Here is a 72,089-nt window from a genome sequence, read left to right as displayed (position 1 = left end):
AGCAGGACCAGGAGATCATTATATACTTCAACAACAATACTATATGATGACCAGTTCTGATGGATCAGGCCATCCTCAGCAACGAGATCAACCAAATCATTTCTAATGGAGCAGTAATGAACTGAACTAGCTATGCCCAGAAAAATAACTCTGGGAGATGACTAAAAACCATTACATTAAATCCCCAATCCCTATATTTATGCACACATGCATTTTTGATTTCCTTCACAAGCTAATTGTACAATAATTCAGAGTCTGATTTTTTTTGTACAGCAAAATAATGTTTTGGTCATGTATACTTATTGTGTATCTAAGTTATATTTTAATATATTTAACATCTACTGGTCATCCTGCCATCTAGGGGAGGGGGTGGGGGGGGTAAGAGGTGAAAAATTGGAACAAGAGGTTTGGCAATTGTTAATGCTGTAAAGTTACCCATGTATAAATCCTGTAAATAAAAGGCTATTAAATAAAAAAAAAAAAAAAGAAAGAAGTACAAGCTATCAATAATCATATTTTAAAATGTCCCAAATCACTAATAATTAGAGAAATAGTGTGCATATTATTAAAGTATATGTTAATATTAATATGTATATTAAATATTGTACATATTATACATATTAATGAACTTCTGATATTCCACTTCACACCCATCAGTTTGGCAAAGTTGACAAAAAAAGAAAGTGTCAAATATTGGAAAGGCTGCAAGGAAGTAATTTCATGATTAGAATTATTATCTACTGTTGGTGAAGCTGTAAATTCATATGGCCATTCCAGTAATTTGGAACTATGCCAAAAAAGTTAATAACCTATGAAATGATTCAGCAATATCTTTACTATTAATTTAAACCTGTAATATTAATAGTAACATTAGGTATCATGATCAATAAGAATATTAAAGAGATGAAAGAAGGAAAAGATTCATATCTACTAAATATTTATTACAGTAATTTTTGATGTGTCCAAACCTCCACCTCCTCCCCCAAACAACCACGCCTAGAAACTAAGAGGGTGCCTATTATTTAGAGAATGTCTAAACAGCATATGGCCTATGAATATAATGGAATACTATTATGTTGTAATGAACAATGAAAGGCACACTTTCCAAGAAATGTGGGAGGATTTTTATAAAATGATGAAAAGTAAAGTGAGAAGAAGCAGGTTGTGTTATGCAATAACATTTTATGTAAAGAAAAATAACTAAAAAAGAATTAAGAATTCTGGTTTTTGTGATGACCAAGTATGATTCCAGGGCACTGATGCTACCCACCTCCTGACAGGAGGACAATGGACTCCATCTGCAGAATGAGACTTCTTTTTTATGACCAATGTGGGAATTTAATTTGCTTGACTGCATATTTGTTACACTTGTTTTATTTTACCCTTAAATTAGATGAGATGGGAATTAAAGGGAGATCAGTCAACATTAAAAGACTAGACAAAATCTGCCAAAGTTGGGAACATTTCCAAAGAAGGTCAAACAATCCCTTTTATAATCCAGTAAATTAGTTTGTTAAGCATTTGGAGAGAAAATCTGGAAAGTCCATCACTAAAAGGTAACTCAATCATATTTCTTATGGAAAGAAAATCCTCACCCAAGTCTAAATCACATCACTTGGTTGAAATAGATTTAAAACTCAAAAAAATGATTGTTTATTTGGACAAGGACCTTGGTTTTCAGCACACATATTTCATGTAAACATGATTGATGATCCATTTCCCCCCCCAGGAGGGGACTTAGATATCGATTTATTTTTTTTTTTTTAGTATTGAATCTGGTGATGCTCATTTAAAATGGCAAAATATATTCATGACAATATATTGGAAGGAGTATAGAGATATGTTTTAATTAATTAATCAGCAAGCTCTTTTAAAGTATTTGCTATATATACTCTTGGGCCAGGTAAGTACAGTAGATAGAGTTCCAGGCCTAGAGTCAAGAAAACTCATTTTCCTGAATTCAAATCTGGCCTCAGACATTAACTGTTTGACCCTGGGCAACTTACTTAAATCCTATTTGCCCCAGTTTCCTTATCTGTAAAATGAGCTGAAGGGGGAAATGACAAACTACTCCAGTATCTTTTCCAAGAAAACCTCACATGGGGTTACAAAGAATTGAACATGACCAAAGAATAATAACAATATTTCGCACATTGTGCTAAGTCTTGGGGATACAAACAAACAAAACAACAACAACAAAATACAGTCCTTGCCCTCAAGGAACTTACATTCTAGTGGAGGAAAAAACATAGAAACAGATTAGTACATACAAAATGTTGTTTGTCCTTCATTTTAAAAAAGGATCAGTGACATGGGATTGGATTTATTAATTGGATTTAAATGAGGCCAAGTTACACAAAGTTGTCAGCCTCATTGTATCTTCCAGAATCATTGAAGTCCAGTGGCAAGACAAAAATCAAGATGACTAGTGATGGCCCATGATACAATGGATGATCTTGAGTATTTTTGATGTTGGAACAAGCCCTAAGGACTCCAAACAGTCTACTTCAACCCTTTTCATGGTTGTTGAAACAAATGGATTTCATTCACTCATTCTTTCTGAGGAAATCTTCACATGTGTGGAGCAGACATCTCCCTAATTAACCAAAGAATTTGGGGCTTGACCCTGTGATGTAGTTGATGGATATTCTATAGTTTCTTGGAGTCCTGAGTGTAAATTGGGTGAATCAGGTGGATGAGCAACCCTGAAAAGGGTTTGCTAAGCACTCATACCAGTGGTACTAGTTCTTCTGAAAATCCCATATACCCCAGTGGGAAATAATTTTAGAGGGAAGATACTCCACTGGGGGTGACTGAGAAAGGCTTCTTGAAGAAGGTGAGATTTGAGTGGGGTCTTTGGAAAAACTAAAGAAATTAAATTTATTTTACTATTCATTCTTTCAGTTGACAGAATCACAAATAATAGTTAGTTTGCATTTATATAATGCTTTAAAGTTTACAAAGCACTTTACATCTGTTATCTCATTTGATTCTTCCAGCAGTCCTGGGAGTAGGTACTAGGTACTATTTATTCCCTTTTTTACAAATGGAGAAGCTAAGTATGAGACAGATTATATGACTTGCCTTAGATCATAGCTAGTGTTAAAGGTAGGATTCAAATTCATTTCTTCCTGATTTCAAGTCTGTCACCTAAAAAAACAACAACAAAACAGAAGGCATTAGACACCTTGAAGAAGAATCACAAAATCATTATAATACAGGTCAAAGCCTAGATGTTTGTGTGGTAATGAATGAAAAGTCAGAGTCATAATTTCTGGGTAATTAATCAATTCATTAATTATCACTAGCAAATAGCTAATAAAGTGATAGTCATTGGCGTTCTCTCATAAAACAAAGATGAACCTTGGGGGCTGCTTGGTGTTTAAATACCCTTGGAAGAGTGAGTATTCCCTACAGACAGAATTCAACTGACTTGTTAACAGTTAATAAGAGAGTGAATATTATAATAAGAGCTAGGCTTATTCTAAGAGGGGCTGGTTACCTGACTCTGATTATGTCACTCTTTGACAGACAGAATCCTCTTGCTGGACAAAAAAAATCTACCTCTACCAAAGCCACTTATGTAGTTGAACAATGGACCCAAATTTACCTAGATTAGATTCTCCTTGCCCTTTAATCAGAGCTAAGCTTCCTAGTTGCGTAGAGTATTGTTCAAGATTGAAGAGAATGTTAACCCAATCTTATTATTAGTCCTATCCTTCAGAGGCTACTTGACCTAATAGAGAATGAAGGAATAGAAAGGGGGAAAAATTCTTGGGTCCTCCAATATTAATTGGTTATTGATGATTATTTCTCAGTCTATATCTGTTGACATCATTCAAATGCATAATTCTTAAAACTCCATCCCTGGACTTCTGGTCAAGATGGTGGAGAGTACACATATATCTATTTAAGCTCCATCTTTTCTCTCAGAATAATTTATTTCATGACAAGCCTCAGAATTAGTAATTGACTGAAAAAAACACAAATAATTACCAAGAGAAGATAACCTCAAAATTTGCCAGAAAAGGTCTGTTTTTGCTCGTGGATGGCAACAGTTAGATGAGGCACAAAAGAAATTAAAGGAATTAGAGTAATGAGGAAACCAAATTATCACTCTTTGCAGATATGATGTAATACTTAGAGAACCCCAGAGATTCTACTAAAAAGCTATTAGAAATAATTCACAATTTTAGCAAAGTTGCAGGATATAAAATAAATCCACATAAATCCTCAGCATTTTTATATATCACCAACTAAATCCAACAGCAAGAGATACAAAGAGAAATTCCATTCAAAATAACTTGATAGCATAAAATATTTGGGAATCTATCTACCAAAGGAAAGTCAGGAATTATATGTGCAAAATTACAAAATACTTTCCACATAAATAAAGTCAGATTTAAATAATTGGAAAAATATTAAGTGTTCTTGGATAGGCTGAGCAAATATAATAAAGATGAGAATACTCCCTAAACTGATCTATTTATTTAGTGCTATACCAATCAGACTCCCAAGAAATTATTTTAATGACCTAGAAAAAATAACAACAAAATTCATATGGAAGAACAAAAGGTTGAGAATTTCAAGGGAATTAATGAAAAAAAAATCAAATGAAGGTGGCCTAACTGTACCTGATCTAAAACTATATTATAAAGCAGTGGTCACCAAAACTATTTGGTATTAGCTAAGAAATAGATTAGTTGATCAGTGGAATAGGTTAGGTTCACAGGACAAAATAGTCAATAAATACAGCAATCTGGTGTTTGACAAACCCAAAGATCCCAACTTTTGGGATAAGAATTCATTATTTGACAAAAACTTCTGGGAAAACTGAAAATCAGTATGGCAGAAATTAGGCGTGGATTCACACTTAACACTCTACACCAAGATAAGATCAAAATGGGTCCATGATTTAGGCATAAAGAATGAGATTATAAATAAATTAGCAGAACATAGAATAGTTTACCTCTCAGACTGTGGAGAAGGAAGGAATTTGTGATCAAAGATCACAATAATATGTCTAGTATGTGTCAGAGGGGCACCTGAAACCAATTCTGCTGACCCTGAAACCAGCTTTCTAACCAATCCTCAATACAGTGTCTCAGTTGTATTTACAAAGAAGGGTAAGTTTGAGTGACCTCTATCTAGTTCCAATAATCCAAGAATTTATAATCTTCTCAATACTGCCTTTACAAAATATGAAAACTCATGTTTCATCTTAAAATCTGAAGTATCACATAGTTATTTAAAGCTTGGCAACTCTGGTCACTGTGACCCCTTGCCATTTCTTCAAACTATTTCCTAGAGTTATTCCCTCCCTTCATCTTTAAAAAAAAAAAAAATCTGCCTCTCTTAAAAACATGTCTTGCATAAAGTGAGTGCTTAATATAAATTCTTCTTGAATGAATAAATGGATCACCATAGATGAAATCAGTTTTTTTTTTACATAAATGAAGATTCAGATTCACTGACATGCATAAAAATGATTTGCAAACTGTTCTTTAACACTGTATGACTTGAATGTAGGAAGAAAGTAAGAAGCAAATAGAAGATTACTTTGATAATTACAGGAGATAATAGAGCTGATAGCTCACAGGAATTTGGAGCTGAAAAAAAACTTATTGGGTATATAGTCTAACCCATTCATTTTACAGATATGGAAACTGAGATCAAGAGGGTATGAAATAACTTGCCTAAAGTCACAGAAAGAACAAGTAACAGAGCTGGGATTCAAATCTAGATCTTCTTCCTTCAAATCTAACACTCTCTTCATCATACCACTCTATGCCTGATGGGTTTTTAGAGCATTAAAAAATGCCTCTCATACAGATGAGCAGGTAGGTGTTATAATGTATAGACTGTTGACATAGTGTATAGACTCATCTTCCTGAATTCAAATACAGCTTCAGTCAATAGCTGTATAATGCTGGGCAAGTCACTTAACCCTATTTGCTTCAGTTTCCTCATCTGTTAAATGCTCTGTAGAAGGAAAATGGCAAACCACTCCATTACCTTTGCCAAGAAAACCCCAAATAGGGTCACTGAGAACTGGACACAAAAACAAAACAAAAGAAAAACTGAACTGAATAATGTACTGAGATAATTTGTGTCATTTAACTTTCTTCTAGAAAATGAGTTAGTCTTATTAAATGTTAACCCCTAGCAATTCCATAGGGGTAGATAATGCAGATTTACTATTTTCAGATTTACAGATGAGAAAACTAATATAAAAGATCCTTAATAAGTTTCCCACAGTTACACAGCTAAACAGTGGTACATCCAGAACTCACAAACAGGTTTTTCAAAGCCAAAGTCAGAGCATTTCCCACAAGTCAGAAGATTTTTTTTTTCCAGCTTTTAGTCTTAATATTCTATCATATGTCTATTGCAAGAGACTTCCTTAATCATGTCATGTCAAAAAACCTTACACCAGTTTAATGCTCTGTAAAGAATAGTTAATTTTGTTTTCTTCTAATGTCCACCTTTTATAGGCAGATAGAGAAGCTTTTTATTAGCATGAAACACTGATCTAAGCATGTGAGTGTGAGTGTGTGTGTCTGTGTGTGTTTGTAAAATATCTGAAGGCAACTCAAGATGGTGAGCATTCAAGGTCAGTGATGTGACTTAGTGAGAAAATAAAGGTGTTAGATAAACTTCATGTTGAAATGTCTGTGGCCACTGTCAGCCACAAGTTTGGTGTTAATGAATCCAAGATTCATTCCATGGACAAAAAAGGAGGAAAGTATTCATAAATGTTCATGAATCTGCTCTGGAAAGTGCTAAAGTAATCTCTCAAGTGTGTGATGGGGGAATTGAAAAAATGGAAAAGCTATGTTTCTATACTCTGAGATCCTTAAGGACCTCAAACAGCACATGAAACAGACATCACTAATGGATTATTTCAAGCTGGTGCATACTTCAGGGTCTCCAATGTCATCTACCAGCTGTGAAGGACAGAGCATCAAAAATGATGTTAAAATCTCACCAGTCTCAACATCTTTTGACAGTACCAACTAAAGTATCAGAAATCTCTCCCTTAATTTTTAGAGGGTAGAGAGGTTTATAGCAGTATAGTATACAGTTACAATGCCTTTGTATTGCTATCTGATACAGTAGAAGGTAAGATTTGGGTTAAAAATGTTTTAGTTTTAATTATTTGCTCAATAGTATTTATGGTACTATAGATTTCATGTGTTTTAAATATTGTCTGAAATCAATGTTATTGTTTTGTATTGATGTTAGCATAAATGAGTCACAGAATTCTAGGAAATTACTAGTGAGAAAAATGTTTTGCATTTTACAAATTTTATTTTGTATACTTAATTTTTTTGCGTTTCATACTACTGATCCAGAAGGCATCATATCCAGGTTTAACAAAATTGAAACTTCAGTAAGATTCTGTGGACACTTACATATTCACTTTTAGTTACCCAGCAGGGTATTCAGATGAAAATAAAGCACTATTGTACTATTAAGTCCTTAATGAGTAATCGTGCTTATCATAATATGTTATATTTTTCTCTAACTCCATAGATAACCTGTATTTAGGTTATAATAGGTAGTATTTTTCAGTAGACACATACACTTATCCATATGTACATCTGTGTGTATATATGTCTTTTCCATTTAAAAAAAATCCTTATTTTGTAGTGATATGGCCTATACTTGGACTATTGTATACATTAAAATTTTTGTTCTGTGGGTACAAAGAAAGTTGATTTATTTGTTTGTCATTTTCCTAGAACTTTTAAGACTTTCTGCTGATGACCTTTGCAGTTTTGATCTCAGGACAAAAAAGAAGTGGTCTCTATACAGACTGTGTTACCTGAGATATTTAGAAAGATGTGGAGATTTAGGTTTTATCACTAATTACTTTCGGGAACATTTACTTATCAAACCACTTTCTTAAAGCCCTTTTGTTTAAAAAAAAAGAAACCTCTTTCTAGCTCCTTCCATTTCTAACAAAACTTAAAGTTTTGGAATTTGGTTGTAATTTTTCTCAGACCAAAACTTTCTGCTTCCTACATGAATCATATTTTGGGGAAAGAACTTTTTTTTTCAAATTTATTCTGTTTAAAATCTATCAGAATTAAGTTTGTATTTTCAGAAAACTGTCAAAGCATAGGAATGCTGTGGTGGGTTGTTGCAATGAAAACTGGTGGTAGCAGGGTGGGGACAAGGTGTCCCCAAAGTTATAGCAAAGTTTTAAATTACTAAAGCTTCAAAAGAAAGGCAGTAGGAGAGGAACCAAGCATAAAAGTGCCCTATGACTTTTGAGACCCTCTGAATTACCAAAAATTAAAATTAGATAACAAAAGGACAGTTCTTATTATAGATGAGGAAACTAAAGCTCATAGAGAAAAAAGCATTTGTTCAAAAATGGACCACTAATTCTTGCAAAATGAGGACAAGAATACAGGTCTGCTGACTCCTAAACCAGTACTGTATTATACCACATTGTCTCCCTCACTGAAAGATAAAGCAATTCAACTGTGTAAACTTTAAAGTTCAGACCCTACAATATCTTTGCCTGGTTTGCAGACTAAGAGTAGTTTCTTACCTCCTTCTAAACTCACGGAAGTTCCATAATCACCATTTCTATTAGGTTTCTTTTTACATTCTATTTCTCAGTGGTAATTTACCAGTCAATTGATAAGAATTCTATTTTGCACCTACTATGTGCCAGGTAGCTTACCAAATTCCAGGGACACAAGGAAAGGCAAATGACTATCCTTGTTCTCAAGAACTCATAGAAGGTCCTGAAGATTATTCATATTTATGTCCTTCTAGTTTAGGTGTGGTAATATTCTATCTCAACAAAAATTCATGCTTTAATACAACCTCCCTGAATTTTTATTTGCTGAATCACTTCCAAGATATAAGTTGGAAATCATTTCTTTTTCTTTTGGCACCTGAACATAGTCCATTAACAAGGCATATGAATTAAGGATACTAGAGTCTAAGATGATGGTAGAAATAGAATGACAATATTAAGATAATTATCAAAATCCTGATATCAGTCAACAAGCCTTGATTGTTGCCAGGCACTGTACTATGCACTGTGCAAGGAACAGAGGATATAAATACAAAGATTTAGGCTTAATGAAGTAAATAATCATGGAAAGAGTGATACCAGGCACTGTGCTAGGCACTGAGGATATAAATACAAAGATTTAGGCTTAATGAAGTAAATTATTTTGTAAAGAGTTGCTAGTAGATATGAACTCGTGTATGGTTGGACATGTAGCCTAATTTATTTATTTATTTATTAAAGCTTTTTATTTTCAAAACATATGCATAGATCATTTTCAACATTTCCCCTTGCAAAACCTTGTGTTCCAATTTTTTTTCCTCCGTCCTTTCCTCCCATAATCCATTTGGCCCTGGAGATTTTTTCTTAGGGAGTGGATTAATAATTTGTGCAATTTATTTTTCTAAAATGGGAGTATTTAAGTAATTTAGTTCCTCTGTTAATCTGGGCAATCTATATTTTTATAGATATTCATCCATTTCATTTAGATTGTCAGATTTACTGGCATATAGTTGCACAAAATAACTCCTAATTATTGCTCTAATTTCCTCTTCATTACTGAAAAGTTCACCTTTTCATTTTTGAAGCTAAATTTGATTTTTTTTCTTTCCTATTTCTAATCAAATTAACTAAAGGTTTATTTTTTTCATAAAACCAACTCTTAGTTTTGTTTATTATTTTAATATCTTTCTTACTTTTAATTTTATCAATCTCCTCTTTTATTTCCAGACTTTTAAATTTGTTATTTAATTGGGGGAATTTAATTTATTCTTTTTCTAACTTTTTTAGTTGCATGCCTAATTCATTGATCTTCTCTTTCTCTATTTCATGCAAGTAAGCATCTATTTCCCCTAAAAACTATTTTAGCTACATCCTATGAATTTTGGTATGTTGTCTCAATATTGTCATTCTCTTGGATGAAATTATAAATTATGTCTATCATATGTTGTTTCACCCACTCATTCTTTAGGAGTTTATTATTTAATCCAATTAATATTTGGCCTATTTTTCCCTTGCCCTTTATTATAGATAATTTTTATTGCATCATGATCTGAAAAAAAAAAAACGCATTTACTACTTCTGCCTTTCTGCATTTGATTTTAAGGTTTTTATTCCCTAATAAAATGGTCAATTTTTGTGTAGGTACTGCCGAGAAAAAGTATATTCCTTTCTGTCTCTATTCAATTTTCTCCAAAAGTTTATCATATTTAACTTTTCTAAAATTCTATTTATTTCCTTAACTTCTTTCTTATTTATTTGGTGGTTTGATTTATCTAGTTCTGAAAGAGCAAGGCTGAGATCCCCCACTAGGATAATTTTCCTGTCTATTTCTTCTTGCAGTTCCTTAACTTCTCCTTTGGGATAAAATGCACCACTTGGTGCATATATGTTTAGTATTGATATTACTTCTTTATCAACTGTACCCTTTAGCAAAATATAGTTTTCTTCCTTGTCTCTTTTAATTAGATCTATTTTTGCTTTTGCTTGATCTGAGATCAGGATTGCTACCCCTGCTTTTTTTTTTTTTTTTTTCCTTCAGCTGAAGCATATTAGCTTCTTCTCCAGCCTTTTACCTTTACTCTGTATATATCTCACTATTTTAAATGTGTACCTTGTAGGATTCTGGCTTTTAATCCAATCTGCTATCTGCTTCTGTTTTATGGGAGAGTTCATCCCATTCACATTCACAGATAACATTTCTAACTGTATTTCCTGCTATCTTATTTTCCCCAACTTATATTTTTCTTTTTCCTCTTTTCCCCCCTCACCAGTATTTTGCTTCTGACCACCACCTCCCTCAATCTGCCCTCTCCTTTTATAACCCCTCCCCCTTTCTCATCCTTTTCCTCATCTACTTCTGTTCTCCTTTCTATTACCTCTCCCTTTCCTTTCCCCTTTCTTCTCCTACTTCCCTATAGGATGACAGAAGTTTCTATATTAAACTATAGATGTCTGATATTCTCTTTTTGAGCCAAATCTGATGAGATTAACATTCACACAACACTCATCCCTCTCCCTTCTTTCTCTCAAATATAATAGATCTTTTTTGCCTCTTCATGAGATGTAATTTACCCCATTTTACTTCCCAGTTCATTTTCTTCCAGTACAATCCCTTTTCCACTCATAAGTTATTTTTGTATCATCATGTAAAGTCAAATTATACCTATACCCTTTAAGTATACCCCTAACAAATATGAAATTCTCAAGAGTTAAACATGTTATCTTCCCATATAGTCATGTAATCACGTTAATCTTTAAAGACATAGTTTTTTCTTCCCCTTTTTTCCTTTTTTTTGTGCTTTTCTTGAGTTCTGTATTAGAAGACCAATTTTTCTGTTCAGTTTTGGTCTTTTCATCAAAAGTAAATAAAAATCCCTTATTTCATTGATTGTCCATCTTTTCCCCTGAAAGATAATGCATAATTTTGCTGGATAGTTGATTCTTGGTTTTAGTCCAAGTCCCTTTGCCCTACAGAATATCATGTTTCAGGCCCTTCCATCTTTTTAAGTGGAAGCTGCTAGGTCCTGCCTAATCCTTATTGTGGTTCCTTGATATTTGAATCATTTCTTTCTGATTGCTTGCAGTATTTTCTCCTTCATCTGATAATACTGAAATTTAGCTACAATATCCCTTGGAGTTTTCATTTTTGGGACCCTTTGGTGACCAATGGATTCTTTCACTGGTTATTTTACCCTCTGGTTCTAGAATATTGGAGCAGTTTTCCTTGATGATTTCTTGAAATATGTTTTCTAGGGTTTTTTTTTTCCATTGCAGTTTTGAGGAAGTCCAAGAATTCTTACATCGTCTCTCCTGGAACTATTTTCCAGGTCAGTTGTTTTTCTGATGAGGTATTTTACATTTTTTCCTTTTTCCCCATTTTTTTGGTTTTGTTTGATTGATTTCTTGATGTCTCGTTGAGTCATTTGCTTTCATATGTTCAATTTTAATTTTTAGTGAATTATTTTCTTCAATTAGTTTTTTTATTGCCTTTTGCATTTAAAATGAATTATTTTGTTCATTTTTTTCCATTTCAGAAATTGTTTTTCAAGGAGTTGATTTTGTTTTCCATTTCATCAAAACTATTCTTTAATGAGTGATTTTTTTCAGATAATGTTTCCTTTTTCAGAGCTCTCATTTCCTTTCCCCATCTTCCTTGTAACTCTCTTTTAAGATACTTTTTTGAATTTTTCCAAGAGGGCCTTGGGAGATGGGGACCAATTCATATCACCCTTGAGGTTTCATCTAGAGATGTTTTGCCTTTAATGTCCTCAGGGTTTGAGGTCTGTTCTTCTCTGTCTTCATAAAAGCTATCTATGGTCAGAGTTCTTTTTTTCTCATTCATAAAGATTGACGTCTGCTTTTAAGGTAAAGGGGAGATTGTCCCAAGCTTCCTCTATAGGCAACAATGGCTTCACACTCCCCTGAAGCTGGTGCTGCCAGTTTCCTTCCAGTGCTAGGTGGGTGTGGCCATGTCCCTCCTTATACTGGGGTTCAAAAGTTCATTATTTGCCTTTTGTAGTTGCATTGTATGTCTTACAGATAATTTGCTGATTCACTGGTTCTGTACCAGGACAGAGTAGCCAACGCTGCTGTATTTTGGCTAAGAGCCTCACAATAGATTTTCCCACTGTGTAGACTGTTCCATTCTGAGTCCCTGTACCGTACTTGGCTACCTCCCTGCCCTCCCTTCTCCTCCCTCCTTTCTCCTTCCACTCCCCTACCCTGCCCAATTGAAACAGACTTTTTTTGAAGTTCTTCCAAAATATCCTCTGCTGGAAATTTGTTGCATTCCAAATATTTGTGAGTTCTGCCACTCCAAACCCCATTCAGAGTATTGATCTGGTGTTGATCTGAGAGGAAAGCCAGGAAGAACACAGATAAAAGTCTATCTACTCTCTGCCATCTTAGTTCTGCCCCAAAGTAGTCTAATTTTTAAGAGATCAATGAAATTTAGAGTCTGTACAAAATGAAGTCTCCAGAATGTGCTTAAATAGGGTACTTTAGAACAACTCAATGAAATAATTATTCTAATAATAATTGTGTCTGTACATATGTAATTATACTGCATATACAATTTAATCTCAGAACCAAAAAAATAGATTGTAAGAGCATTTTGTTACTAAGCTATGATGGTAATTATGTTAGAAGTTAAGGAACAACTCAAGAGATGTTGATATATAATAATGTAATTTTTTTAAATCACAAAATTTGAAGAATGTACCTATTTCAAAAGCCTGTGTAGCCAAAGGCAAGACTTTTAGCCTTCATGGGCCTAATTTTCCTTATCTGTAAAGAGAAGTTTAACTACATGATCTCTGAGGTTCTTTCCAGTTTAAATCTAGAATTATTTGATTTTATTTTTTTAATTTGAAGCAGCTATGTGATGTAATGATTATAATATTATACATGGAGTCAAGAAGACCTGAGTTCAAATATAGGCTCAGATATTTACTAGGTGTGAGATCTTGATCTAATCACTTAGTTTTTGTCTTTCTCAGTTTATTCATCTATAAAATAAGGATAATAATAACACATCTAGAGTAGTTATGAAAATCAAATGAAATGATATTTGTAAAGCAGTTTGAAAACCTTACAGTATTATATAAATGTTTGCTATCATCATTATTATTTGATATAATTAAGGTTTAAATACTCTAGATATGCCTCATTTTAGGTAAAAGATATATAATTGAAATGTTGTATAATAGTTGAATTTTTATCAATTCAAACCTATTTAACACCCAGCAGGAACCCTCTTATTTAAAGTGATCCTGTAGTGAATCCTCCTTGAAAGGAAGAATCCTCTTGAAAAGAAGATAATTACCCCCTAATTTATCTGTTTGGTTAAGTTTAGGATTTTGCATAATGGACTCCCTTTCAGCAAATCCCCCTCATCATAGATGTTATAAATATTGCTAGATGAGGAAAATCTCTTACATTTTAAAGGTTCTTTTGGTGAATGTGTCAAAGGAAAGGAGAGGGACACATAGAGAAAATATGGTTGTCCATGATCTAGTATTTGAACACCTTACTTTGCATCTATTTTATCTATTTTTGTACATTTACATTTTTTCTCCCTATCTTATAAGATTATCTTGAAGGGGATTTTTGGTGGTGGTTGTGTTTTTGATCAGCTCATTGTGCTACATAAATGTGAATTTTCATCATCCTTGTTATTATCATTATCTGTTAAAAAAAAAGACAATGTTAACACCTCTCTCAGAGGATCATCCTTAAGAGAAATGAGATAATGCATGCAATGTGCTTTGCCAACTTAGAAAGTGCTATATGCATGCTTTATTAGAAAATGTACCTTTCTCTTGAATGATTTTTATAGCTGAATACTGTGTAGTGATTGTTTCTTATACCTCACTTTCCTGTATGACCATGTAGCAAATGCCATTCCCAGGGAAAGCTGGTTTCTTCCAGCAGGTAGTTTCCTAGTGTGCTGATAAGTCTCTCCTCTTTAATCTAGCTTCTACATCTATTTTCTATTTAGTCATTCAACCTGCTGGTAGGTGAAATTCTCTCTGGACCCCTGGTTAAGGTGCTGGTTGAGAAATTCCCCAATAGGAGAATCTATATCTTATCACTTCCCATTTCTCCCTGCCTCTTCAGTTAGTCAATCAAAAGACAAATGAACAATGAACAACTGAATGAATAAATAAGTGAATGAATGAATGAGTGAACAAGTAAATAAACAAATTGATTTTTGATGAGGTCATATGACAGGATGAAACATTTTATTTAGTAGGTGACTTGATATGCTGCTATACCTCTTTTGATCATCAATCAAGAACATAATATTATTTTATTGTTCTGAATGAAGGCACTTGCACATGAATCAAAATCTTTAATTGCCATGCCCTATGTAATAGCATTTTCTCTGACTCTTCTTTCCCAGAAGTTCCCCAGGACAAGAAAAGGCAAATGAGTCCAATTGGGATTTGGGTCCTTTGGTTCTTTCTGCTCTAGGCTGATAATTTAGATGCAGGTGGCTTTATTGCTGAGCAAATGATAAATTTTCTTCTCTGTGACAATTTTACCTAAGTAAGTCAACTAAAGGCTGACATCAGTCTGAAATAACAGAATGGACAGCCTTGCAAAACTTAAATAGCAGACTGAGCCAGGTTCTTTTTCTCTCTTCCCCATTTAAATTTAATATTTCCCCCCAAATACATGTAAAAGCAATTTTTAACATTCATTTTTAAAAATTTTGAATCTCAAATTCTCCTCTTTCCCCCCCTCATTGAGAGGGCAATAAATTGATATGTTGTACATGGGAAATCAAATAAAACATATTTCCATATAAGTCATATTGTGAAAGAAAACACAGACCAAAAAAAGAAAAATAAAGAAAGTAGAAAAAAGCATGCTTTGATCTGCCTTCAGATGCCATCAGTTTTGTCTCTGAAGATGGACAGGGTTTTTCATCATGGGTCCTTTGACACTGTCTTGAATTATTGTATTGCTGAGAATAATTAAGTCATTTACAGTTGATCATAAAATAGTATTACTGTATACAATGTCCTCCTGGTTCTTCTCATTTCACTTTGCACTGGTTCATTCTAGTTTTTTTTTAAGCATCCTGCTCATCATTTCTTATAACACAATAATATAACTGACTTGGTCAGCCATTCCCCAATTCATGGGCATCCCCTAATTTTCAAATTCTTTGCCACCACCAAAAGAGCTGCTATAAATATTTTTGTATATTTAAGTTCTTTTCCTTTTTGTTTTTTTAACTTTTTGAGATATAGGCCTAGTAGTGGTATTGTTGGGTCAAAGGATATGCATGATTTTATATAGCCCTTTGGGCAGAATTCCAATTTTCTTTCCAGAATGATTGAATCAATTCATGGCTCTACCAACAGTGAATTAATATCTTAATTTCCCCATATCCCCTTCAACATTTGTTATTTTCTTTTCTGTCATGTTAACCAATCTTATAGGGATGAGATAGTACCTCAATGTTGTTTTAATTTGCATTTCTCTGATTAATAATGATTTAAAACATTTTTTATATGACTATAGATAGTTTTGATTACAACATCTGAAAACTATCTGTTCATATCATTTGACTATTTAACAATAGGGAATAGTTCTTATTTTCACAAATGTGACTCTCTCTATATTTGAAAAATGAGACTTATCAGAGAAATTTGTTATAAAAGTATTTCATAGTTATGATTATTGTGTTTTTCCTTCAATCCTGTTTTCTACCTGTTTCTCTCTCTCTCTCTCTCTCTCTCTCTCTCTCTCTCTCTCTCTCTCTCTCTCTTTCTCTCACTCACTCATTTACTCTCCCTCTCTCTCTCTCACTCTCTCTATCTTGCACTCTCTCTCTGTCTCTTTGTGTCTCTTTCTCTCTCCTTCCTTTATCCTTTCTACAGTAAGTATCCCCCTTCTCATCCTCCTCTCCAGTGTAAAGGTTTTTTACACCTCTTTTATGTAAAATAATTTACCCTACTCTACTTTTCCCTTTTCTTTTCTCCCAGTGCATTCATCTCTCTCACCTCTTAATTTCATTTTTTTCTAATACAATCCCATGATATTCAATTTACACCCATGTTCTTTGTCTCTGTATACTCCTAACTGCCCTAATAATGAGAAAGTTCTTAGGAATTATGAATATCATCTTCCCACATGGAAATGTAAACAGTTTTACCTTATTGAATCCTTTTCTCTTTCTTGTTTACCTTTTTAATCTTCTCTTGGATCTTGTATTTGAAAGTCAAATTTTGTCATTCAGTTCTGGATTTTTTTTATCAGAAATATTTGTAAGTCCTCTATTTCATTAAGTATCCATTTTGTAATGAAGGATTGATTAATCCCTGAAGGATAATATTCAGTTTTGCTGGATTAGTGCTTCTTCCTTATAATCTTAAATCCTTTGCTCTCCAGAACATCACATCCAAGTCCCCTAATCCTTTAATGTAGAAGCTGATAAATCTTGTGTTATCCTAACTGTATATGAATTTTTTCTGGGTGTTTATAATATTTTCTCCTTGACTTGGGAGCTATGGAACTTGGCTGTATTGGATCTAGCCAAATGATCCATAGAGTCATCTGAAAAAATACAGGATTTAGGCCATCTCCAAATCCAATAAAGGCATTTATTGAGATTTAAGCACTCATTGCTTAAGTGGGGAGTGGGACAGGCAAACTCCTTGAAAGAATCAGTAACTTAGTAAAGCAAGACAAGAATTTTTAAAATAAATGGTGCTGATTACAGCACAAGATATGTACACTTTGAGTTATAGAAAGGATTTCCTGACATGGGGAGGTCCTAAAGCCTTTGTGGAACTGCACATATGGTTACCCATACAGAAAAGCTAACTGGGGAATTATTAATATATGGTAATAATATTATAACTAGCACAAGTTTGCCCAAGGACAGAAAAGGAAAGAAAGTGTCCAGGTGCCACAGTGGGGAAAGTCTTCTTTGATTATAGTACAATATCCTGCCCTGCATTCTATTGGTACAAATCTCTTACTGGCTAATTTTTGTGTTATTTTTAAGCCAACTGGCATGGAAACTATCATGTGGCAATCAGGTATGTGTATATGCTAATCTGCTTGTTGTTGGTTACATGAGGCACTTAGGTTGAGGGAACAATTAGAATCCTTTGAGCTATATATTTCTGGGAGTTTGTATTTTGGGATCTCTTTCAGAAAATGATTGGTGGATTCTTTCAGTTTCTATTTTACTCTGTGGTTATAGACTATCAAGGCAGCTTTCCCTGGATAATTTCTTGAAAGATAATGTCTAGGCTCTTTTTAAAAATCATAAATTTCAAATAGTCCAGTAATTTTTACATTATTTCTTCTTTATCTGTTTTATAGGCTATTTATTTTTCTAATGAAATATCTCACATTTTCTTTTATCTTTTCATTCTTTTGATTTTGTTTGATTGTTTCTTGATATCTCATTGAATCATTAATTTCCATTCGCCCAATTCTAAATTTTAAGAAATTATCCTCTTCAGAACTATTGTATCTCCTTTTCCATTTGGTCAATTCTACTAGGTGGGACACTAAAGAAAAAAGAACAATTACACATAGTTACAGATATACAATTTTATTGGAAACCAGATGAGGAATCATCAACTGGGTAATGATATACAGTAGAACAAGGACAGAAGTCAGTGTGATCAAATCAAACAGGAATTCAGGAAACTGGAAGACTTGGTGATTGGAAGGAACTCAAGTTGCCAAAGTCTAAGACTTTCCTCTCCGTCCATGTTTCCTGTGATATCTATTTGGCAGACTGCTTACATTACTATCTGCCATAAGCTCCTATGGGAACAGAATCTTCTGCCATCTTGTCATATTTCAGACCTAGTCCTAGATTCTAATTTTCTCCATTTTCTCTCATACTTTCTCCACCATAACCCACTTGTCTTAAGCAAAGACAAGATGTCTTTAACCCTCAAACCATTTCTCTCTCTCTCTCTTTTTTTGTATTATCATGCAAGAAAAATGTCATTTTGTCCTACATTCTCTTTCAATACCCACCCCAACTCCTGCACTTAGTAATAGTGTCTCTAAGTCTCTGAGGAGAATAATTCTGATAGTACCCACTTCACAAGGGTGTGAAAAGGCAATTCATGTCAGGTTCTTTGCATAGCTCTGTATATCTTTGCCAGCTATTTTTATCTTGTATAAAGGCCTTCTTGTTCTTCTTATGATCAGCAAGAAGGAGATCAGGAAAGGGGCTAGAGAAGGTGGAAAAAAATATAACTAGCAACAAAGGAATTTGTGTTAAATTTTGTAGGGATCAGGACTCACATCATCTTGGTTTATTCCACCCTGATTTTAGATTTACTCATTTAGCTTGGTCATAAAAATCAGAGGGCATGGCTTTGATTTATTTTATCTGGATTTGTGAGAACAATCCTTTCTATTTTATCTGAGACATCTTTTCCTGTAAGTGGGGCCTAGGTCACTATAATATCTCTGCAGAAGAATGAAGAAGCTGCTTTGGACTATTTGTCTCTTGGGGATTCTTTTCCCTCCAAAGTTTGGGCTGAAAGTGCAACATGATGGGTGAGTACAAAATAGAATGAAAAATTTTGAAATTTGTAGAAACATATACTGGTAAACCTGGAAATGATCTTGGATAAGGTACCTAGTACAACCCTATCATTTTAGAGAAGAAATTGTTATAAATAATTTTAATAGAAAATTTTTAGCAATGTAAAAGGGGAGAAGGGTCCAGTTCTGGGTCATTCCAGTGTGTTCAAGCCACAATCTAATGAACAGTTTACTACAAGTATGATGCTCTACCCAGGTCTGGTGGTAGAAAGACAAAATGAAAAAATAATCTCTTCCCTCCAAGAATTTATATTCTCCTGGACTAAGGGAGATAGAAGACAACATGTAAACAGATTTTAAAAGAAAATGGTAAGAGTACTAACAACTAAGGAATAAGAAAAAAACTTAGTAGGCATTGACATATCAGCTGAAACTTGAAGGAAGCTGACCATTTCAAGATAAACACTTTTTCCCACTTCAGTAATAAAAGTGATAGAAGTATTGGAACCTTTATCAACAAAATTTGCCTAGAAAAGGAAATAATATCTAATAGTAAACATTTGCCTAAAACATACCAGTTCTTGGAAATAGTTTCCTTAGTTCAATAATGAGTGAATATTAAAGACAAAAGGAAAGAAATCCATATTCCATGTTTTCATAATCTCTTAGTTTGCTTGCTCTGGTTCACTCATTTGGTCTATTTGACATGCTACTCTCAGCCTGATCTTTGTTGCCAACATGAATTTATGCCACATGACTGTGTAAACTGAGCAGATAGACTTAGTCTTAGATCTTTATAAATTCCATTCTTCTCCCTACCCCCAACATGTGCTGTGACTGGGGACAAGTTCATCAGATACACAGATTAAATTCAGTCAAATTGCTGAGATCTTGTTCTCCACAATACCAAATAATGTGTTTGAATATTTTTTTTCACCATCAGGATCATTTTTGTTGTCATTCAGTCATTTTGATGTTATCTGAGTCTTTGTGACCTTAGGTGGGATTTTCCTGATGAAGATACACAAATGGCTTACCATTTCCTTCTTCAAATAATTTTATAGATAAGGAAATTGAAGAAAAAAAGGCTTGTGACTTGACTAAGGTCACACAGTTAATACGTGTCAGAGATCAGATTTTTTTTAACTCAGTAAGATGAGTTTTCTTGACATTAGACTTGAATGCTCTCCTACTGCATTACCTGGCTGCTCTATCAGCATCACAGATCTTGAATTAGATAGATATCAGATATCATTTAATTGAGAAAAATGAGGACACAGTGAGCTTTAGTAATTTGCCTTAAGGTCACAGATAGGCTTCCAGATTTGTCACACCTAGGGCTGCATCTTACACACTGACAATATGCAACCTCACAAAGGTGACATGAGAAGAAGTCAAAAAGAGTGGAGATGACATTTTGAATCTATATGGACATGGGAAAAGTTATTTAACTTCTCAGCCTCAGTTTCCTAATCTAGACAAGGTGATGATAATTCTTCTACTACTTATCTCATGGGGGCGCTTTGAGGACATCATGTTCATCAGCTTTAAAGCACTAAATAAATATGAATTAATCTTAAGGTCATAAGAACAAGAACTTAGAACTGTGAAGTAACCTCAGAGGTCATTTGGCCTTGTCTAATCTAGATTGGAGGTAGTAGAGAAATTTTAAGGCAAAATGGGGAGGGTATGTGAACAGAGGTGATAAAAAATTTTGTCTTCATTTTTATTACCTTCTTTATTACTTTTTATTATCTCTTAATTGAAATTTAGCACTTCCTTCAACAATGAATTTTTATTTTATTATAGCAATTATAATAATGAATAATTATTTTAGGAAGAGGTCCATAGGTTTCTTCAAATTACCAAAGGTTAAAAAACCTCTGATCTAGTCCAATCACCTTGTTTTAAATGTGAGGAAAACAAGACTTAGAGAAATGAATCAATGTACCCAAGTTGCAGATCTGGCACTCAAGTCCAGATGCTCTGATTAGGAGCCCTCTAAAATTCAAATGTAGAGCTCCTTTCATGATACATTATCATCATCATCGTGATCTGCATCATGACCAGCATCATCATTATTGATAGCAATAATTTTTGCTTCTGAAATACCTTATCTGCAAAATAGAGATAAAAATATTCATCAATTTCACAAGGGATTGGACCGGAGAATAATAAAGATGATTTCCGAGGTCTGAGCAAGCCACTGAAGAGGCTGACCACAGTCAGGGGGCTTCAAATGAGCTGGCTTCCTGCTGACCTCACCTCATTATAGGACTTGGGGAAAAAAACAGTTTAGAATGTGTCTATTTGTCCTTATTGATCATTTTCAAATTTATTTTCATTTACCAGTATTGAAACAAAATGCTTCTTGTCTTATGATTCCTACCAACTCAAAAAATAGTAATTACTGGCTATCATTTCCATTCTGGAAACTCATTAGACTTCTGTTAATTGCTTTGAAAATAAAACATCACAAAATGCTTAAGTAGCTTCTTTTCTCCCTGAGGGCCCTCAAACACATCATTTTTGCACCAATATTTGTTGCACAGAAACTTCTTTGTGGATGCCTGTCAAAACACTGAGTGGTGATTTTTTGATCTAGGGAATATATTAATGATGAATCGCAAAGAATCATTTTCTCTGTTAAACATTTTATGAGTTCCAGTTCAAAAAGAATACACAGAATACAATAATCCTTCCATTTGATCACGTGAAATAAGAAAGGTGCTAATTTGGGGGATTAGCTAGCTTTCCCTTTCCTTCCCATTCCTCATGTATTATGCAACAGCCTAGAAATTGACAAAGTAAAAAGCAATAGCGGCTTCTGAATGAGGGGTTTAAATATTGGCTTAGGTTTTCTATTTGACTTGGGGAGGTTAAGAATCATATTTTGGTTCAATATTAAAAGGGTAAGCTCTTTTTAATATCAAAAGCCTTCACCTGAACACTGGAGGGTCAGGTTTTTTCTATCTTAGATGAACTCAGTAGAAAGAAAGGAATCTGATCCTTCCTTGGCCCACTCTAGGAGTCAATCACTTCAAAAAGATAACTTCTGAAAAATAGTTAGTGAGGGGCAGAAAGGACATGTTTACCAAGATGCTAAGAAATATTAACACAATCATTTAGGTCTTTTGGGCCTTTAATCAGTAAAATGGTAAATGGGGGATGGGAGCTGGATCATATAACCAAAGACTAAATGCTTTTTCAGCTCTAAGATCTATGTAATGGCTCTTCTTCTTGCCCCCAACCCAAGTATGCCTTAAGAAAAACTGCCTCTATGAGGAATGGCTTCATTCAAGTGACAAATATAACCATATATTATTATAGAACATTAAGTTCTTCACCTACTTTGTTGTAGATACTTTTGGCAGCCTGATGAAAGTTACCAATTTCTTTTCAGAAAAATGTTTTTAAATACATAGATTTACAAAAGAAACAATTTTTATTAAAATGCAATTATCCAAATACTCACTACTAAATTCACAGACTTAATCTCACTGAGATTAAGAACCCCTATGTAGAGGAATCAACAACTACTTCAGAGCAAACAGAAAAAGTTCAAGATTGGATTCAAGGTATTCCTTTCAGTGAGAAAGATCTGGTTTGGACCTTTCTTAATACTTATCTTTCAAGTTTATTCATTTACTTATCTATTAAGTTCTTTGGCCTATTATTAAAATCACTTGTTCTCCTTTTTTCATTTTGTAATTCAAGCCCAATATTTTTTTAATTTTTCCAATTATATGTAAAAACATTTTTAAACATTCTTTTTAATTTTTTTTAACATTCTTTAAAAACAATTTAAATTACAAATTCTCTCCCTTTCTCCATTTCCTCTCCCCTCCCTGAGATTTCCAGACTAAGATTTAAAGTTCTCTGTTACCTGGCCCCTGCTTATCTGACCATTCTAATTTCATAGTCACATTTTCTGTGCTAGTCAAAACTGGCCAACCAGCTCTTCCCTCAGAAATAAATATTTCATTTCCCATGCCTTTGGAAAAGCTGGTTCTTCATGTTTGCAATGTGCTCTCTTCTTACCTCTGCCTGATAGAATTTCTCAAAGCACACCTCAGGTGCCTCCCTTCACTGCTCCTCCCATATTAAATTGTATTCCTTTGTATTTACTTTATATTTATATACCTGTGCACACATTGTATTCTGCTAGCTGAATGTAAATTTCTGGAAGGCAAGGACTCTCATTTTTGTTTTTGTATCTCTAGCACTTAGTTCACTGTAGTAATAAATAAATTATTGTTCTTTTTAAATTAAATCCAGTTGAGTAGTGACCAGACTGTTCAGATAGGCAGAAAACCCCAGTTCTGAAAGATCTGTTAAACTGTTGCCATAGTAATGTTCACTGGCTGCCATTTTCTGTATCCTCATTTGTACAAACAAGTTAACAATTGCAAAGAGCTATCAAAGCTCTTAAAGCACTAGATAGTTCATGGACGAATAAATGTTTGAATTTATTCAAGGCTGTGATAAAATTCTAACCCACCTGTAATTGAATTTCTACAGGGAAGCTTTCTAGATCAAAGCTTCTTAAACTGTAAGTCACAACCTCATATTAAGGTCACATAACTTAATGTGGGGGTCATGGAAAAACTTGACAACAGTAAATGGCTTCTGAATGCTCTCTGTCCTATAGTATCAAATATTCTGCCAAGATTTAATTTTTTATGTAAAAACAAATAAATATATCCATCTTATTAGTATGCAAATTTGCTTTCATTTTTTCAATAAATGGAAAATTATATGTATGCCAAAGGATTGTTTTAAAATAAATTTCTTTATGATTTAATATAAGCACATTTTTGATTTGTAAACTGATATATCCAAGGTCGTGTAAAACTTTCTTGGGGCAAGTAAAAACGGGGCAAGTGAAAAAATTATAAGAAGCCCTATTCTAGATGATTGCAGCTTGGGGACAAAAAGAAGAGGGGTCAATCAAACTCCTGACTTTTCAGGGATTAGGGCCTATATTTTCAATTATCTCTGTGTTAAATACACAGGAAGTAAACTTCGTATAATATCTAGTCTAGCCCCTTCACCTTTACATAGGAAGAATATGAGAACTTAACTAACTTATCCAAAGTCAAACAAAGAGTAAGTAGGAAGGGAGGGATTCAAAGTCAAGTCCTCAACCAAATCTAATTCTCCTTCTACTATGCCATAAATGTAAAAAAAAAAGTTGTGTATAAATTTGGTTTTTATAAATTTTAATTTCACTATGGGAGAGAGAATTTATACTCTTTTAAAAGCAAAGTACCCTTTTATAAAGTAGACTCCCTAATTTATCATTTTTATGACTATATATTTCAATGTTGAATTTGCTTAAAATGGCTATGACATAATGTCTCTGAATCTCAGTTTCCCTACCTGTGAAATGAGGATAACAGTCCTCATAACCTGTGAAATGAGATAACATTGATATCTGTCACACTGGGATGTGATGGGGAAAGTACCAGAAATGTGAGCTGTATCATTATCATTATTATCAGTAACTGTACTTGTCTCTATATGATTGCAAAATAATCAAGTAAGAAGTGAAACATTCAATCCATCCAGCTGCATTGTGTCCCACTGAAAAGAATGTTTGGCTGAAATCCACTTTATTTTGGTTTTCTTTGTTTTCATCTTATAGTAAATTATTTCACTTGTGTAAGATGTCTTAACTGATATCTCACTGTCACTTCAACTGTGTCTTTACTAGGATGCCATGTTCATCCAGATTCAGTCTAAAAATCAGTCCATTCAGTTATTTGTGTACAAAATACCAATTGGCTGATTCCATTCTTTGTTTCTGAACTAGCTCTTTGATATGATGTGGATGGAAAGAGCCTTAATTATGGACCGTGTAGTTATTACCAGGGAATTTGTCTCATGATAGGAAAATACTAACAGTAATAATTAACCAGTTCATTTTCACTCTATTTTCTACCTTCAAATCCCCTACCCTTTGTTCTGGGATGCTGCTCATCCTTTTCTAAATTTCTTCCTCCCCTCCCTTTAAAAAAACAATAGCTTTTTATTTTTCTAAATACATATAAAGATAGTTTTTAGCATTCATCCTTGCAAAACCTCATGCTCCAAAGTTTTCTCCCTCCTTCCCCTTTCCCCCTTCCCCTAGACAACAAGCAATCCATTATAGGTTAAACAAGTGCAATTTCTCTAAACATATATCCATATTAGTCATGCTGTATGAGAAAATCAGATCAAAAGGGGAAAAATACAATAAAGAAAAAAAAACAACAAGCAAACAAATAAGAGCAAAAAATGTGAAAATGTTATATTTTTATTCTCTTGTCTTCATAGTGCTCTCTCTAGATGCAAATGACTTTCTATCACAAGTCGATTGGAATTACCTTATATCATATCATTATTAAAAAGAGTCAAATTCATCACAGTTGATTATTACACAATCTTGTTGCTGGGTACAGTGATCTCTTGCTTCTACTCATTTCACTTAGCATCAGTTCATGTAGGTCTTTCCAGGCTTTTCTGAAATCAGCCTGTTCATCATTTCGTATAGAGCAATAATATCCCATTCTATTACATAACTTATTCAACTGTTCCTTAATTGATGGGCAGCCACTCAGTTTCCAGCTCCTTGCCACTACAAAAAAGGCTGCTGCAAACATTTTTGAACATATATGTCTTTTTCCCTTGTTTATGGTCTCTTTGGGAGACAGGTCCAGTAGAGACACTGTTGGATCAAAGGATATACACTATTTGGTAGCCCTTTGGGCATAATTCCATATTGTTCTCCAGAATGGTTGGATCAGTTTACAACTCCATCAACAAAGTATTAGTGTCCCAGTTTTCACACATCATTCCAATGTCATTATCTTTTCCTGTCATCTTAGCCAATCTGAGATGTGTGTAGTGGTATCTCAGAGTTGTCTTAATTTGTATTTCTCTGATCATAGTAATTTAGAGCATTTTTTCATATGACTAGAAATGGTTTTAATTTCTCCATCTGAGAATTGTCTGTTCATATCCTTTAACCTGAGGAATTGCTTGTATTCTTATAAATTTGAGTCAATTCTCTATATATTTTGGAAATGAGGCATTTATCAGAAACTCTGGATATAAAAACTTCCCCCAGTTTTTTGCTTCCCTTCTAATCTTGTCTGCATTGGTTTTGTTTGTACAAAATATTTTTAGTTTAATATAATCAAAATTATCCATTTTGCATTTCAGAGTGTTCTCTGGTTCTTCTTTGACCAAATATTCCTCCCTTCTCCTCAGTTCTGAGAGGTAGATTATCCCTGGTTCTCCTAATTCGCTTATAGTGTCATTCTTTCTGTCTAAATCATGAAACCATTTTGACCTTATCTTAATATAGGATTAGATGTGGGTCAATGCCTAGTTTCTGTCATACTAATTTCCAATTTTTCCAGCAATTTTTATCAAATAGTGAGTTCTTATCCAAGAAGCTGGGGTCTTTGGGTTTAACAAACACTAGATAACTATAGTCACTAACTACTATATCTTGTGAACTTAACCTATTTCACTGATCAACTACACTATTCCTTAGCCAGTTTGCCCAACCATATCACAAACTTCACATTAGTCCCTATATGATACTCATTTTGGTTCATAGGAGGCAGAGGTGCGCCATGTTACTGCCATATAATAAGATGAGTATTTCAATATTAATATTGAAAAGATGAATTTTTGTTTTCTTGAGCACTTTGGGCTCAATAAAAGAGAATTTCTTCTTTTGACATGTAGGTATTTATGGCTCACAGGACTGTGAGTTTTGCAAAGCACTTTAAATAAATCTCATTTGATCCTAACAGCAGTCTTGTACGATAGATCTTAGTACAGTTATCCCTTCCACAACACAACTTTCCCCATCTCAGTTTCAATATATCCTGGATAGGCATAAGAAATTAACTGGAAATTTGGGGGGAGTTTTGATGAAGTCATAGACAACTGAAAGCCTATGACCAAATATTAATCCAAATTTTACAATAAGGCACTCTAAGCACCCCATAAAAGAAAAAAATCACACCTTTTCTCTGATATGAAAGGAGGGCCCAAAAATTTTACACAGATTTTCCGGATGGCAAAGGTGGGAGGGAGGGATGTCCTAACTCTTGCACTCTTAATCCCTGCCATGTAGAAGGCATACCTGTAATACTCTCATTTCCCTGATAATGAAACTAAGTTTTAGAGTCACACATCTCTAATGTGTTTGGATTTGACTTGATTTGAATGGGAGTCTCCTAGCCTCTAGTCCAGAATTCTGTCATAATTGTCATAATGCTTCTCAGATTTTAAAAAATGGTGGTGGTGAGGGGGAAAACAAGGTTGGCCTTCAAGGACTATTTCCCATATTCAGATTATAACCACCTTTTCATTGCCTTTTGCATTCCCCCCATTCTGACTGCAATCACTAAGTACCTCACCTTTTAAAGGATGAGCAAAGTTCAGAATAATGTGTTTCTTCCCTGGTTTAGACTCATAGGGGTCATGTTTGGAAATGTAAAATTCCTTAGTATCCCATAATAATCTTAAAATGTTCCTGATTTTTGGTCCCTGGAAGGTCCCTTTCAGCCTCTGTGCCTTCAACACTTACAGGAATTACTTGCGAAATAGCTATGCCAATAGCTAAAATTGTCAAGTTATAATGAATTTCTGTTTGGAGCTTTTCTTGCTGAGTTAACAAGTAGACACACTGGTGTTAATCAGAAAGATACATGTTTGTTCACAAGCAAGAGATATGGAGCTAGATCACTGGTGCATGGCCAGTCTTGGTGGAGCAATTTGTCTGGTTAATTCCAATAACAAATGGGACTCTGCCATGCTAATGAGTTGCACAGGAGTCTGTGTCCCAACTCCTTAGAAGGACAAGGAGCATTTACCTACCCAAGTTCGAGGAATAATTGATCTGTGATGTCTTTAGATGTCAGTAAACTGGCTGTAAACTGGTTCAGCCCGTGCCTTTTCCATGACAGAAGGCACAAGGAAGCCACTGAAGACTATTCATGATGGGAACTATGTATTATAATTATTCCTCACAAAAAAGAATTCACAGTGATTATGAGTAATAAGCTTGTTGTTATTAAGTCCTTGCCCTTTGCATACACTTTTCATTGCTGCTACCAATTGAAAGGTTCAGTGACTTGAGGAAAGGATCCTAGAGGATTCTAGAGGGATCCAACCTATTTCATTTTATAGATGAGTTTTAATGACTTTTCTTAAGTCATATAAATATCAGTGGCAAAGTTAGGATTCAAAACTAGGTTTTCTGACTATAAATCTAATTTATAAGCCTAAATTTGTATCTCCACATTGGTCTCTTTCTTCTTGGAAATTGTAGATTGTGATTATTTTTGCCATTTACTTGGCATTTAGCATCTACAGCTTTGTTACATCATGTGTTTTTGTATTTATGCTGTTGATTTTTCTTGTGTTTGACTTTCCTAAGTGGATTATAAATCCATCAAGAACAAGGACTGCATCTTACCCTTTTTTGTGATCACTGAGGTATCTAACTTAGCATCAAATATATAAAAGGTACTCCATACATGTTTATTGAATGAATGGAAAAGGGAGGGAAAGGCAACAAACATTTATGTTACTGTATACCAGGCATTGTACTAAGCACTTGTTACAAATATTATCCCATCTGATCTTCACTGAAATCTTAAGAGATAGTTGCTATTATTATCTCCATTTTATACTTGAAGAAACTTAGGCAAACAGACTTTGTGACCTGCCCAGGGTCACATAATAATTGTCTGAGGCCAGATTTGAATTCAGGTCTTCTTGTCTCTAGGCCCTTTGCTCTATTCTATTCTGTGCTAATTATAGGTTAGCAAAATGTTGGTCTTATGACCTTGTTGGTGCTTCTTTGGTGCCCTTAAGCAGATATAAAATGTAAAGGTAAATGTAAAAAAATTCACAAAATGTCATTTATCAATTGATGTAATATTCCCATTTAGTATAGTAGATAGAACCTTAACTCTTGTGTCAGAAGACCTGGATTGAAATCCTCCCTCTAATGTTCTCTGTGTGACTCTAGGCAAGTCCTAACGTATTTGGGTCTCAATTTTCCCATATGTAAAAAGAGGAAGGTCCCACTCAGTTCTAGAATTATGATCTATTGACTTTGGAATTTTTATGCCTGCCCTCCTAGAATCTCTGCAAAAAATGGACATGGGATGTTGGAGAAGAAAGAGAGTTCCAGGAGCAACTTGGAGAACTATGACTATACCAAGTATCACCCTATTGAGGAGGTAAGCAAGGATCCAAAGGGGGCACAACTCTCTCATAGGGAAACAATTGAACACCTCTGAGGTGTACAGCTGGGAAAACCCAATGGAAGGCAAAGAGGTATGGGCCACTGGAAGGATATCACCTGGAAATGAAACTGAGTTAATGGATATATCTAGGCTGAGAGTTGGGGAAGGCAAAGTCACGGATCTTTTGAGTCTCTTCCAAATCTTTGTGATATTAGAAAAAACTGAGTATAAAATATCCAAATTACAGTTTATGCCTATTTCTCAATCTCTGGCAGGTTTAAATAGTAAGTGTAAACATGAGATTATATATGTGGGCTTTTACCTGTTCACTGAGGGTGGAGGTTTAGGAAAAATGGTCCTTTGCTCCAAGCATCATTAACTGAAAGCAGTATTTTTAGGAGTCTTTAATCTCTTTTTGGTTGATAGATATTTTTAATTGTTGAAACTTAGAAATCTTTACTCAGAACAATGTATAAAAACGCATAAAATAAAGTAAATTGGATTCAAAGGAAACTTTATAATGAAATATAGTTATCAAATTTTTTTAAAAAACCAGGGATTTAAGAATTCCTGGTTTAGTAAGATACAAAGGGAAGGGACTGTTTCCAGGTGGGAAAGCATTAAAATTGCTTTTCCAAAATAATTTAAATAATAATAAAGCAGATTTTATTATTTTCTCCAAAGGAAAAATATATATACACACACATATACATATATTAAACATATATTCACATACACATGCATATATGTGAACAATATATATGTATATGCATTTGCATACACATTCACACACACTTGTAGACATATATGCACATATATATGTATGTGTGTATATATAGATATAGATCCACAATATGCTTGACTAGAGCTTCCCAAGTGTATGCATACATGTACAATATACAATACACAAATATGTGCTTATATACATGTAAACATGTGCATCCATATATTGTATACCTGTATATATGTATATGTGTACTTAATATATATGAAGCATGTATATGTATGCTAGTCTGTCCATCATGTATAACTCTTATTCGTGTTCTCCTCTTGGAGTCCACCAAATGTATTCAATATATAAAAATCATATTAATGTATTAAGCATGTGTATGTATATGTGTACATATATACACATGCATAATGTATAAAGTATACATGCGTATGCACATGTATGTATTTGTGTGTATTTGTTTGCATATGTAATTCTAGCATCTGGAACTCATTTATAAAACTAGATAACATTCATTTGCCTAGTTTTCTTTTCTTCCCTCTAGTTGTGTCTGATCACTAAACTGCACAGAAAAAACTCAAGCCTCTTTATGATGATTATTGTTATGATAATTCTTACATTATGATTCTATTTGACTACAGCTTCCACAAATGGGAAAGAAAGCTAATCACATTGTAATCATTTTGAAACAGATCACTGGCATTCCTAATGAGCATCTCTAGTTCCTTGCATTTAGAACTTCCAAATATATTGTGTCTTATATGCATAGGGAATAACTAAGTGACATTCTGATGGTGCCATCTTTGAGTTGCTAACTTTTTAAAAATTCGTTTATCTTATTGATCCTCACAGAACCTAGTTTATTGTATGTTAAGCCATAGCATAAGATGGCCTTCTTTCTCCTCCTCCCTTTCTCTTCATCATCTACATCAGTCCCACCCAAACTGTCAAACTGAAAAGGGAAACATTTTTAATTTGATTTAGCTACCCTGGTTGCCATGCTTCAGTGCCTACCTACTGAATTTTCCCACCTGTGGTCCATCAAATTACGGATGAGTGTTGTTTGGTATCTCTCCAAGTTTATGAGACTTTCAATTTCCCTGTGATTTCATGCCCCCTCAAAATTATGGTTGGTGAATGTTTTGAGAGATGTATTCATTGATTTCTTCTGTTTTAGACTGATATTCAATGATGATCAATGATTGTGATTCTTAAAAAATGCCTAAGAAGGAACCCTGGGTAGGGTGGCAAGGAAAGCTTTTTGAAAATCCAATAAGCCAATAGTATTTATACATTGGTTTAAAGCTGTTAGCCTTTCTCCATGAGAGATAGCATGTGTAGTAGATAAAATAAATTCAAGAAAAAAAGAATAGAAGCCCCAAATTTGAGTCTTGCTTCTTACTCATTTACCTATATAATCATGAACCAATCACTTCCTTCTCAGTGCCCCAGGAAAATCTTCATAATCATCAGAGAGAACTTGCTCACCTACATTGATGGAGGGAATTTTCAAACAAAGTTAAGCTACTTGCTTGAAATAATGGGTCTGGATATATATTTTTTAAATGTTTTCTATAAGATGTTGCAATTTATCTATTTCATAATCTATTGAAGTCAATGTATTTTCTGTATCTGTAAGAGATAAGCTATCTTCAGCTGAGATAGGGAACCAGTGATCTTATTGATACAAATCATTCTCTACGACTATTCCAGATCTATAAATGGATGAGTCAAATAGAAGAAAGGTACAGTGAAGTGGTAACACAGCACTTTCTCGGCATGACCTATAAGGCCCGACCCATGTATTACCTGAAGGTAAGTTAAAGGGTTTAAGTTGCTATTAAGATTTAAAGATTTTTTTAAGATTTAAAAGGAGTAGCAGCAAGGTGACACAGAGGATAGACTTCTACGTCTGAAGTCTCAAATCTGGTCTCAGAAACCTGATAATTGTGTGACTCTAGGTGAGTCACTCAATATTGTTTGCCTCAGTTTCCTCAGCTGTGAAATGAGTTAGAAAAAGAAATGGCAAAGTACTCCAATACCTTTGGCAAGAAAACCCCAGATGTGGTCATAGAGAATTAGATGCAACTGAAATGACTCAAGTATCAACAAAGTATGTAAACATACATGAATATTAAATGTAAACATGTAAACATACAACTTAATATTTGTGGGTAAGTAGGTAGTGCAATGGATAGAGTGCCAGGTCTGAAGTCAAGAAGACTCATCTTTTTGAGTTCAAATGTGGCTTCAGACACTCACCAACTGTGTGATCCTGGACAAGTCACTTGACTCCAAATGGAGTCACAAAGAATCAGATACACCTGAACAGCAACAAGAAGTGTTTTTTAAAAGTCTTTTCAAATACATTCACTGAGTGCCAAGAATAAGTTTATAAGCACCAAGGAGGGGAAAGGCTAAAGTGTGATGGGGAAGATATATTAATTCAGAATATCTTTATGATATTTGGCCCCATGAGACACTGTGGAATGGTGTGGAAGCTAAGTGAGGCAGTGAATGGAATGTTGGACTTGGAGTCAGAAGGAAATGTATTCAAATCTGGCCTTATGCTCATATTAGCCATGTGAGCCCAGGCAAGTCACCTAACCTATGTCAGTTTTCGCATCTATAAACCACACAGGTGTATGGTGAGGTTCAAATAAAAGAACTTATTTAAAGTGTTGCAAAAACTCAAAGTTTTATAAAAATTTTCATTCTAGCGGACATAGCATTGACTTTTGGAGCCATAGAACCTAACTTTGAGTCTTGTCTCTATTGATCCTTGTGTGACTTAACCAAATAAGTGATTTAACTTCTCTGAACCTCAGTTTCCTCTTCTCTTAAATGAGGATATGGGATTGAAGGGAAAGATTAGCTGATCTTCCACTTTAAATTTTATGAAAGACTATTTTACATAATTTTAATTTATTTTCCCAATTAATAGATATTTATTTTCTCTATCTTTTTTAAAGTAGAAGATAGGAACAAGGAAGGAAAGAAAAAAAAAGAAAGAAGGAAGGAAGGAAGGCAGGCAGGAAGGAAGAAAGGAAGGAACAAAGGAACAAAGGAATTAAGGAAAAAGAAGAAATAAAAGAAAAAAGGAAGAAATTTTAAAAAGGAAGGAAAATATAGGAAAAAAGAAAGAAAGAAAGAAAGGAAGGAAGGAAGGAAGGAAAAAAGGAAGGAAGGAAGAAAAGGGAAAAAGGAGGAGAAGGAATGGAGGGAGGAAGGGAGGAAGAAAGGAAGAAAGGAAAAAAGGAAGGGAGGAAGGAGAAAAAATAAAAGAAAGAAGGAAGGAAAAAAGAAAAAGAAAGAAATGAAGAAAAAAGGAAGGAAGAAAGGAAAGAAAAAGAAAAACAGAAAGAAGGAACAAGGAAGCAAAGAAAAAATCCTCTTAACAAATATACATACACAAAGAAAACAAATTCCCACATTCACTATTTTCTCAAATAATTCATCTCATTCTGTTTTTGGAGTGTATCATTACTCTGGCAGGAACAAGTTAGTGAGTTTTATCCATGCTTCTCTGGAATGGTGATTTGTTATTAAGTCAATTGGATTTGTAAAGTCTTTGTTCACTTTTTAGACTGTATCCTAGCTCATGACCAGGATATCTGAAAGACTCACCATCGATGCTTGAGTAAAACAAACTTTTCAGATAAGGGAGTTTCGGATAGAGTATGGGGGTAGGAAGACATGAGGAAGGGCAAAGAGATAGACAAGGCAGTAAAATGAAGGAAAGAAAAAGTTAAATATTCTTCTCTGTGACCCACAAAGAGAGAGACACATTCCAAGGGATCTCCTTGACTTCTTGTGGTTCATAATGCAAAGTGTATAGATATGGAGTATAGATGTATTTTCTCAGATTCAGGGTCCTTGGGCCCTCAGATGAAGAAAGATTGATAAGTAGGAGAATTCCCTGAAGTTCCATGTATCTCTCAGTGAAAATGTGGGTAACTTTATTTGTCAAACAGTTGTGTGCAGAAGCTTCAGAGTGGCAGGACTCCGTGCAGAGTCCTGTTGGCCCTGAAGCAAAGCCTGCCCAAGGTTCCCCACCCCAGGAAACCCGCCCTACCAGTTTTGGACTTTTCTGCAAGAGCAGGGCTGATCTGCCCAAACCAGATTATCTGGTTCCCTCACTTATCTGGTGAGAGTTCATGGACATGAGTAGACAGGGCCTAGTAACAGTCAAGGAAAGGATTGTAAAAAAAGAAGCAATCAGAATCAACTAGTCAATAATATAAAAATCCTCATAAATACTATAATTATCAGAGTGAATAGAAGTCAAAAATGGCTCAGGGATTGTGCTGATGGGTTAAAAAATGAGTGAAGTTTAGAGAACTGGAAAACCTTAACCCATCATGAGATATCTCTTAAATTGTAATAAGGAGAAGCTCAAGTACTTTTCAGCCCCTCCCCAGTTTGGGATAGAATGACACTTTTCTGGTTGAATGTTGTTGAAATAGTTAATGCTGCTCTCCTCTGCCTCTCCTAGGGAGCCACTCCTTCCAACAAAGATAAAAAAAGGTTGGTGGGTGTGGGGGAGGACATGTCAGCAAAACTAACCAGGGTATGAAAAAAGTCTGATGTTATATTCAGTGTTCCACACCACAGCTTCCATGTCTGCAAAGGAGGAGGAGGAGGAGATACCTTTTAATAAGTTAGGTCCCTGGTGTGTGCAAGGCTATGTACTTTATGCTCTGACCACTGGAAATCCTCCCACTTATTGTACCTTGAATTATACTTTCATCAGGGGTTCAACAATTGCACAGGAGAGGTTCAGATTGATTGAAATGTCTGAATCCTCATTTCTGTTTACATCCATAAAGGAGGACTCTTTTAGTGATTTTAGTAACTTAGCAATTAGTAAATTATCAAAATAATTAATAATTAGTAAATTAGAAAAAATAATAATTTAGTAAATTTGTACAGGATTTACTTTGGTCCAAAGTTGACCCTCTAAAACAAAAATTTGGTGGGATGATTTCTTATAACAGGTAATTGTTTTCCAACTGCCATATAGATCAGTGAGCCAACAAGCACCCTGAAAAAGATCTTTTGGATGGACTGTGGAATTCATGCCAGAGAGTGGATCACACCTGCCTTTTGCCAGTGGTTTGTGAAAGAAGTAAGTGTCCTTATCAAGATCGATGACAGAAGGTATGTAAAGCATGTTGTAAACTTAAAAACCCTTTAAAAGAGTTCAATGAAAAAGAAGATGAGTGTAGTGATAATTATCATTTCTCAGGTACTGAAAAATGCTTTCTTTTGCACATGGATAGGACTATTCATCACTTCCAAGAGAACTAGATATATCAGTAGTTTGGAAACAAAACTGAAGTGTAAAATCTGGTTTTATCTTTGATGTCAAAAATTCACTTTCAATGGAATTTAGTGGTGAGATAGTGTAGTATAATGATTAGAAGACCATCTTTGCAGTTAGAAGGTCCTAGATTTAAGTTCTTCCTCTGATATAAGTAAATAATATATATACACACATATATATATATATATATATACATGCAGATACACAAATATATATGTATTCAAACATGAACAACATATACATATGTATATCTATAGATGCACACACATATATATACACATACACACACTACAAAAACAAATTAGCCACTTAATATTTTGCTCCAAACAACTTGTCAGCACAATAAGTATCATTTAAGTTCCTTATAATATTTAACTGAAAACTATAGGGAGGGTCAGAGGAATCTGTTGGGTGAGAAGGATCATTTCCCAAAAGGCTTTTTAAAATATTTTTGTTTCATTTCAGGTCTAAAATGTAGATCAGTCACATCCCTGCACTGGAGAAGATCAATATTTGATATAGATGTATGTGTGAATCCAAGATTTTTTTAAAAAGAAAATCCTCATGTTAAACATATTAAATAAAGCAAATGCTAACCTTTAAAAGAAGATATCAAAAAATTTAGAAAGTTTTCAAAATGAATAGTCATTATCTTTTGTAATTCTTGTTTAACATATGAATGAAGTCATGAAAAATAGATTTGAGAGAAGTGTAACTATTTCTTTTGATCAGTGGGGAGATAAGGCAGGGCAAAGCAGAAAGAAAGCTGTCCAAAATCTTCCAAGTGATTATATTTTCATATTGTAGATTCTACAAAACTATAAAACAGACCCAAGGATAAGCAGATTTCTAAGGAAAGTGGACTTCTACATCCTCCCAGTTCTAAATATTGATGGCTACGTCTACTCCTGGAGAAAAGTAAGCAAAATGATCCCATATTACTGTATGGAAGAGATGAGTATAACCATAGAGCCTGAGAGCCAGGAGTGACCTCAGAGATCACATTTCCAACCTCATTGCATACCTGTTACTTCTTATCAACAGCACCTTCATACAGCATCTCCTAAAAGACTTCCTATTGCAGTTGACTAAATTTTTCTTTTTGATGTTGATTTTTATTAATCAAAAACTATTTCTGAAGTTTAATTCCATGCCAGGTAATATTAAAAGGTTTAAAAAGACAAATGTGAAAAGGTCCCTGTCCTCAAGGAGCTTACATTTACATTTATTGGATTTTTCCTTCAAATTCTAAGAACTTCCTTTTTGTAAATGTAATTTCAACATAATGGGCAAAATTCTATATGCCTTCTATTTCTTTTTTTTCTTCTTCTTTTCCTGCCCTTCTTCCTCCTCCTCTTGATCCTCCCCCTGAACCTCATCCCGATCCTTCTGATCCTCCTTCTTTCTCCCTCCCTCCCTTCCTCCTTTCTTCCCTCCTTTCCTTCCTTCTTTTTCTATCTTTCTTCCTTTCCTTCCTTTCTTCCTCTTTCCTTCCTTCCTTCCTTCCTTCCTTCTTTCCTTCCTTCCTTCTTTCCTTCCTTCCTTCCTTCCTTCCTTCCTTCCTTCCTTCCTTCCTTCCTTCCTCCCTTCCTCCCCCTCTCCTTCTCTCTCTCTCTTCCTTCCTCCCTCTCTCCCTTCCTCCCTTTCTTCCTCCCTCCCTCCCTTCCTTCCTCATTTCCTTTCTTTATTCCTTCCATTCTTCCTTCCTTCCATTCTTTCTTTCTTTCTTATTTCTTCCTTTCTTTATTTCTTTCTCTGTCTCCCTCTCTTTTGCTCTCTCTCTCTCTCTCTGTATTTCCTTCTTTCTTTTCCTTCTCCTTCTTGTTCTTCTTTCTTGTTCTCATTATTCTTTTTCTTCTCCTCTTCCTCCTCTTCCTTCCTCTCAAATGGCATCACTTCTTTTCCTTCTTCTCCTACTTTTCCTTCTTCTTCTTGTTCTTCTTTCTTTCTTCTTCTTTCTTGTTCTTTTCCTTTCCCTTTCTTCATTTTCTCCTCCTCCTCATTCTTTTCCTCATTTCCTTTCTTTGTTCCTTCTCTTTCTCCTTTATTTTCTTTTTATCTTCTCCTTTTCCTCCTCCTCTTCCTCTTCTTCCTTCTTCTCAAACTACATCACTTCATTTTTTATGCCCCTCCCCATACCCCAAGCTTTATAGTCTCCCAATGTATCAAAGCCAAACTCACTCATGGAACAAACAGAAAGCCCTTTACTTGCTTGCTTAAAGCCCTTATTCTCTAATGTTTCCCAAATTACTTTCTCTATTTGAAACAGATGAAGCCTTTTCATTGAACTTACTCTCCTTCAAAAACCAAACACTCACTTCTCTTCATTGTTTCATTAATTCTTTTTCATTCTTTAACACCCTGCCTGAAGAATGTCTGGGAAGCTTTCTTTGGTTAAATAGTTAATTAAGCTTTATTTGAAGTCTGATAGGTGGTGAGTAGACAGAGAACTGAACCTCACCTTAGAAAGACATAGATTTGAGTAATACCTCAGACACTTACTAGCTGTGTGACTCTGAGCAAGTTACTTAATGCTATATGCCTTAGTTTCCTTATCTGTAAAATGAAGATATTATAGTAGCTACCTCCAAAGATTGTAGGAAAGATAAAAGGAGATTGTATTTGTCAAGTGTGTTGTAAACCTTAAAGTGTTATATAAATGCTATTACTTTTAATAAGTAAAATGTTATTGCAACCCCCACGTGCTTTTGTTTCTCCTCTCTATCTATTAGCTTCACTACTTACTATCTAATATTTTTGGGACACATTTCTTTATTTCTATTTGCCTTTGCTTTAGTTTTCTCATTTGTAATTTAAGAGGGCTGAGCTAGATAAGGGGTGCTTAACCTTTTTTTTTTTTCATCACAGACTCCTTCCTTTGGTTTTGGTTGTTTGGTGATACCTACAAAACCGTTCTCAGGTTTCTGTTTATTTGTTGGCTTGTTTTGTTTTGTTTAGGACTGGATCTCCCTATTGCCCAGGGCAGCCTGCTCTGCTAGCTTGAAAGAGTGAACTTGAACTACTGTGTTCCTTTATGACTTGAAATCGGCAACCTGGTGGCTCCTTAGTAATATCAAACTTAGTTTGAGCACCCGGTCGACTTATCTTATTTTAGTCAGAACTCCCAACTTGAGAGAGCTGTCAAATTCAATTTCCTCAGTACTTTTAGGCATACACTTTCATATCTGGAAAAATATTTTTAAAGGAAGAAAACAAAATATGTGGGATTGCAAAGGAAACCAATTATATCAAAATATAACCATCATAAAATATTTTTAAAATTCAAATTCGTGGACTTCATTTAAAAACATCTGGACTAGATGGTCTCTGAGATATTTTTCAGCTCTAAATGTATGGCCCAATGATTATGTTTTCATTTAGGGAATTAATATATCTGGATATACAGAAATGCCTGCTTCCTATAGTTTCAAGGCATATGATATGTTCAACAGGATGGTTGAATATTACTTGTGAATTCTCAGAAGTCTGGATCAATTTTTCCCAGTAGGTCAAGCTGGGATAATCAATATCATGATCAAGAATCTACATTGAATCATTTACACTGTGATTTGTGTTGCTGTATTTAGAACATCTTTGTTGTAACATGCTGAAACACTTGTGTGTTTCTACTTAGGATTCTATTCATTTTCTATTTAGGACCGCTTCTGGAGAAAATCTCGTTCATCCCATAATAATGGCACTTGCTTTGGGACTGACCTTAACAGAAATTTCAACATATCCTGGTGTAGTAAGTACAAGTTTGAAGTGTAAGTTGATAACTGCATAGGAAGCAGAGAAACAACAGGAAGGTGTGAGTTCCTAGAGATATCATTTACAAAAACATATTCAAGAGCAGATTCCTTTCCTCATCGTCTTCCTCCTAGTTGGATTATCCTTACTCATCGATAAGAAATGTTAGAATTTCTACTTTGTATTCTACTTGGGTCAGGTAAGGTTGAGAAGCCCAAGGTGGATTTTGGGAATTTGACTATACTTGATTTGGTCATATTTGAAATCTGGCATTCTTCTTTTAAAACCATTCTCATATCTCAGAGGGGAAATGTAAACATTCAAAAGGCAGTAGTAATTTTTCTAAACTATGCTGGGACTTTTATTCTAATGCTTCATTTTGTCATGAAGGAAACTATGGGTTCTTGAAAGCTATTCTAATTAACCATCAATCTTGGCAAGTCTCACCAAACTGAAAGCTTAGGTTAGTAAATGGATTATGATATATAGTTATCCCTTCTATCCCTTGCAAGAGTTAGGAGCATGATGCCCCGCTGGGAAAATCCCCATAAATTTTTTGTTCCTTTCTTTATACTAAAGAAGAAACCTGAATTATTATGGTATTAAAAGATATGTTATATTATACAATACCATACATATATTTTATACATTTCTATGTCTTGTAGACTTTTCTGTGTCATTTGCTGGCCTTCACATGTCTGTAGCTTCCACAAAACTTCTCCCAAATTCCCATTTAATTTCTTATGCTGACCCATAATATATTGAAACTATAATGGGGAAAATCACTATGTGGAAGGAATAATTATACTCCAAATGTCAATTTAGCTAAATTAGGAGAGGTTCATTAAATAAGGAAATTTTGGACCACAATAACTAATAATATAGTCTATTAAGAAGGATACTTCTGTGGCCTATCTGCATTGGTAAAAGGCCTATCTGCATTCTACAAATGAAATCCCAGATATCCGAAGTATTGAAGTAAGTATACAAGAGATCTTTTTGTAGGCCAACAGGTCTTTTTTCTGTTAAATCCTTTGATAGTGATCTATGTTCCAAGGAGCCTAAGAGACATGTTTTCTTTTGAGGGCTCTAAGGCATCAATGTTCCATTCTGTATTGGAATCAACTTTGACTGGTTCTTACAAGCCAATTGTTAATTTTTCAATGTATTTATGCCTTTGAAATCAGAAAATGCTGCAAGTCAGGGCTTGATTTATTATTTTGTTAATTTATAGACTTATAAAGTCTATAAGTAGACTTACTTATAGTAAGTAAGTAATGGAGAAAATGTTGATGATGCACATTAAGCTTAAAAATTTATCCTGGGTACATTTTTAAATGAGCTGGTTGTTAAACATTCAACATACCCCTTATAATACATTCCTATATGAATGCTTGAGAAATGGAAATACTTGACAAAGCATTAAAAGGACCTTAACAATGACATAAAATTAGAGCATTGGATGGAATTGCAAATACATGCTTTTAGCCCCTGAAATGAATGCTTAGTGTAGATTTGGGGGGAAAAAACCAGTTTTGACAATGGAGAACTCTTACAGGTGGACACAATCTCTAACTATCATAGGAATTCTTATGATATGAGCCACTTTGGCAGTCAAATGAAATTTGTAAATCCTTTCTCTGAATAATTTTTTTTAATGAACAAGATAAAATACACAAAATTACAAAGGAAACCAATTATTTTGAGATGCAGTTATTTGACTATTTTTTCATTCACTGACTCTACATTAAACATTTTTGATTTACTAGGTTTGGGCATATCTATCCTCATTTCCCAGACCAACAACCCTTCTATAACAGGAGCTATAGGCAATTGAAGTTGCCTGGGGCACATAGAGATTAGGTGATTTTTTTTCAGGATTCCACAAACAATAAATTTCAGAGTCAGAATTTGAACTCAGGTCCTCCTACTCTAAGTTTATCCACTCTACCATATTACCCTGAAGGTTTGCATATGGTAAATTGAATGCTGTTGGATAAAGGGCTTCCTTTGTAAGTCAGATGTGCATGGTGTATAGTTTTAGTGCTTTCTTGTATTTTAAGTAATTGTGAATATAATTTATCTTTTTTCATCAGACTTTAAGCTCTCTGAGAGCAGAGGATGTGATTTACTTATCTCTATAGATCTAAACAGCTAGAATTATTAGTACTATATAGTCTTTTAATGAATGTTTGGTTGGTGAATGAATAATATCATGGCAGAGAAGGTGCTATCATGATACAGATTGCTTAGAATTTCATCTTTGAAAAAGCCTTTGATTGTTTAGGATGACTGACCTAGAAGCAAAATGTTTAATTTCAAGGGGAATATTCATCTTGTATTGTTTGGTTCCACTTCATAGAGGCATAGAATACTGAAGCTTGAATAGGGGTTTAAAGATTATTCCAATCCTAGCCTTATATGGAAAGGGAAACTGGAACCCAGAAAAAGTGAAATGACCTCCCCCCACAAGGTTACACAATTAGTAAGTGGCGAAGTCAAACCTTCTGAATTCAGGATGCCAATATCATGCTCTTCAATATCTATCACTTCAGAATTCAGATTTTTTAGTCTTTCTTTCCTTTCCTTCTTGCAGATGTTGGAGCTTCTAAAAACTGCACTCATCAAACATTCTGTGGAACAGGACCAGTCTCTGAGTCTGAAACAAAAGCAGTTTCTAGTTTTATTGAAGACAAGAAGGACAGCATCCTATGCTATCTAACAATACATTCTTATGGCCAATTTATCCTCACCCCTTATAGTTTTACCAAAACTAAACCGAGTAACTATGATGAGTTGGTAAGAGATCAGCCTCTCTAGTCCATTCCCTGTAAATTAAGGCACCTTTTCTCTGACTCCTAAATTTCAAGTCTATGGTTTTATTTATGTCTAGTATGTCCATTTTCCCTTTCATTTTCTCCATATTTTCTTTTCTTTTCTCTTGTTTACACCACTTTCCCAGATCCCTGCTGTGTTGTCTTTAGTCTGAATAGCATTACCCTACATTAAATAAGTACCATATTGTTTCTTTAAGTGTCAAATTGAGAAACATCTTCCATTTTCATAAATATAAGAAAAATAAGGTAAGTATATTAAACATTTGAAATGATAATCTTTCCTCCTTATAAATTCACTTTTAGCACTATAGCCCTAGAGAGCACTTAAATATCTGTTGAGAAGTTACCAGCTGTGAGTTCTCAAAAATGGAATATGTTTTCTCTAAAACAAACAAACAAATGACAACAAGAAATAGCCCCACAAAATCCTAAAGTAATCTTTGCTCTCTTTTCTTCCAAACACAATGTTCATTTTCCTCTCCAACTCAACCCCTCTTATTTTTCTGGGGAGTCTTTTAATTGCCAGCTAGGCAGCTAGGTGGTTCAGCAGACAGAGCACTGAGCCTAGAGTCAGGAATACCCATGTTTGAATTATTCCTCAGATCCTTATTAACTGTGTGACTTTCAGCAACTCCCTTAACCCCTCTATGTCTCAGTTTCCTCCTCTGTAAAATGACGATTATCATGGCCCCTACCTCCAAGGTTATGGTAAATATAAAATGAGATCATATTTGCAAATATGTGTATTGCCAGTGAAATGCAAATCCACATTATGGAATGGTATCTTACTTTTCAACAGACAATGTAGACCTAAGCCAGAACAAGAGCAATGGTGGAAAAGGGTTATGATTTTTGTTTCTTGGAAGTGCCAAAAGGCAATGAGAAATATTGATTGCCTATTTAGAATTGTTTGAACCATAATTTAGTTCCAAAAGTGTAAGCACCTATTATGCATAAGTCACTGTGTATTGTATAACTGTAATATTACTGTCAAGTTTTTATAGCACTTACAGGTTCCTTTCAGGGCTCAACTCAGGGGCCCTTTACTACAAGAGCTCTTTCCCAATTCATCCATCCCTCCTCATTTATTTGTATTATTTTTGTATGTATTATTATATTTAGATGGTGTAGTGAACAGAGAACCTGAAGCTAGAATTGAGAATACATGAATTTAAATAGGGCTTCTGATACTGTAACCCTGGAGAAGTCATTAATTTCTATCTGCCTCAATTTCCTCAATTAAAATGGGGATCATAATAACAACAAAAAGTTGCTTTGAGATCAAATTTGATAATCTTTGTAAAGTACTTAGCACAGTGCCTGAAACATAGTAGTTGTTTAATAAATATTTCCTTCCTTCATTCTTCCTTATCTACTTCCCTCTCTTTCTTTCTTTCCTTCCTTCCTTCTTTACTTCCTTCCCTCTCCTCCTCCTCTCTCCCTATTTCCTCCAAGTAGGATGTAATCTTCTTGAAGACAGGTGCTGTGTATATGTATCTCTGTGTGTGTGTGTGTGTGTGTGTGTGTGTGTGTGTGTGTGTGTGTGTGTTTCTAGCCCCAGCCAGTGTCTGGAAGGTATGTGATACACAGTAAGCATTTAATAGTTGTTAATGGAGTTGAACTGAATCTACAAAGCAGTATACTTTTAACATCCCGTGAAGGAGATAACACAACTATTTTACCCATCTTACAGATGAGTAAACTGAGGCTTAGGAAAGAAATAAAGGACAGGGACCGAATCTCTGCTTTCATTCACATAGGGAACTCTTAAGTGGGCAATCACCTTTTAAAAATTTACAAAAAAAAGGTATCACACAACTCACCAGCAGATTTCAGGTGTCCTAAAACATTCTTAAATATGGTCCAGATTAAAATGTAGTTGGGAAATATTAACAAAATAAATAAAAATATAATAAAACATAGATGATGCTAATTTGTGATTTTCTACCACAGATATCTTTCTGTGGGGTTTAATATCCCATATATATATATATATATATATATATATATATATATATATATATTTAGAGAGAGAGAGAGAAAAAAAAGAGAGAGAGAGTCATACTGTTCTTCTTGTGAACACATGGAAAAATATGGATCAAGAAGATTCATTACTGACTGAATGATTGAATCCAAAGTTTAGTTCTTGATCAATGTTAATTGGGAAAGAAATCTCTAATAGAGCTCTCTCTATATTGAACCTTGGGCTATTCAATATTTTTATGGATTTTTAGGGAATAGAGACATGCTTGCTAAAATTGTTTATGACAGGAACTGGAACATTAGTTTAAAAGGCTCAGGAAAGAACCAGACTCTGAAACATAGTAGGTCCTTAAAAATTACACCTTGGTTGGTAACTAAATATATAAAAATCTTAACAAACTAAGATAAAATGTAATAGAAATAAATATAATATATTGTATTTTCAAAAATGTATTCCAAGTGTAAGAGGGGGAATGTACAGCTAGATTCTTGAGGGAAGAGTCTGGGTGTTTTATTGAACTAGGAGGTATCAGAATCATGGAATCCATGTGTAAGAAAATTCTTTACAACATATATCCAACAGGTGATTATCTAGCCTTTGCTTGAAGACTTTAAATGAAGGGCAACCCTCTACTCTCTGAAAGGGATACCTACCACATATTTGTATATTGTTAAATTGCTATTGTTAAAAAGTCTTTCCTTATCTTAAATCTAAATTTAGCTGTTAGCACCTTCTACTCTACAAATAGAAAGACCATATCTTCCCTGAGTCTTCTTCAAGTGAAATATTTTCATTTTCTTCAAATACTCTGTAGCATGATTCCAAGGCCAATTTGCCCTCTGGAATCTTCCATTTACAAATATCTTTCTTAAAATAAGATACCAAGAAACACATAAACTCAAATGTGGTCTAAGACCAGAGGAGAGTTAACTACAGAGCTTCAAAATCTATTCATCTGGGGTGTCGCCACTAGGGGGAGAAATGACACCTTACTTTGCTCAAGGTTTCTGCTCTATTGAGAATGTTTCTGCTAAAGGGAAGATGCCCTGTTGCTGCAGGGGAAAGAGCTCGGTAGGGTAAGAAGGGGAGTTGATGGACAAGGACACTTTCACTAAGAGATCAAGGTAGAAATAGATCCCTCCCAAGCCCCTCCAAGGAACTGTTAGTGCCTTCTAAATTTTTTGTACTGGAGCAAAGCCCTGTCTGTCCCAAGGAGTTATAGCTATGGTTTCAAGCATGGTTTAGTTGAGTTGGTTAAAACTAGGAGTATGAGATCCTGGCTTTCCCAGCTGCATAACCCTGGAGAAATCCCTTCACCACTCAGGGCCTCAAATTATTCCTCTTGATGATGAGGTCGAATTAGATCATTTCTTCTAATTCATTTTATGAGTCTAAAAGTTACTGAGTCATGGAGAAATGGGGGTGCAGGTATCCTGCTAATGTGTATATTTGATCTCATTACAACAGGCTAAGAGAATGTGGCTGGATCAGTGCATTTCTGTCATCATTACCAGAAAACAACTCAGAGAGCATGCCCTACAAATAGTTGGCTGGTAGCATCATTGATATAAGTGAAAGAGAGCAGCACTTTCTCAGAATGGCTCACGTGTCTAAATGGAAAAGATTGTTTCATTTCTGATTCTTTTATTTTTTTGAGACACTGAGCAATGAGCATAAGCACTGAAGATATAATGTAACAATATCTAATGTTATATAGTATTCTAATAGTTGCAAACCACTTCATTTACATTACCTCATTTTAATAGTTACCATTGTAAAAGTACTTTAAGGTCAACAAAATGCTTTACTAATATACTCTTAGCAACCCTGTAACTATATATATATATATATATATATATATATATATATATATATATATAGTCTCATGTGTGTATATCTTAGAGATTGTGGGTAATCAAATGCTCAAAATAACTCAGTGATCTGTAAGCTTAACAATTTGGAAGTTCCATCCAATAATGTAAATGGTAACCTATCCATGTTTGTATATCTTATTCAACTCTTGTCCATATTCTCCAATAGTTTAGCCACATGTGGGCAAGCCAATTTGTTGAAGATCTCTTATCTCTCTTTCTCTGTCTCCTATCTCTCTCTCTCTCTCTCTCTCTCTCTCTCTCTCTCTCTCTCTCTCTCTCTCTCTTTCTCTCTTGACATCTTAAGGAAATCAATTGGGTATATGGTAGTTTGTCTACTAGCTATTTCTTTCTATGCAACCAGTTCATCTCATTTTTCACTCTAATATTTATCTGTGCATATTCTTTACTCCTGGTGAGCCGTGTGTATGTGTGTGTGTGTGTGTGCGCTATATATCATTCCATGATTATACCTACCACAAGCCTCTCTATTACCTTTTAAGCTAGATTCATTTTTAACTTCTTGGAGATTATAGAGATTATATTATATAAGATTATATAGTTTATAATCTTATAGTCAAGCTTCAATGATCCAGCACCAGTATGGTGCTCACTTCTTTCTTTGGTTTCAACTTCTGCATGCCTTTATGGTCTTCATGAGTTGTGCTGACCAATTAAAAAAATTTCTTGGATGGGTAATCCTCTGGAATTAACCTCTCTCAACTTTGTTTGATCTTTGGCTAATAGAAATCTTTTACCAGACCTATAAGGGAAACTTTTCCAGCTTTATAGAACCTTTCAGGCGGAGCCAAGATGGCGGAGAAGACACACGCGTCTTTCTAAGCTCTTCTCTTACCCTCTTTATCAATATTATATCGAGCCTCAAAAATAGTCTTGACTGCTACAATTCGTAAAGATAAGAAGTAGAACAACTCACCGGCCGAAGAAAATCTGCAGTCTGCCAAAAAGGTTGGTTCCGGGGCCAGGGGAGATCAGGCGCAGACTGGGAGAGAAATTAGGTTCCAAGGAGAGTCTCAAACCGAGGGTGAAGGCACAGATCTCAGCACATGGCCGCTGAGCCCCAACCCGCAGTAAGGGGCTTTCCTTGGGGCAGTTGTGATCCGCTGCGGCAGGAGGACTCATCCCGGTTAGCCTCCAATCTGCGGGGGAGCTCGGCTTGGGAGCCATAGAGCTTTTCCAGGGCCGATTTGCATCAGAGCAGAGACACTGGGCAGAGTTTGTGGCTGTCTAGTTCTGCATGGTCTGCGCTCAGCTGCTAATACTCACAGTCCCACAAGAGGCTCCGGCCTGGGCGGTGACACTTTCACCACTTAGTCTCTAGCCGAGGGCAATCGATAATCCACTCAGCCCTACTAAGCAGTTTGATAGCTGGGCCAGTGCTGAATCCACTTCCTGTTGGGGGAAGGGAAAACTCTCACTCAGAGCACTCCCATACCTCGGAGCCGGAAATCGGTTTACATCTTTCCCTGCTCTGCAGAGGAAGCTGGTAACCCCCTTGCCTAGGAGACCTACCCTAAAGGCTTTAAAACATGAATAAAAAGATGAAAAGCACAATCGACAGCTTCTATGCAGAAAAAGAGCAGGTCAGCAAACCTGAAGAGACCTCAAACAGCAAAATGCATCAGACTGTCCTCCTTTACATAATGCTCTCATAGAAGAGACCATTAAAAGTCTCAAAAGAGTTAGAAGATAAATGGGAAAGGAAAGAGAAGCCTTACAAGAGAGCAACAACTTCCTGAAATACAAATTGGAAAAGTTAAAAAATTCCCAGGAAGTGCAAATTGGTGAATTGGAAAAAATAAAAAAATCACAGGAAAGTAAGAATCGTGAATTGGAAAAAATAAAGAATTCACTAGAAAGTAGGATCTGTGAATTGGAAAAAGAAAATAATTCACTAAAAAAAATTAGTGAAATGGAAAAAAATTCCACAGACCAAAACAATACATTCAAAAACTCAATTGGACATATACAGAAAGAAGTAAAAAAAGCTAATGAAGAAAATAATTCTTTAAAAATTAGAACTGAACAAATTGAAACTAATGATGCATTGAGACAGCAAGAATCAGTCAAGCAAAACCAAAAAATGACAAACTGAAAAAACCATGAATTATCTACTTGCTAAAATGACAGACTTGGAAAATAGATCTAGGAGAATAATCTGAGGATTATTGGACTTTCGCAAAACTATGATGAAAAAAGAGCCTAGATACTATTTTACAAGAAATCATCAAAGAGAACTGCCCAGATGTAATAGAATCAGAAGGTAAAATAGGCATTGAAAGAATTCATCGAACACCTTCTGAAAGAAACCCTAAAATAAAAACCCAAGAATATTGTGCAAAATTTCAGAACTATCAGATTAAGGAAAAATTTTACCAAGCAGCCAAAAAACCATTTAAATACCGAGGTGCCACAATAAGGATCACCAAGATCTGGCTGCCTCTACATTAAAGGAAAGAAGGGCCTGGAATATGATATTCCGAAAGGCACAAGAACTTGGGATGCAGCCAAGAATAAACTACCCAGCTAAGCTGAGCATTTTCTTCCAGGGAAGAAGATGGACGTTTAATGAAACAAATGAATTCCATTTGTTTCTGAAGAAAACCAGAACTAAACAAAAAATTTGATCTCCAAGAATAGAACTCAAGAGATGCAGAAAAAGGTAAAAATAACTCTTGAGAATTGTATTTCTGTTGTGGATATACAAAAAAAATACATGTAAATTTGATAGTACTGATATAACATAAAAAATGGGAAGTAGATATGAAAAGGGATGATGGCAGAATAAGGTGGGAAGGAGGGATAAAAAGGGAAACCACATCCCACAAAGAGGCTAAGAAACTTGTCATATCTGAGGGAATTTAGAGAGGGGAGGAACATTGTGTGAATCTTACTCTCATCAGAGTTAGCTCAAAGGAAAAATAATTGACATTTGTTTTAGAAAAATTCTCTCTCCCTCATTAAAAACGGGGAGAGGAAAGGGAAAAGAAAAAGAGTAATAAGGAAGGAAGGGGAAAGACTCAAAGGGGAGGAGGGATTATAAAGAGGATAAGTATCGTGATACAAGAGGAATACTAAGTTTAAAGGGGAAAGAGGGTTGGGGAAAAGAATAAGTAAAGCACAATCTGGGGTTATTAGGATGGCAGGAAATACAGATTTAGTAATTCTAACCGTAAATGTGAATGGATGAACTCCCCCATAAAGAGGAGGCAGATAGCAGACTGGATCAAAAGTCAGAACCCTACAATATGTTGTTTACAAGAAACACATTTAAAGCAGGGGATACATATAGAGTAAGGTAAAAAGGCTGGACAAAATCTATTATAGCTTCAGGTGAAGTCAAAAGCAGGTAGCCATCCTTATCTCAGATCAAGCAAAAGTAAAAATTGATCTAATTAAAAGAGATAAGGAAGGAAACTACATCCTGCTAAAGTAGCATAAACAACGAAGCAATATCAATATTAAACATATATGCACCAAGTGGTATGGCACTCAGCTTCCTAAAGGAGAAGTTAAGAGAGTTGCAAGAAGAAATAGACAACAAAACTGTAATAGTAGGAGATCTCAACCTTGCACTCTCAGAATTAGACAAATCAAACCACAAAACAAATAAGAAAAAAATTAAAGAAGTAAATAGAATATTAGAAAAATTAGGTATGTTGGATCTTTGGAGAAAATTGAATGGAGATAGAAGAGAATATACTTTCTTCTCAGCAGTTCATGGAACCTATTCAAAAATTGACCATATATTAGGACATAAAGACCTCAAAATTAAATGCAAGAAAGCAGAAATAGTAAATGCTTTCTTTTCAGATCATGATGCAATAAAAACTACATTCAACAAAAAGTTGGAAATAGACCAAAAGTAATTGAAACTAAACAATCTCATCTTAAAGAATGATTGGGTGAAGCAGCAAATTATAGATACAATTAATAATTTCACTCAAGATAATGACAATGATGAGACATCATACCAAAATTTGTGGGATGCAGCCAAAGCGGTAATAAGAGGGAATTTTATATCCTTAGATATAAAAGAGAAAGAAAAGATTAATGAATTGGGCTTGCAACTAAAAAAAAACTAAAAAAAGACCAAATTAAAAACCCCCAATCAAATACTAAATTGGAAATTCTAAAATTAAAAGGAGAAATTAAAAATATTGAAGTAAAAAACTATTGAACTAATTAATAAAACTAAGAGTTGGTTCTATGAAAAAAGCCAATAAAATAGATAAGCCTTTGGTAAATCTGATTAGAAAAAGGAGGGAGGAAAATGAAATGAGTAGTCTTAAAAATGAAAAGGAAGAACTTTCCACCAATGAAGAGGAATTAGAGAAATAATAAGGAGTTATTTTGCCCAACTTTATGCCAATAAATTTGATAAACCTAACTGAAATGGATGACTACCTCCAAAAATATAGACTTCCCAGACTAACAGAGGAGGAAGTAAATTGCTTGAATAGTTCCGTTTCAGAAAAACAGATAGAACAGACGATTAATCAACTCCCTAAGAAAAAACCCAGGACCAAGATGGATTTACAGTGAATTTTACCAAACATTTAAAGAACAATTGGCCCCAATGCTATATAAATTATTTGATAAAATAGGGAATGAAGGAGTCCTACCAAATTCCTTCCTATGACACAGAACATGGTACTGATACCTAAACCAGGTAGGCTGAAAACAGAGAAAGAAAATTATAGACCAATCTCCTAATGAATATTGATGCTAAAATCTTAAATAAGATACTAGCAAAAGACTACAGAAAATCATCTCCAAGATAATACACTATGATCCAAGTAGATTTATACCAGGAATGCAGGGCTGGTTCAATATTAGGAAAACTATCAATATAATCTGGCCATGTCAACAACCAAATTAACTAAAACCATATGATCATCTCAATAGATGCAGAAAAAGCATTTGATAAAATCCAACATCCATTCCTATTAAAACACTTGAGAGTATAGGAATAAATGGACTTTTCCTTAAAATAATCAGCAGCATCTATTTAAAACCATCAGTAAGCATCATATGTAATGGAGACAAACTGCAACCATTCCTCAATAAGATCTGAGTGAAACAAGGTTGCCCACTATCACTTAACTATTTAATATTGTATTAGAAACGCTTAGCTATAGCAATAAGAGCTGAGAAAGAGATTAAAGGAATAAGAATAGGCAATGAGGAAGCCAAATTATCACTCTTTGCCGATGACATGATGGTATACTTAGAGAACCCCAGAGATTCTGCTAAAAAGTTATTAGAAATAATCCACAACTTTAGCAAAGTTGCTGGTTATAAAATAAACCCACATAAGTCATCAGCATTCTTATATATCCATAACAAAATCCAACAGTCAGAGTTACAAAGAGAAATTCATTTAAAGTAACTACTGATAATATAAAATATTTAGGAATCTATCTGCCAAGGGAAAATCAGAAACTTTATGAGCAAAAGTTACAGACCACTTTTCACACAAATTAAGTCTGATCTAACCAATTGGAAAAATATTAAATGCTCTTGGATAGGTGAGCAAATATAATAAAGATGACAATATTACCTAAACTAATCTATTTATTTGCGCTATACCAATCAGACTCCCAAAACTATTTTAATGACCTAGAAAAATAACAAAAAGTTCATATGGAAAAAAAAGGTCAAAATTTCAAGGAATTAATAAAAAAAATCAAATGATGGTGGCTTAGCTGTACCAGATCTAAACTATACTATAGAGCAGCAGTTACCAAAACTATTTGGTATTGGCTAAAGGAATAGATTAGTTGATCAGTGGAATAGATTAGGTTCAGGATAAAACAGTCAACAAATATAGCAACCTAGTCTTTGACAAACCCAAAGATCCCAGCTTTTGGGATAAGAACTTACTGTTTGATAAAATTGCTGGGAAAAATTGGAAACTAATATGGCAGAAACTAGGACATCGATCCATACTTAACGCCATTACACAAGATAAGATCAAATGGGTTCATGACTCTAGGCATAAAGAATGAAATGTATTAATAAATTAGAGGAACATAGGATGTTTACCTCTCAGACCTGTGGAAGGAAGGTCTTCTATGATCCAAGCAGAACTAGAGATCATTACTGATCACAAAATAGAAAATTTCGACTATACAAACTGAAAAGTTTTTGTACAAACAAAACTAATGCAGACAAGATTAGAAGGGAAGCAATAAACTGGGAAAATATTTTTACAGTCAAAGGTTCTGATAAAGGCCTCATTTCCAAAATATATAGAGAATTAACTCTAATTTATAAAAAATGAAAATTATGGAATATTACTGTTCTGTAAGAAATGACCAACAGGATGATTTCAGAAAGGCCTGGAGAGACTTACACGAACTGATGCTAAGTGAAATGAGCAGGACCAGGAGATCATTATATACTTCAACAACAATACTAGATGATGACCAGTCCTGATGGATCAGGACTATCCTCAACAAACTGAGGATCAACCAAATCATTTCTAATGGAGCAGTAATGAACTAGAACTAGCTATACCAGAAAAAGAACTCTGAGGAGATGACTAAAACCATTACATTGAATTCCCAGTCCCTATATTTATGCACACCTGCATCTTTGATTTCCTTCACAAGCTAATTGTACAATAATTCAGAGTCTGATTCTTTTTGTACAGCAAAATAATGCTTTTGTCATGTAATACTTATTGTAGTATCTAAGTTATATTTAATATATTAAACATCTATGGTCATCCTGCCATTTAGGGGAGGGGGGGGGGGGGTAAGAGGTGAAAAATTGGAACAAGAGGTTTGGCAATTGTTAATGCTGTAAAGTTACCCATGTATATATCCTGTAAATTAAAGGCTATTAAATTAAAAAAAAAAAAAAAAAAGAACCTTTCAGAGTTTTTTCTTCAGTGATTATAGCTTGTAGGGCCCAGAGTAACTTCTAGACCGTAAGAAAGCATCAGAATAAAACTTTGGTGGATGTGTTGGGGCATGTATACATATACATACATGTATATATGTAAAACCAAGTTATACGGATTATTACAAATAAACCAACTGATCCATGATTTCATTGATTCTGGAATTTCTACTTAGTCCAGTTTGCAACTCATCCATGATTGACCATCAAGTGCAAATCATGTCCATGTGGTCCTAAAGATTTATCACCAATGATTTACTCAATATACTGGGGCTCTCCTTGTTTTTACCCAACTATCACTAGATACATAATTAAGTATAGCTAAAGATCTTAACAGTTACAAAAAAATTTTAAAAATAAAAATCTGGGTGTTTTTTTTTTTACATATAGAGTTTAACATGCAAAGGAAAATGATGTTTTAATGTAGAATTATAACTGGTTATTGTTTTCCCAGAATATGCATCATTTTAGAAAGGACAAAAGATTCCCTTAAATTAATTTTCAAGAGTGGTAGGAATGGGGAGGATATAAGGGAAAGAAAACTTACAAATAGACTTCAGAAAAAAGGTGCAATGCAAGGGAGGAATCACAGGCAACCGCCTAATGGGGGAGAGATAGAGAAATAGAGAATGCAGGACATTATGAGGCAGCCATGGTGCAGGCACAGCTTGAGGGGAGGGAACTAGTAGGAACTTACTTAACATAAACTAGGATAGAATGACTAGAGAGAAGAAAGTTTGCTATCTCTTTGTTTTAACTCATTATTCTTGGTAACTAAGTTCTAAGTTTGGTTGTTTCTACATGTTAAAGCAATACAATTACTGTCAGCACTTTCTAAAATTTGACCCCTTGTGGAAAACCCCTGTTGCATCATCGTACTTACACATCCTAATCTATGTTCCTTTCTCAGAATCTCTGTTCCTCCCACCATTATCATTCTCCTTCAGCAAATGTTTACCATATCTGAAAACTATTTTATTATTATTACTACCTTGACTCAATAATACCTTTCCTTTTATTATCATCTGTCTTCTTCAGCCCATCATGTGTCCCCATTTTTTTTAATGTACTTATGACCCCTTAGTTAAAATGGGCTTAAAGATATGAGTAGTAAGCCAAATTTGGTGAGGAACTTTGATTTTTCACACTCTGGCTTTTATATGACTGATAGGATGATTTTTTTCTAGCATGAAAATGCCAGCTCTATCATATCCTGAAAACTTGTGCCCAGTTTCTTCTGATGACATGCTAATTAGGGGTGATAAAATTCCAGGGCAGTACTATCTAAGGAGTTTGGGGAGAGGGTAAAGAGACAGAGATAGAGAGAAGAGAATATAGTGTGTGTGTGTGTGTGTGTGTGTGTGTGTGTGTGAGGGGAGGGGGAAGAGGGAGAGAATCAGAGACAGAGACAGAAATTCTTGTATTATACTCTCTAGCTTTTAAAAAATAAAATGCAAAACTCCATGGGTTGTTGTTTCTGTTTTAAAACCAGGCATTTCCCCCTGTATTTCTCACTAATAGATTCGAATTGGACAGAAGGCAGCAAAAGAATTGAAAGCAAAGCATGGAAGCAATTATAAAGTTGGATCAACCTCAGATATGTTATGTAAGTGTCTGTTTGGCTTTGATATTATCCAAGGCATGGAGGAAGTTACTGGACTTCAAGGGGAAAAGAGAAGATCCTGAGCTTACCAGCTGGAGAGAAGGGAGATTTTTTTATACACAATCTGAACTGTGATCTCTAGGGACAAGGTGTGAATCAGAAGAAAGAATGAACTTCCAGGCTCTATCCAGGCTCTCTTCTGGAAGTTAGAGGAAAAGATGATGTCCAGTGGCAGTTGATCTGTTGACTCAGCTCCTAGAGGACATATCAGACAACAAGAGCAGGATAGGGAGGAGCTGGGAGAATAGATCTGAAAGCAAGGAATCTAGGAGGAGATTTTTTTCTTCTCTATTCCTCTGGAACCCACCCAGTTAACATTAACATGTAAGTCATTCAAACTCAGATCATTAATCTGAATAATTTCATATTTTAATTATCAAAGTACTTATTTCCTTATAAAAAAGAACAAGGAGACTCAAAATTAAATTATATGAGGAATGACAGAAAGAAATGGGCATGTATTGAAGTGGAAAAAGATTTAGGGAGTACATGAGCTTTAGTGTTTGAAAAATTACCATGAAAAGGATCATCACCTTGTTCTGCTTGGGCTGAGAAATAGAAATGACTGAAAGTCAGATTTTAGATAAATATAAGAAGAACTAAATGTTAGCTAGGAGAGCCAATATAGCAGAGGTAAAGATCAGGCCTTTGTGTCCAAAAAATCTAGCTTTGAATCCTGCCTCTGATACTGGTTGTATGAGCTTGGCCAAGTCACATACTCTAATAGTACTCTAAGATTGTAAGATATAAAGCAAGTGCCAGTCTGCATTAATAGAGGGAGTTTCCTCAACAAGTATTTTCCTATAATTGTGGCATCCTATGCCAGGTTTGGAAAACAGAACTTTCTGAAATTGAAATGGGCTGCCTCTTCAATTCTTTCTCTTTTGAGATATTCAAACAGAAGCTAAAAGGACATGTATCTTATTATCAATGAGATTCATGTTTTGCATGAGAGGTATACTGAATAACTTCTGAGGTCCCTTCCTATTATTAGATTCTATAATTCTAAAATTCATTTCATCAGAATATGCATTTTATTCCTCTGAAGTCACTCCCCACTTCCCTGCGATAAGGTTCAGGCCATTGCTAGAGATTGGTTTCCATGTTATTTATTCTGTCTTCTTGTTTTATTTAATAGACTTTACATCAGGAAACTCACGAGACTGGGCTTATCATATTGGGATTCCCTTTGCTTATACATTTGAATTGAGAGACAATGGTACCTATAAGTTCACGCTACCAGAAGACCAGATCCAGCCCACTTGTGAGGAGACCATGGCAGCTGTCCTGTCCATCTATGATGATATATATGAGAGGGAATGGGGCTTCAACTAAGAAGTGGTATTCACCTCAGCTACCATGAGGCTCAGTGTCTTCCTGTTCTTCATGCTTTTCTTTTAAGGACATCTGTTACAACTCCATTTGGAGCCCCCAGCCTTGTGAAGGAAGTCCACAAGTCATTCAATAAAAGTGCAGAGCATTGTACTTTCAAAATATTTTCTTGTTGTATAGAAAACAAATGATTTAACAATGAAGACAGTTCATATCAAAGAATAAAAATTGTACCTATGTATTTTAGTGTATAGGAGATAAGGAGCCCATATAAAATGAAGAATTTCATTAATAATCAATAATTATTAATTACCTATTATGGTCAAAGCCTTGTGCTAGCCACTAGAGATATAGTGTCAAAAATAAAATGGTCCCTGCTCTGAGGACCTTATATTTTATCAAGAAATACAACATGTACATATATAAGTATGTGCGGAATAAAATACAAGTTAGTTTTAGAAGGGAAGACACTAGTAGTTGGGGGAATCAGGAGAGGTTTCATCTAACCCCCTTTTGTCATGTACTCCATTGAGCATCTAGTGGAAGCCACAGGCTCCTTCTTAGAATAATAGTTTTAAATACATAAAATGCATAGGATTCCAAAGATAATCAGTTATATTGTAATAGTTACCATTATATATATATATATATATATATATATATATATATATATATATATAAATACTTAAAAGTTCACAGATCCTCTAGGTGTTGTTCATGGACCATATTTTATCTAGCAGTTGGTACTTGAGCAGAGTCTTAAAGGAAATAAGGAATCTGGTGTGGCAAAAGTCAAGGAGGAGTGGGTTCCAAGAATGTGAGATAGTTAGTGCAAAGGGGTACAGAGCAAGGCAATTAGGTTCACTGGAGTAGAGAGTATGGGAAAGGAAATAATATGTAATGAGGTTGAAAAAGCAGGTCACAGCCAGGTTTTCAAGGGCATTAAAAACCAAAATGTGTATTTTCGTTTATTTGAGAGCCATTATTGAGTAGGTGAATGGCTATAAACATTATTATTGTTTGGGACCCCAATTTCAAAGAATAATAATGATTGGTTTTAGAAAGAAAAATTTTCCCAGCATCACAGAATCCTATAAACTCACATATCTAACTTAAACAATGTAGATCCATTTGACCCACAGAGTAACAAGAGCAGCAATAAAACAATTGTTTAAATGAGACTGTGTCTACAAAGTACTTGGCAAACATTGAGAATAAACATCAGCTATTTGTTATTATAACTAAACAAGGGGCACCACTCAAAGGAAGAGCACCCAGTTCATATTATTCTGATCGAGAAATTGTTCTCTTTTCTCCTCCCCAATTCAGTAATTTCTATTCTATCATTTTATCCCTTTATTTGGATGTTTTCTTTCACTCCAGAGGGTATAGCTTTTGGAGAAAGGATGGGCTTTGGAGTCTGAAGACCCAGAATTGCACTTACTATCTGTGTGAACTTGAGTGATTAATTTCTCTGAGCAGCAGCAAAATAAACGGGAATGATAACTGATACTACATGCCTCACATCACCTTTATATGAAATGACTGTTCCATGGAGAGGGTACCTAGTTTGGTAGAAAGATTACTAAGCAGGAATGTCTGGACTAGCTTTCTGGAGGGCCTTGGGACCAGTCTTGGTCTCAGCAGAATGATCACCATGAGAATAGTCAGGATAAAGTCCAGAGTCTTTATTGTCCCCTTCACAAGTCTGTGTCTGTCATAGTTTGTCCCAGTCTCCTCTGTGAGCATTCTGCTAGTTTGCCAGTCTGATTTTAGTGCAGGAAATAGGAGAGCCACCACGAGGTTAGTCAAAGATAGAACGTCTATCTTCCAGTCCTTGTTGGCCCTTATTGTAATTACATCATTACAGCATACTGATTATGTGTGAACTTAGAGAATCATTACATCACCATATTAGTACTAAGTATATATGTGAATTAGAGAACAATCATCTCATCAGTTCCACTGAGGTAACACCTTGTTTCAAGTATACTTCTCCAAAATTCCACCCACTACACAGGAAGTCAGAAAAACCTGGCTTTGAAGATTAGATCTAACTCTTAATAACTGTGTAGCTATGGTCAAATGAGGGGCTCTCTGAGCCTCATTATTTTTTAATGTATAAAATGAGGATAATAAGACTTGTACATGTTTCTCAAGATGTATGGGAGACTTCGGTAAGAAGAGGTTTGTGATGTACTTTAGGAATTTTAAAGAGTTTTATTGGGGGCAGCTAGATGGCACAGTGGATAGATAAAGCACTGAATCTGGAGTCAGGAGGACCTGAGTTCAAATCAGGACTCAGACACTTAATTCTTCCTAGCTGTTTGACCTGGAGAAGTCACTAACCCCAATTGTCTTACACACAAAAAAGGAGTTGTGTTGTTGTTCAATCATTTCAGTTGAGTCCAATTCTTCACAACTCCATTTGGGGTTTTCTTGACAAAGATACTGGAGAGGTTTACCATTTCTTTCTCCAGATGATTTTGCAGATGAGGAAATTGAAGCAAACAGGGATAAGTCACTTGCACAGGGTTATGCACATAGTGTATGAGATCAGATTTAAACTTGGAAAGATTAGTTTCCCTAATTATTGGCTATTCATGCTATCTACTGTACCACTTAGTTGCCCTAAAGATTTTTAAAAATGTATTATTATGTAAATATTTTTGTAAACCAGAAAAATCCACAGAACTCAAGCTCTAATAACCCTTATGCATAAGGCAAGAATTTATCTCTCTGTTCCTCTTCCCTTCCATTTTATATCCCCCCCCCAAAAAAAAAAATTAACTTAGAATGATGACCAAGGACATTCTCCCTCACCCCTAAGATCTGAATGAATAAACTTCAAACCTAGGGGCCAGACTTGTGCCTTTCAACCTCAAACAGGAGAAATCAGTCTACAAGTAAATATTAAAATGAAGGAGAAGAAATAATATTATTTGGTCCACTAAAATTTTCATTTCCACTTGAACATAGTTTAGGAAGAGACCTAAGATAGGATAAATTTTCCAAGGTAAGTGAAAACATTACAAGTCTGGCCAGGTAAGGCTAGGAGGAGTGGTATAGCAGCTTGGTTCCAGAAATCCAGAGGTCCTTTATGTTAACATCTACATCAATGCATTAGGCAGCTTGGTGATCCCCTGGGAAAGGAAGTCAGGTGTCCAAGTGGCATGTCTGTGTTCCCTGACTGAGTGGAGGTCCATGGCTTGGGCATCTGCTGCTTCAGACTCCAGATGCCAGGCAGCTCTGACAAAGAGGATCAGATGTCTAGTTCTAGGCTTAATTTGCAACAAATGTCATCAATTAATCTTCTTTCCATGGAGAAGAGATGCTCAGTGGCTGACAATGGGATGTGACAACCATTTTCGCATAGATCTAACCAATTAGATCTCTGGGTTTCCAATTTGGTGGAACTTTAGAGGTAGATTTTTTTCTTTAATGTGTGTTATAATGAGATATTTTATTACCTTTAATTTTGATTTGAAAAGAAAATTTGCTGTGAGGAAGAAATCAATCCCTTGATGAGGAATTTATTCTTCACAGAATTTACTACTTTGGAAGGAAGATAAACAAAACACATACATATTTATTAAATATTTATGATGCACTACTTTTAGGGATACAAAAACAAACCCTACTCTCAAAGAGCTTATCTTCTAATGAAAGAACAAGAACACATGTAAACATACATAACATAAAGTACACATTTTTTTTAATTTCATATTTTGTTATTTTAAACTTTAAAAAATGAGCTAAAATGTGTGCTTATTTCTTAAATTAACTTAGTAGGAAGGATCCTAAGTGGTCAGGTGAATCAGGAAAGACTTCAAGCAGAAAATGTGATACTTGAGCTTCATCTCATAGGAAAAAATTAATTCTTCTGGGAGGAAGTAAGGAGGTAATCCATTTAAGACAGGAGATGGAGTATTATGTGTAGGGAATAAAGAGAGGACTAGTTTGCCAGGATTGCAGAATGTTTGAGAGGGAGTAATGTCCAGTGAGACTGGGAAGATAGATTGGGGCCAGGTTCTGTAGGGTTTTAAAAGCTAAACAGAAGAGTTCATATTTTTTCCTCAAGGCAATAGGAAACCACTAGAGTTGATTGAGTCCGGGAGGCACATGGAGAGTTCAGTGCTTAAGGAAAATTACTTTGGCAGCAGTGTAAAGGATGAACTGGATTGATGAGAGACTTAAGGCAGACAGAGCAATTAGAAAGCTATTGTAATAATCCAGGCAAAAGGTGATGAAAGCTTGTACTAAGGTGATACCTGTTACAGAGCGTGGGTCAGATGGGAGAGACACAAAGAAAGAAACAGCAAGATTTAACAACTGATTACATACATACATAGGGTGAGGGAGTTAGGATGTGAAGATGATAGCAACCTGGATGACTGGAAAGGTGAGATTATGTCTAGTAGTTCTGCTCGTTTCAGTCTTATCTGATTTTTTTATAATTGCATTTGGGGTTTTCTTGGCAAAGATACTAGAGAGATTTGCCATTTCCTTCTCCAGTTCACTTGACAGATGAGGAAACTGAGGCAAACAGGATTAAATGACTTGCCCAAGGTCACCCAGCTAGTTAGTGTCTAAGATTAGGCTTATATTCAAAAAGATTAATCCCCTTGATTCCAGTTACAGAACTCTATTCACTACAACATCAAAGTGTCCATAAATCTGCCTCATGGACTAAAATACCTGCAATTCCCATGTCAGAATTGAGTCTCTAAATGAATCTAAATATCCTTTTTCTTTTTATTATTAATTTGCTAACCTTTATCAAACAGGAACATTTCCATATCCAAAGAACAGAAAAAAAGAGCATAGAGGAAAGCATGAATCTCTATTACATACCATTTATTTTTAAAACTGTAAAGTTTGACATAATAATACTGATTGACTTGTCTATGTTCCCTTCTCAATTTTCTTCTCTTGTGTATTTTTAAATGTTACATTTATAGTAATTTCTTTTTTTCCTTGCATCACTATGTAACTCACCTATGCCCCTATATCCCTGACCCAGCTCTGTCACTCAAAATAATTAAAGTCTTCTCTCATAAATGAGGAAGGTCAAGTAAAAAAAAAACCAGATATTGTTTCTGAAAATGTACGCACATATTCCATCACTTTACTTCAAAGAGGTGGGAAGCATGCTTTAGCATCAGTCTTCTGGATTTGTCTTTGATCATTGCTTTGATCAGAGTTCTTAAACATTTCAAAGTAGTATCTTTTACAGTATTATAGTCATTGTATAAGTTGTTCTAGTTCTCAGAGAATGAATGAATTTATGTAAATTTTATCAAGTTCCTCAGAAATGCACATCTTTCATCATTTCTTAGAGCACAATGATATTCAAATATATTTTAGTACTATAATTTATTCAGTCATTTCTTAATTTATGGACAATTATTCCCCCTTCCCCACCAATTCTTTCCCATGATGAAAAATGCTGCTATAAATATTTTTGTACACATGAGTCCTTTTCCTCTGATATTGATTCCTTTGAGATAAATTCTAGTAGTGATATTTCCAGGTTAAAATGTCTGCAGTTTCATGACTTTTTAGAATGATTAGACAACTTGACAGTTCCACTAGTAGTACAATAGCATGTCTGTCCTCTCTAGCTCTTCCAGAAATTGTCATTTGTTTTTTGCTTTTTTTTTTCATCCTTCCTATAGTAGATATAAGGAAGAGGAATCTTAGATTTATTTTAATTAGTATTTTTCTAATTAGTGATTTGGAGCATTTTAATATAATTGTTGATAGCTTATCTTTCTCCTTTTGAGAATTGCCTCTTTTCTCTCATCCTTTATGTTTATATTTATTATTCATTTTTTAAAATTTGAGCCCCAAATTCTCTCATCCCATACTCTCCCTGACCTATTAAGAAGGCAAGCAATATGAAACCCATTATGCATGTGAAGTTAATTAAAACACACTTTCATATTAACCATGTTGTTTTAAAAAATTAGAAAAATAAAGTGAAAAACAATAGCTTCAATGTGCACTCAGAGTTCATTAGTTCTCACCCTGGATATAGATACAGTTTTCATCATGAATCCTTTGGAATTGTTTTGGATCATTATATTCAGCCTTGATCATTTTTACAGTGTTGCTTTTATATTGAATGCTGCTCTCCTGGTTCATTTTATATTAGTTCATATAAAATTTCTTATGTTTTTCTGAAAGCATCCCCTTGTCATTTTTAATACCATAATAGTAATATATTACAATCATATACGAACAACTAGTTTATCTGTCCCTTACTTGATGGGTACCCTCTCAATTTCCAATTCAATGTCAACACAAAAAAGAGATGCTATAAATTTTTGTACATATAGGGTCTTTTCCCTTTGCTTTGATCTCTTTGGATTGCTGGGTCAAAGAGTATACACAGTCTTATAGCCCTTTGGTCATAGTTCCAAATTGTTCTCCAGAATGATTGTGCCAGTTAATGACTTCACCTACAGTGAATTAGAGTTCCTGTTTTTCCACATTTCCTCTGGAAATTTTCATTTTCTTTCATGTTAGCCAATCTAATAAATCTAAAGTCATACCTCATAGTTGTTTTAATTTTGCTGCATTAATTTTGTTTGTGAAAAACATTTTAAATTTCAGATAATCAAAATCATCAATTTTGTTACCCTTGATTGACTATCTCTTGTTTGCTCATAAATTCTTCCCTTAGATTCAATAAATTAAAATTTTCCATGCTCCCCTATATTACTTATGCTATTCTTCTTTATATCCAAATCATGTATCAGTTTTGACCTTATTTTGGTATATGATGTGATATGTTGGTTTATGCCTGCTTTCTGAAGACTGCTTTTCAATTTTCCCAGCAGTTTTTGTCAAATAGTGAGTTCTTGATCACTATTCTGCTTCTTAATATCCTTTGACCATTTAGGTATTGAAGAATAGCTCTTGCTTTTATATAGGAAACTGATAAAATTACATAACTTTGATATCATACCTTCATCAGAGGAACTTAATGCAAAGAATTTTCCCAGTTCACTTTTTCCCTTCAAATTTTAACTGCATTCATTTTTTGTTGATTCAAAAACCTTTCAAAATATTTTATATAGTCAGTCATCCCCTTGATCCTTTTATGACCTTATTTATCTTCTCACCATCCATAGTTGGAAAATGTTTCTCTTTCCCTTTCCTTATAATTTGTTTATGATATAACCATTTATATTCAGGTCAGGCATCCATTGAAAATTTGTTGTGCCATATGGTAAGAGATGTTGGTTTAAGCCTAATTTCTCCCAAATTACTTCTCAATATTCCCAGTAGCTTAAGTAGTGAATTCTTACCCCAGAAGTCAATATCTTTGCATTTATTGAGGACTATGCTACTATGTTGTTGCTTCTAAGTCATGAATACTTAATCTGTTTCATTGATCTGTTTATTTTTTCTTATAATTGATGGCTAATTTTTTTTTTTTTGTAGTATAGTTGACATCTGGAACTACCATGAGCTCTTCCCTCCTACTTTTTTCGTGATTTCCCTTGAGATTCTTGACCTTTTGTTCTTCCAGATGAATTTTGTAATCCTTTTCTCTATTTCTATAAAGTTAATCCTTTGGTTACTTACTATAGCACTGAATCTGTAAATCGTTTGACATCATTGACATTTTTATTATATTATCATGGTCCAATAATGAGCAATCAATACATTTCCAAATATCTGTCTTCTTTTGTTTCCCTGAAGGCTATTTATAGTGTCCTTTCACTGAAACATCAATGCCCTGGCTATCTGATTCTTTTATTTCTGCTTTGCCTTCTTGGTAGTTTTGCAAATGGACCTAGTGATCCTTACATTTTGTTGTTCAGTCATTTCAGTCATATCTGGCTGTTTGTGACTTCACTTGAGGATTTCTTGGCAAAGATACTGGAGTGGTTTGTCATTTTCTTCTCCAGCTCATTTTACAGATAGGATAACTGAGGCAAATAAGGTCACACAGCTAGTAAGTGTCTGAGGCTGAATTTGAACTCAGGTCTTTCTGTCTGGTGTACTATCCATCCTCTTAATTGCTAAAACTTTTACATAAGCTCATATTAATGATAGAGCCCAAATGCAAGAATATGACACTGGAGGTCAGAAAATCATAGATTCAAAGCATAAAAGGGCCTCACCTGTCGTGAAGTCTAATTGCCTGACTTTACAAGTGAGAAAACTAAGAGCTGAAGAGAGTAAATGACTTAAGTCATTTATCCTTAGTCACATAGCTAGTATCAGAGTCCAAACTTTTCAGCATACTTTCTACCACTCTGTTTCTCATCAAGTCCAACTTCCACATGCCACTTGCCCCACTGAGGGGTTGTGAAGAAAGCCCTTTTAAAGTATAAATTAAATATTTTCAAAAGATTATGCATTTGAAATCTGAGCTTTGAAGGCAAAATAAGGCTCCTTATGGTTCCCTTCCAGTTCTAACAATGTGTGAATCAATATTAGCAGAACTGGGTCTAGGGCCCAGTCTTCCTAGGTTGGGACTGGGACACCTACACTATGTCAACTTCTGATATTGATTTAATGATTACCCTAAAAACTTTGTTGAAAGCAAAGTACCACTATCCCTTCCAAGCTGCATCTTTGCCTATTATGGTTTTGATATATCACAGGCTGGCATAAGAAATGAAATGAGAATTTGAAGAGGGTTGTGGAAGTTGCAGGCAACAAGGGAAGGTTAGATGATACAGAAAATTTTTAGAAATTCAGAAGTGCATAAAATATATGGACAGTATTATATAGTATCAAAATAGTTTATCATTTAATATCACAGTAATTCAGATTTCTTCTCTTGTAGAAAGGGAAGGCCAAAAATTTTTATGTACCTTTCAGGCTACTCATTCTCCATAGGATAATGTTTTGGGTTTGCTTGGGGAGGAAACTACTTGTTCTTAGCAGCAAAGTTATGTGTATATAATGTGGGTTTATAGTCAGGGTCAAATCCTAAATTATAAATCTTATCTATTTTTATCATCTAATTTTCCTTACTGACAGAAAGCTTTCTGTGTGTACCAGCCTCTGTGAAAAAATCATTTCACAAATATTTATTAAGCAATTCAACATAATAAACATCTGTGAAGTTCTTATTAAGTGCCACATACTCAGAAAGTACAAATAAGAAAAAGAAAGACAGTCTCCAACCTCGAGGAGTTTACAATCTAATGGGGGAAGACCACACACAAAAGGAAGCTGGAAAGAATATAGGGAGCACCTTGAGGGGCCACCCTTCCGGAGAGCATCATATTCAATGAAGTCCAAACCAAACAGCTCTAAAGAAGGAAAATGCAGAGAATATATAATGCCCCTGTTATTAAGCACCCGCTATATCCCAGACACTAAAGTACAAAGACAAAAGGCAAAATTGTTATGTGTCCTCAGAATCTTAAAGTCTTAGTAGAAAACATCACATGCATGGAAAAGTCAATACAAACTGTATACAAAGTCATTTGGAGAGTGGGAGTTGGGGAGCGGATGACACATTTACCCCAATCTGCCATCCAGGCCAGCAGAAGCCCACTTCCCAGATGGCACTGCCAAGGCAGGCAAATCACCCATTCTTTTTTATGAATAGAGTCAGGAATGATGCCCATGCTACCTATTGTAGCCCAAAAGTGTTATTTTGACATGTCTCAAGGCCTCAAAAAAATTGAACAAATGCAAAGTAATTTTCCATTTCTAGCACATTTTACAATTTCTAGAAGCTCCAACTTAGCTTATACGCATCTGTAAAACTGACACTTGTACAAAGGATTTAAAAATAATAATTTCAAATGATATATTTCAAATATTATACTTGTACAAAAGATTTCAAATATAAAAATTTATATTTCAAATATTATACTTGTAGAAAGGATTTTAAAAATTATAATGTTTCAAATATTCAAATACATCCATCATGCTATTAATATGGCATGATGGACATCTTGGCAATTACTAGATATATCTTGACAACCGTGAAAATCAGTTTTAAAGTAATATCCTTGGGTTCCACTGATTCTTGCTTCAAGACAGAAGCCATGTGACTATTTTCTCCAGAATTTAATTAGAGTCTATAAGGTAGCATTTTGTGCCCTATAAGTATTCCCTGGATTGATTGATGCCAAGTTGATTAAGGACAGCGAAATGAATATTGGAACCTCTTTGCCTGAACATGGTTTTTACTAGTATCTGAGTTAACTATCCTGATCTACAACTAGTGGAGCAGGTATAGTATATGTCATTCCAGTATTAGATTTGAATCAGGATAATAAACTTCCTCCTCTTTCTTCTCTTCCTCCTGTTCCTCCTCCTCCTCCTCCTCCTCCTCCTCCTCCTCCTCCTCCTCCCCCTCTTCCTCCTCCTCCTTCTTCTTCTTCTTCCTCTCACTCTTCTTCTTCCTCCTTTTCATAATTAATTCATACATGGCACCTTAAAGTTATGGAGAGGAAATATGACATAATATATAGACAATTGACCTCAAGTAAGAAAAATGAGTTCAAATCCAGCTCATTGATTTTGTGACACCAGATAAGTCACATAACATCTCAGTTGGTGGTGCCCACAGATCTCAATGACAATTTACCAAATAGGTGCTGACCTACACCGATAGATGAATTTTCTCCTCTGAGGTTTCCTTATATTAATTAAATCATGACTCTAATCCTTATTCCTCATCTTACTTTAGGGTTGGCATTGCAGACCTTATCTCATTTGATCCCAACCAAAAAGCATTTATTAAGCAACTCCTATAGGCCTGGCGATACTCATCCCTGGGATTACAAGGACAAAGAATGAAACAATCCCTATTCACAAAGGGTTTTCTGTTTCTATGTATGCTTCTCTATCCATTATACCACACTGCCTTTTCTTGGACAGCTTGGTTCAGGTAGCTTCAAAGATTCCTATGCTCTGACAATTGCCCTACCCATCCTCAGAATCCTGCCAGGAAAACAGTAGCCTTCCTTGTGGGACTGTTAAGACTCTTTCTAGATAATGGTGTTCAGGTCCACTTGAACATAGAAAAGTTTTGGGCCAAATCTTCAAACCCCACAAGACAATATTTGGCCAGTTCTCCAAGAAAGAATCCAAGGATTATAAGAGGTTTCTTCCACCTAAGAGCAAAATGAAATTTAATGGTTTTTTGTTTTTATCTTGGCAAGAGCCCACTTAAAGAGATTCTGGATACCATGATATTAATCATTGCCAAAGAAAATGGCTGCTGATGGTTTATAATGATTGTTCTGAGTAAGCAGAGATTTCTTTCTTTCTTTCTTTTTTTTTGCTAAGGCAATTGGGATTAAGTGACTTTCCCAGGGTCACACAACTAGGAAGTGTTAAGTGTCTGAGGCCAGATTTGAACTCAGGTCCTCCTGACTTCAGGGCTGTTGCTCTACCCACCGAGCCACCTAGATGCCCCCTGTAACCAGGGATTTCATGTAAAGTCTCAGGTATTGCCCTTCTCCAGGGTGGAAGCTAAAAGTCAACAGAGCTTGAATAGCTCGTATAGGTTAGGTAGCTCTCATGATTTGTCTTCCCATTGTTGACGTTCAAGGTGTGGGGGTTAACCTGGAACAGGCTGGGAATTTCCCCCTCCCCCCAATACACCCATATGCCCAAACACATAATCGCCCCCCTCCCAGATACCCACATACACTTAGATAAATGCACACACACAGAGACATTGCACACACAAACTCACACAGTACACACAGGTACTGACAGACTCACACAACCTTGCTTATGTCCATACCCACACAGACTGACGAGTAGGTATCCCCCCCACGCCCATTCACTGACACAGAGTCACACCCATCCAACACACTTATACACACACACTCATGCAGACTCACACAGAATCTCTCACAAACACACACCTACACACAGACTCACATCAATATACCTACACATTGAAACAGATTAACACACACTCGTACACCCGCACAGGCTCACACTGACACACACCCACACAAGAAGACTCACACATTCACGCATGTACTGACTCACACCCCTACCCACACAGATTCATTTATAAGCACCCCTACACAAACTCACAGACGCACACTCACACACAGGGACTCATACATACACACCCCAATACATACAGACTCTCATTCACACACACATACATACACACCCCAGTACACACAGATTCACAATCTCACATACACACTCACACATACACATACACACAAACTCTCAGTCACACATACACACATACACATATACACACAAATACACATAGACTCCCAGTCTCACACATACACATACATACCCCGATACACACAGACTCAGTCTCACATACACACACACACACACACACACACGCACACACAAACACGCACAAATACACACAGACTCTCAGTCTCACACACACACACACACACACACACACATACATACACACCCCAGTACACACAGATTCACAATCTCACATATACACTCAAACACACATACACACACACCCCAGTACACACAGATCCACAATCTCACACACACATACACACACTCAGTCTCACACACTCACACACACACATACACACCCCAGTACACACAGATTCACAATTTCACATACACACTCACACACACACATACACACACACCCCAGTACACAGAGATCCACAATCTCACATACACAATCACACATACACATACACACACAAACAGTCTCACACACTCACACATACACATACCCCATAATGATAAACATGCTTGGGTAAGGAGAGGAGGCCCAAACACTGTGAGTACTGCCCACCTGATGTGATCCTCCCCCATCCCAACACACAATGTCCCAATTCAGCAAACATTTTCTCCAAACCAAGTGATGCACCCTCTGCTTCCCTTATTTATACCATCCAATGAGAGCAGGTTTCTGCATTTGTCAAATCACACACTCACCAGCCCCTTCACAAGGAATGTCAAATACCATAGGGAAACTATCAACAGAAGCTCTCATCAATGCACAGGGAGTTTTCAGAGCTAAAAATGGGCCTGTTCCTTTACATGGTGAATAGCAATGTACCTCTCAGATCTCTGCACCAGAATCTCCTGATATTGTGGTCAGTGACAGTTTATGCCAGTGATGTTCAGACTTCCCACTGGCTTTTTATTTAGACTTGGCTTCTTAAGATAGGTTATATCTGAGCCTATTGTAGTGGGCTGTGATATCTCCATAGTGTGTGTTTCTATATAAGCAGAGTTTCAATCTTGCCTCTGATACTTATTCATTATCTGACCTCAGATAACCAACAAGCCCTTATTAAGCACCTAGTATATGCAGGCAAATGGCTGAAATTCTGAGCTTCAGTTTTCTTAACTGTAAAATGGGGAATAATAACCTTCACCCCACCAACAGGGCTATTGTGAGGATCAAATCTTTGTAGTGAGGAAGACAACATCCCCATACAGTACAGCTGACTGAACAGAAGACCCCAGCCTCCAAAGACTTCTAAACTGACAAACAGATGCAATGATTGTTTTGAATTTTTATTTTTATTCTGAAATTATGTTATGGTGGAATTAAAGCAGGAGCCTTACTTTCCTCATCTAAACTGATACAGATTCATTGCTTTTTCCACAGGTTCCATAAAATCATGAGGGGTTTGCATTTGGAGGGGCCTAAACTACTTGAAGGACCATTGTTCCAATTGTCTAAATGTATCTACCAAATTTGCCACCCGCCATCTTGGCTTGCTTTTTAAGGAATACATCCATGGATTCCCCCAAACCTTCTCATCTATATGTGCTTACTTATTTAGGCATAGGATCCAATCCAAATCTCCAATTCATAGCCTGGAGATAATGTCAGTATATACATAATTGAGTCAGAGGACTGAGATTCAAATCTCACCTCTGATAATTACTTAAGATCTATGTAGTCTTGCATAATCTTGTGAGTCACTTAACTTGCTTGGGCCTCAATTTCTCATTCTATAAAATAAATTGGATTAGATTGCCCAAGAGGACCCATCCAGTTCTTTATAATCCCTGCTTTATACTATCACTTCCTGATTTATACTTCACAACTCCCATTTAGCATATCTCCTCTTCTAAGGTACTTGAAATATGATTAAATTATAATTATTCAATAATTATAGCTCCCATTTATATAGCAATTTAAAGTTTGTGTTCTTGACATTCGTGATCTCTCTTAATTATCCTTATCTCATTTGTTATGATCCTTATAACAATACTGTGAGGCAGGAGTTATTTTTAAATCTATTTTACATATGGAGAAACTGAGGTTTAAAGGCATCAAATGACTTGCCAAAGATCACACAGTACTTTTGTGAGGCAGGATTAAAAGTCACATCTTCTTGACTGGAGGTTCAGCTTTCTCTCCATTATGACCTGTCACCTCTTTTGAGCATGATCATTATCTTCTTCCAACTTCCTGTTCTCCTTCATCATTTTCCATGATTTTAGCATCAACTCACAGGCTATTCCTTTGATCCACTCCTTCCTATCCTTTTATTCCTATTCTTTTGCTATCTTTCTGGGAAATTTCCATCTCCATTGGGGAATAATAATACAAGAGTCTGGAATTAAGGTTTCATGAATTCTTCAATTCCTTTAACCTCAGGGTCCACTCTATTTTAGTGACTGCACAGGTGATTAAAACCTAAATATCTCCATTATTCACCATTTTAAAGTGCTTGAACTCAGAAATATTCCCCTCTCTCAAATATCTGTCTTTCCATCTCTTACTCCCTTAACTTTCCAATATAATTCCTTAATTTTCACCTTGACCTTTATTCAAGAATGAAGATAATTTATGCTACAGATTCTCTTATATTTTCCAAGTCCATCAACTCTATACATGTTTATCTCCTTCCTTTCCCACTCCAGAAATGGTCAGTCATTCAGATGTTCTTTCCTCCATCCTTGGATCCCTTGATCCTTAGATCTTCTGTAGTACCTTCCCTGTTACTACAGGGAGCATGGAGACTTCTTGCTTCATCTTGCTCAAATGGTACTAGAGTAAATAACACAACCATGATAATCGGATCTACTATAAATGTATACAATTACCTTCAGCTACCCCTCAATGTTACATAGATATCTTAGGTAGGTGATGGATAGAGAATTGGATTTAGTTAGAGCCAGGAGGACCTGTGTTCAAATTCTACCTTAGACACTTACAAGCTTCTCAGTTTCTACATATGTAAAATGGGGATAATAATAGTACTCACATTATGGAGTTGTTATGAGACTCAAATGAGATAACCTGTAAAAGACTTAACAAACTTTAAGGTGCTATATAAATGCTAGTTATTATTGTTGCTGTTATCATGCAACATTATCATATTCTCATGTTATCATGTCTTTTTTCTTTCCCACCACATATATAAAGCACTTTGCAAACCTTAAAGTGCTATATAAATATAAGCTATTATTAATAATCTTTATTGGTTCTTTCAGGATAGCTAGGTGGTGCAGCAGATAAAGCTGTGAAATTGAAATCAGGAAGACTCATCTTCCTGAGTTAAAATCTGGTCTTAGACATTCACTTCCTAGCTATGTGAGCCTGGGCAAATCACTTAACTCTGTTTGCCTCAGTTCCTTATCTATAAGATGAGCTGGAGAATGAAAAGTCAAGTCATTCCATATCTTTGCCTTAAGAAAACCCCAAATGAAAAATTAGACATTACTGAAATGACTGAATAACAACATTTGTTCTTCTTCTGATTCCCTACCTTAACTGTTTAAGACTTCTAATTACCTATTCTTTCTTTCTTTCAACCCACTACAAACAACTTCTTTTCCTATTTAGAAAAGTAAGACTGTCTCTCCTAACTCTGTGGCATGCTTATAATCTTAATGTCATCACCCATTCTCTTCTCCTCCTCTCCAGTGTAAGAGGCCAAGGTGGCCCTCCTGCTTGCCAAGGCTAATGCTACCATCTGTAGCCTTGTTCCCATCACCTCCTGTCTCCTCAATTTCTTTACTCTGTCAATCATCCCCTCTCTCTCATGTGTCTTCAGAATCTCTTTTCTAATAACTCCTTTCTCTCAGTCTAAAATGTACTCAGATAGGAATTTTAAATCATAAGAAAATTTAGACAGAATTCTCCAGTCAAGCTATTATTTCTTTCTGGAAAACAAAGTTTCTTGCCTCTACTTCCTCACATTCCACCTAAAGAATCACAGACTTGGAAAAGGTTTTAATCCCAAACTCAGTTGATTAAGAATCCCTTTTATGATATTGTAGATGAGGGATCACTCAGCCTTTGCTTGAAGACCTATAATGAGGAGGAACTATTCACTCAACTCCTTAAGGGGACAATTGCAGTATTTTATAGGATGTGTGTTCTAATAGCAAGTCAAAAATCTGCCTTTTGGTCAACTT

The 72,089-nt window shown here is 35.1% G+C and overlaps 1 protein-coding gene across 1 annotated transcript; it reads left to right on the top strand.

Moving 5' to 3' along the window:
* The first annotated feature begins 19,004 nt into the window (after positions 1–19,004).
* CPO (carboxypeptidase O) lies at positions 19,005–55,891 on the top strand. Its single transcript, XM_003765990.3, has 9 exons — positions 19,005–19,084; positions 29,226–29,325; positions 31,775–31,876; positions 35,085–35,189; positions 36,195–36,305; positions 39,045–39,135; positions 41,734–41,936; positions 54,281–54,365; positions 55,561–55,891. The coding sequence occupies exons 1-9, from the start codon at positions 19,005–19,007 to the stop codon at positions 55,755–55,757; spliced, it is 1,074 nt and encodes a 357-aa protein (XP_003766038.2). The 3' UTR covers positions 55,758–55,891.
* Positions 55,892–72,089: the final 16,198 nt, after the last annotated feature.

This window comes from Sarcophilus harrisii, chromosome 3 (assembly GCF_902635505.1).
Source record: "Sarcophilus harrisii chromosome 3, mSarHar1.11, whole genome shotgun sequence".
Classification (NCBI taxonomy): Eukaryota; Metazoa; Chordata; class Mammalia; order Dasyuromorphia; family Dasyuridae; genus Sarcophilus; species Sarcophilus harrisii.
Note: the sequence above shows the minus strand (reverse complement) of the source record. Positions and strands in the feature narration are given on the sequence as shown.

Coding starts and splice junctions, on each gene's coding strand:
- CPO (XM_003765990.3), top strand. CDS start 19,005: ATGAAGAAGCTGCTTTGGACTATTTGTCTCTTGGGGATTCTTTTCCCT. Junction 31,877..35,084: donor GACCCATGTATTACCTGAAG/GTAAGTTAAAGG, acceptor ACTGCCATATAG/ATCAGTGAGCCAACAAGCAC. Junction 54,366..55,560: donor ATCAACCTCAGATATGTTAT/GTAAGTGTCTGT, acceptor TTTATTTAATAG/ACTTTACATCAGGAAACTCA.